The sequence below is a fragment of the Notamacropus eugenii genome, chromosome 6 (assembly GCF_028372415.1).
Source record: "Notamacropus eugenii isolate mMacEug1 chromosome 6, mMacEug1.pri_v2, whole genome shotgun sequence".
NCBI classification, from domain to species: domain Eukaryota; kingdom Metazoa; phylum Chordata; class Mammalia; order Diprotodontia; family Macropodidae; genus Notamacropus; species Notamacropus eugenii.
Genome location: NC_092877.1, coordinates 103,225,004 through 103,297,092, shown reverse-complemented (window position 1 = coordinate 103,297,092; position 72,089 = coordinate 103,225,004). Strand labels below are relative to the sequence as shown.

General features: G+C 37.6%; 1 protein-coding gene and 1 pseudogene across 5 annotated transcripts; one reads left to right on the top strand and one right to left on the bottom strand.

Moving 5' to 3' along the window:
• Nucleotides 1–15,574: 15,574 nt before the first annotated feature.
• OCIAD1 (OCIA domain containing 1) lies at nt 15,575–64,328 on the bottom strand. Of its 5 annotated transcripts, none has more exons than XM_072620725.1 (9): nt 63,861–64,328; nt 56,656–56,721; nt 56,347–56,427; nt 40,361–40,414; nt 37,262–37,309; nt 36,179–36,314; nt 25,770–25,948; nt 20,900–21,052; nt 15,575–16,122 (listed from the first exon to the last, which is right to left on the bottom strand). In XM_072620725.1, exons 2-9 carry the CDS (start codon nt 56,714–56,716, stop codon nt 16,085–16,087), a joined length of 750 nt encoding a protein of 249 aa, XP_072476826.1. In that variant the 5' UTR covers nt 56,717–56,721; nt 63,861–64,328; the 3' UTR covers nt 15,575–16,084. The 5 variants fall into 5 exon arrangements, with proteins under 5 accessions (XP_072476826.1, XP_072476823.1, XP_072476824.1 ...); XM_072620722.1 differs by lacking the exon at nt 63,861–64,328 and adding an exon at nt 59,198–59,294; XM_072620723.1 differs by lacking the exon at nt 63,861–64,328 and adding an exon at nt 58,636–58,763.
• On the top strand, nt 48,827–51,172 carry LOC140511580 (eukaryotic translation elongation factor 1 epsilon-1 pseudogene; annotated as a pseudogene).
• Nucleotides 64,329–72,089: the final 7,761 nt, after the last annotated feature.

Sequence of the window (72,089 nt, the reverse complement as noted above, 5' to 3'; positions counted from 1 at the left end):
CTGGATGTGGATGGCATTTTGCATCGAGTATTTTGGGAATGTTTTAGGTGCTTGCATTGCTGTGAAGGGCTAAGTTTATCAAAAATAGTCCTCCCACCCTGTGGCTCTTACTATGCATAATATTCTCCTGGTTCTGCTCACTTCACTCAGCATCAGTTCATGTAAATCTTTCCAGGTTTTTCTGAAGTCCTAGGAGGATCCATTGAAACCAACAATTCAACATGCTCTTTGGTCTGTGACTAGTCAGAATCATAGCTCACGAGTAGCATTATCTAACATTTCCTTTTTTTTTTTTTTTTTAGACTAAACAGAGGTCACATTTAATTGAAAGCAAAGACGTAAACAGAACAGGAAAGTAAGAAAGAAAATTACTTTGTCTTTTCAGGTTCCTGTTCCACCAGATCCAGAGAGGCAGACTCCCACAAATGATTCCTATAACAAGAGGGAGAAAGGAAGCTTATGTGGCCTTGGGATCTTTCCTAGTCAGAACACATTTTCCAAAGCTGCCTCTTGCTTCTTCCCCACAGAGTTGATGATATATTCTACTAAATTATAAGTACTAGGTATCCTCTATGCCACAGTGCTCTTATGCAGTTAGCCCATAATCTGAGGGCATTCCATACCCACCTTTCATAGCAAGAGTCCCTCAGTTCAAATCTGACTTTTTACTGAGTTTGCTTCACTCTCAAGGGGAAATCACTCAGGCCCAACTGATTTAGTCTGAGACAAGTAAACTTTCAAGTCCCACATTGTCTCTGATTGCTAATATACAGGACAAGTAGAACAAAGTAATAGAGTTGATTAACAAAATAGATCATTTTTTACATGAAATTATAATTGTGGACAAACAAATTCAAGGCATGTGGATTAAGAAGAAAAAACATCTAATGGGGAAAACCTTTTCATCAAATATCACTGATAAAAGTCTGATATCCCAGATAAATAGAGGAATGACACAACTACATAAGACAAAGAGTCATTCTCCCTTCCTTGGTAGTCAAGTGGTCAATAGCTACAAATAATTTTGAAAAGAAGGATTACAAATTATCAACTACCATATGAAAGCATGTACCAAACCTCTAATAATTAAGACAACTACAAATTAAAACAATTCTGAAGTTCCAGATCCTACCACACCCTTTGGCAAAAATGGCAAAAAAAAAAAAAAATGGGAAGAGTCAATGTTGGACACACTAATTCACTGTTGGAGCTGTGAATTGGTACAAATATTATGGATGGCACTTTGGAATTACTCAAGAAAAGTGAAGACTGTTCAAACCTTTTAACCAAAACAATCTCACTACTAGATGTGTAAGAAGGTCAAGACAGAAACAAAAGTCCCAATAAAGACCAAAATAGTCATAATATCACTTTCTGTGGTAGCAAAAACCTGAAAACAAAATGGTGCCCATCAATTAAAGAGTGACTGAACAAACTGGGGCATATGAATGGAATGGAATTTTATCGTGCAGTTAAGAAGCTATGACTGTGTAAGGAAAATATGGGACAATTTGTATGAATTTATACAGACTAAAATAAATAGAATTATACTTATCAATACAATAATGTAAGTGAGAAGATCATTGAAAGGAAAGTAAATTGAATAATTCCCAAGAAATATCTGTTTACAGACCTGGAAGTAATGTTGTGATTTTGAGAGGTCAAATTTATGAGTCAGGTCTTAGTTACCCCGTGCAAAGTTGTCATTAAAACAGCACCACTTCTCTGAGGAAAACAGGTGAATGTTACTGCTAGAAAGACTAAAATTTGTCCCAAAGCATGCCAAGCCCTGGCTGGGCTGAATAGCTCGACCTCGTGAATGACTGTAGTTGTGGAGTGGGGATGGGAAAAGTTGATCCAGACTCTGTAGGTCAGTGATTTTTCACCATGAATGACTGAATGAAAAGCCTTATTAAGCATTTATTATGTACGAACTCATTGTGCTAAGTGTAGGAGATACAGATATCCAAGCAAAGACAGACTCAAGGAACTTACATTCTAATTCGGGTATATAACACATAAAGGGAGTGGTAACCAGGAAGGCCAGCACTTTATTTTAATTTGGAAAATTTCATAGATGGTAATTGGAGCCACAGGGACATAAATTAACCTGCCCTTTCCAAGAATAATGATAAAATATTGGTTTGATTATCATTCTAGAACTGGAAAGAGGGAACTGGGAAGGGCAGAGGTAGCCAAAGGAGAATGAAAGGGTTAATTGCTCCAGGATGTGATTTCTGGTCCAAAGTGTCCAAGTGAGTGTTGCAAAGGTGTCAGGAGAAGTAAACTGAAGCAAGAGTGGAGCCCTAATCCTAAACCCCAACCTAGTTGATGAAGTTACAAAAGGGGCAAATAACAGACACTCTATGTGTTAACAAATGAAATTGAATCAAAACTGAATTTTTTGGGTTTGGTGGGTTGCTTGAGTAGTTGTTAAATAATGTTTGCTTTAAGTAAATGTACAGCATTCACAAATTGTCCATTCCCTAGTTGTGATGTAGTTTATGTCAAAACTCAGTTCATTACTGAGAAGGTTACAATTCTGGAAACAAAATTCCCTCTCCTCCCCCATACAATAAGAAAATTGGAAACTGAAATGGAAAAATTACATATATGGGTATTATTTGTATTAAAAATCAATCTCTCAGAAAACTTGTCAGTCCTTCTGGATTATACTTTATTATTATGTTTTCAATTATTTCAAATATTATAATTATGTCCATTTGAAAGTTCACTGTACCAAATGATGACTCCATAGCATTTGTTTCTCATCATGAACTCTGACTCATTTACCATAGTGAAAAATTAGATGAAACAGGGGCGGAGCCAAGATGGCGGAGTAGAAACACACAAATACGCTAGCTCCGAACCCACAGCCCATGAAATATCTGTAGTAAAGAGCCGCCAATAAATTCGGGAGCAGGAGAAGCCAAATAATAGTGGAGTGGATAAGATTTCTGTTCCAGAAGGACCTTCAAACCTCTTGCAAAAGGTCCGTCGCACTGCGGACATGGAGCCCAGCCCAGCCCTGCACCGGCCCCAGCACCAAGAGGAACAGATCCGAGCAGACTTCAGGGATGGGATCTCCAGCGGCTGCACAAGTCCCTCCACCCACAGGTGACGGGGGTCGGTGAGAAGGTCTCTTTGGTGGGTCGAGAGGGGAGTGGGGTGCCCCCATACTCAGTCCCCCTCGGAAGGCAACAGTGGAGGCGGGAGCAGACCGGGGCTCCCCAAGCAGGCAGGAGCCTGGATCCATTGTTGAAGGTCTCCACATAAACCCCCTGAGGGAACTGAGCTCGTGAGGTGGCCCTGCCCCCACCTGAGCACCTGAACATAATCTCACACTGAATAGCAGCTCTGCCCCCGCCCAAAGCCCTGAGGCTGGGAAGCAGCATTTGAGCCTCAGACCCCAAGCGCTGGCTGGGAGGATCCTGAGGTGAGGTGGGTGTGAGGAGAATATTCAGAGCTCAAGTCACTGGCTGGGAAAATGCCCAGAAAAGGGAAAAAAACCAAGACTATTGAGGGTTACTTTCTTGGTGAGCAAGTTTCTCCTCCCCTCCCTTCTGATGAGGAAGAGTGGTGCTCACAATCAGGGGAAGACACGGAAGTCAGTGCTTCTACATCCCAGCCCACTCAATGGGATCAGTTCTGGAAAAAGGTCTTAAAGAGCCCAAACAATTTTCAAAGTCATGATAGAGAGGTGGAGGAAAAACTGGGGAGAGTAATAAAAGACTTGAAAGCAAAGTATGAACAACAAATCAGCACTCTGCTAAAGGAGACCAAAAAAATGCGGAAGAAAATAACACCCTGAAAAATAGGCTAACTCAATTGGCAAAGGAGGTTCAAGAACCCAAGGAGGAGAAGAATGCTTTCAAAAGCAGAATTAGCCAAATGGAAAAGGAGATTCAAAAGCTCACTGAAGAAAATAGTTATTTCAAAATTAGAATGGAACAGATGGAGGCTAATGACTTTATGAGAAACCAAGAAATCACAAAACAAAACCAAAAGAATGAAAAAATGGAAGATAATGTGAAATATCTCATTGGAAAAACAACTGACCTGGAAAATAGATCCAGGAGAGACAATTTAAAAATTATGGGACTACCTGAAAGCCATGATCAAAAAAAGAGCCTAGACATCATCTTTCATGAAATTATCAAGGAAAACTGCCCTGAGATTCTAGAACCAGAAGGCAAAATAAATATTGAAAGTATCCACTGATCACCACCTGAAAAAGATCCAAAAAGAGAAACTCCTAGGAATATTGTGACCAAATTCTAGAATTCCCAGGTCAAGGAGAAAATATTGCAAGCAGCTAGAAAGAAACAATTCAAGTACTGTGGAAATACAATCAGGATAACACAAGATCTAGCAGCTTCTACATTAAGGGATCGAAGGGCATGGAATAGGATATTCCGGAAGTCAAAGGAATTAGGACTAAAACCAAGAATCACCTACCCAGAAAAACTGAGTATAATACTTCAGGGGAAAAAATGGTCTTTCAATGAAATAGAGGACTTTCAAGCATTCTTGATGAAAAGACCAGAGCTGAAAAGAAAATTTGACTTTCAAACACAAGAATGAAGAGAAGCATGAAAAGGTAAACAGCAAGTCATAAGGGACTTATAAAAGTTGAACTGTTTACATCTCTACATGGAAAGACAATATTAGTAACTCTTGAAACTATTCAGTATCTGGGTACTGGGTGGGATTACACACACACACATGCACATGCACACACTCATAGAGACAGACTGCGCAGAGTGAATTGAATAGGATGGGATCATATCTTAAAAAAAAAATGAAATCAAGCAGTGAGAGAGAAATATATGGGAGGAGAAAGGGAGAAATGGAATGGGGCAAATTATCTCTCATAAAAGAGGCAAGCAAAAGATTTTTTTTTTAGTTTGGGGACAAAGAGGGGAGGTGAGAGAAAAACATGAAGCTTACTCTCATCACATTCTACTAAAGGAAGGAATAAAATGTACACTCATTTTGGTATGAAAACCTATCTTATAATACAGGAAGGTGGGGGACACGGGGATAAACAGGGTGGGGGGGACGATGGAAGGGAGGGCATGGGGAGGAGGGCACAATTTGAGGTCGACACTCACAGGGAGGGACAGGATCAAAAGAGAGAATAGAAGTAATGGGGGGCAGGATAGGATGGAGGGAAATATAGTTAGTCTTATATAACACAACTATTATGGAAGTCATTTGCAAAACTACACAGATTTGGCCGATGTTGAATTGCTTGCCTTCCAAAGGGAGGAGGAGGGGAGGGAAGGAGGAAAAGAAGTTGCAACTCAAAGTTTTAGGAATAACTGTCAAGTACTGTTCTTGCCGCTAAGAAATAAGAAATACAGGTAAAGGGGTATAGAAAGTTATTTGGCCCAACAGGACAGAGGAGAGGATGGAGACAAGGGCAGAGAGGAATGATGGAGAAGAGAGCGGAGTGGAGATGGGGGCAATTAGAATGCTTGGTGTTTTGGGGTGGGGGGAGGGGACAAGGGGGGAGAAAATTTGGAGCCCAAAAATTCTGTGAAAATGAATGTTAAAAGCGAAATTAAAAAAAAAAAATTAGATGAAACACATGACTTGTTTCTTTTTAATTTTTATCTTAGAGTCCAGTAACTTTTTATTGTTTAATATTAGGCAACAACATTTATTTAACTTATCAGGTGATTACCATATCTAACATTTTTACAATCATCCCAAAAGTAGTAATCATCTATAATTCCATAATGTTACTTTGTTATGAATATATTGAGAAGTAGGAATAAGAAGCAGTAGATATTAAGTATATTTTTAGAAAAGTTGTTTAGAGAAATGGAATTTAAGTTATGATTGATCAGTGTTCATGTGTGATTATAAAAAGCTTAGTACATTTAATTTCACTTTTTATATATGCCTTCATTCCTGGAACTTGAGCATTAATAGCAAATTGTTTGGGGGATGTTAAAGTGTTCTCTTGAGACATGCTTTATTTCACCCATGCTATCTATTTACATACATATCTGAGATTGAGGCTAGAAGAACCAAACTACAGATAAACAAAAATGTTACTCATGCTTGAAACTGTGACCCCAGGGATTGGTACTGTATTACTTTAGGCAGTTGATGTTCACTGCCAGGAGACACATTGTTCAAATATTAGTAAATGTAAGGAGTATCAAAAATTCTGCAACCCATGTGTATTTTGCAGACAGATGTTTTCTTAACTGATGTTAAAATCAATGTCACTGAAGATCATTTTGAGAAAGTAAATGGCTCATCACCTTGCCAAGTCCTATAAACTGTACGTCCTCGGCATCTCCAATATGTTTCATCTTTTCCACCCTAATTGCTGCCACCCAGATTGTTTTCTGAGCACATTTTCTCTAGCCTTTTTTCTGTTTCTTGTACATCACACTACATTCTTAGTCTCTATATACTTAGCCATGCCTAGTATGTACTTTCTCCTCACCTCTCACTCTTACAATCCCTACTGTGCATTAAAACTCTGCTCAAGCACTACCTTCCACATGAAGCCTTCTTCTGATTCCTCTAACAGATGGAGACCTCCCTTCCTCCTACCAAAAAAAAAAAAATCACCTTGGATTTGCTTTTGTGTAATTTACATCTGTATGCATCTGATCTCACATGGTAGAAAGTAAGGTTCTTAAAGTCAGGACTTTTTTTTTTCACTTTTGCTCTTGAATCCCCAGCACAGAGCCTAGCATAAAGTAGTAATTACTGTCATCCTTTGCTTAAGTTCTTTTTCTGAGATTAGGTTGTTTAGGATCTCTAATTTGAGTATTTTGTGGCTTTGTAGCATATCGATCTATTTCAGTTAAGTTCTCAGTATCTCAGACGTGTAATATATTACTGTAGTTTCTGATAAATCTCTTTACTTTTTTCTCTTTTTTTATGGATTCACTTTTTTCATTGTTTACTTTTGTTTCCTCTCTTTTAAAAAAAATCAAATTAGTTAATGATTTATTGATTTTCTTTGCCTTTAAAAAACCTTGATCTATGTTTTCTTTACCAGTTAATCTTTTTTATTTTAATTTTATTTCTGCTTTTTCATATCTTCTTCTTTTGAGTTTAATATCATTAAATGGATGATTTTCTAATTTTTAATTGCATGTGAACTTCATTACTCCTTTCTTTTCTTTTTTTGTTAATGTATATTTTCAGAATAGATATTTTTTTCTCCAAGGACTGCTTTAGGTACATAGTACATATTTTGGTATGTTGTCTCACTGTTACTCTTTCTTATATGATTATGTATTGTTTCAAAGATTTGCTCACTGACCCACTCATTATTTAGGATAAAATCACTTAATCCCCACTTAGATCCATACATTTTATTCATATTTTCTTTACTATTATTTCTATTATGTTATAGTTAATAAAGTGTGTGTTTAATCCTCCTGTCACTTTACCTTTACCCTTTGCTCTGACTTTACCTTCCTTCCTACTCCAAATCTGCAGGTAACCAGGGTCAATTCCACAGTCCACCACTTTCACTTTTCTTTATCACCTGTCCTGTTACTCTTTATGCCTTATCAAATCCCAACACACCTACCTCTTTGCTCTTATACCTACTGTTGAATAGAATTAGAGGAAGTAGCCCAACCAGGCTGAATGAATACACAATGAATTTATGTAATCTAATCTTAAGTAAGTCTTTACTGCAGCAAGAGAATCCTTTCTCTCCTCCCCAGTTGATTTTCTATCCTCCTTCCCAGAGAGGAGGTTCTAAACTTTTTCTTCTTTCTTCAAACCTCTCACAACTCCCCTTTCCACAACTCAACCAGAGTACTGAAAAGTAGAGGCCATGTGAGGTAGGCAGGATAGGTTATTACCTCCATTTTACAAATGGTAAAACTGAGGCTGAGAGATGAGATTTGTGCACTCCCTCCGGGAATCTCTAGCTCCATTCAAGGCTCAAGTGCCATCTCCAACATAAGTGACTCTTCTAGATTCCCCCAATTTCGGTACCCCACCCCCTGAAGTTACTTTGTGTATCTTTTGTACTTCTGCATCTGTGTCCATTGTGTTCTTACTCCCCACCCTTGCCCTCAGTTTAAGCTCCTTGAGGACAGGGTCTTGTTTCTTTTTCCTTTTTTAAGTTTCCAGGTATCATATAGTGCAGTGCCTAGTACTTGCAGATGCTTAGTAAATGTTTGATGAATTAAATTATATTATAAGGCCACACAACCAGCAAATGGCAGAACCAGGCTTTATGTTGTGACATCAAGGTGCAGATGTTAGGAGTGAAAGGCCAAAGTCTGATGGATAATAATATCCAAGAGGGGGGCCACAATTTTTAAACTTTATCTATGCCACATCAATGTCTTGTCCAGCTCTTCCAGAACCCTCATCCATAAGATGGCTCTAGCATGGAGATGGGCTCAATTCTCTCTCACTGTAGGTGTCTTGGTGAACACCACATTCTCTAGCCAAAGAAAGATCTTAAAGGGATGTGAGTTCCCTGATGTTTCTGGTTTCTAGGCTGTTGGTCCTGAGTGAACTCTACCCTTCACCAAGATGTAAATATACACATGGGCAAATGACTTTAAACAGTAAGCACTTTAACCTCCCTCTCTGTAAAATGAAATAGCCACACTCCATTCCAACTCTTATGTTTTATGGTTTTACACACACATACACACACACACACATAGCCTAGAAAAAGTTACCAAAATCACCAATACATCCTACAAAATTGTATCTAGGTGTGGAGGTTTCTTCTTAATTGATTTATTGACGGAGGAACTTAAAATCCTACTATTACTAATATGACCACATTCCATCTTGATAATACTTTAGGTACCAAAATAGCAAGATATAACTGGAAGATCACTGCACTCAGAACTAGGTGTGTGACCCTAGGCAAGTCACTTATCCCTTGTGACTCAGGTTGTTCACCTGTAGAATGTGTATAATACCTGCATTGTGCAGCCCACAGTCTTGTTATGAACAAATTATTTCTGAACCTTAAAGCATTGTATATATCTCGGTCATTATCATCATTTCACTTACAAGGTCTGATTTAATCCTCTCTGGGGTTGGCAGAGACATCACCCTTATTTTTGACAATCAGTCACTCATAATAGGAAGTTTCCTGTATACCATGCAGCTGCCATGCAATCTCTCCTACCCTTCACTGCCAAACTTCTTGTAAAGAATTATTATGACTAATGTGGAAATATGTTAATTATGACTGTACATGTATAGCCTATATCAGATTGCATGCCATCTTGGGGAGGGAGGACCAGAGGGACAGAGAAAATTTAGAACTCAAAATCTCACAGAAGTGAATGTTGAAAACTAAAAACAAATAGTGTTTTTAAAAAAAAGAGTTGTCTACACCTGCCATTTCAGACACTTTAAGGTTGGTGACTTTTAGTCTTAGAGAGTTGCCTGGAGCAGTGATGTAAAACTCAAATAGAAATAGGGGGCACTAAACCATACATAAGGATCCCTGGGTGTCACATATTGACTTGGAAAAACGCATATTAGCATTGTCTTTATTTTATTGTATTTTTATTAATTTTGTTAAATATTTCCCAATTACGTTTTAATCTCGTTCCCAGACACACTCAGGAGTGTTGCTGGATGTAGGTGGACAGCTGTGTTTTGCACCTCTGCCTTGGAGGACTAAAAGGTTAAGTGACTTGCCCAGGGTCACAGAATCGATGTATGTCAAGATGGGATTTGAACTAACATCTTTTTGACAGAGACAGGCTCTTTATCCACTAAACCAATTTCTACTTCCCCATTTACTGAAACAAAACTGAAAATAAACAGCAGACTGATAAAATTCTAGATTGGCTCTTTGTTCCTTTAGAGGATCTGAATTCCCTCCCCCAAATTTCTCCCATCCTTTCTCCGGTATCCTTCTCCCCTCCTCCCCCAGTCACACTCAAAGACTAGATGTGCACTCAATGGTCAGTCTTCTCTGGCAGATTTCTTCTTTAAGTATCACCTCTCTAATTGTTAACTTTTACCTATCTGGTACTGATTCCTTCCCTCCTATTTTCAAACATGCTCTTCTCCCTGACCTTTATAAAATCTCAATTAGATCATGCCATTCCTTAAGCTGTTGTCCTATATCTGTCCTTTTTTCCTCAAATTTCTAGAAAACAATTATATTTCACTGCCTCTCCTTTTACACACTTCTCAAATTCTTTGTAATGTGACAACCTCATCACTCAATTCAAACTGTCCCCTCCACTTACTAACAATCTCTCCTCTCTCTTGTCGTTCTGTCTTTGGGACTAGATCTCCCTCTCTCCCTCATCTAGGCTGCAAGTGCAGCAGGGGTCAATCACTTATAAGGCTCATCCTGCTGCTGATCTCCACACAGAACTTTGACCAGCTCTAGTTTTGACCTGGGCTGGTTGCTCCTCCATTGGCAATTGCCTCACCCTCAGTCCCTGAAGGCTCATCCTTGGCCTGCTGCAGCTGAGAACTCCCTAGCTCAAGCCTCATTCTTCCCAGTATCAGGGATTATAGGCAATGTATAGCCACCCTTCCACCCGTGTTTTTTCAGTGTTTTGATTTTGTTATACTACTTCTTGTCTTACTGTCATTATTTTCTTTTTGGCCCATTTTAGTTTTCACCTAGTTGTACGCTGAGGTTTTCTATCATCTGTTCTAAGCTATCAGTATTCCTCACCATGCTTCCTTCCTGTCAATTCCACCGCATGCCGTATCTCATTTCACCTCTTTCCTATACTATCACAATCCTCCCAGTCAGGGCATTATTTTTGTCTGAGGCTTCACTTAAGAGTTGTTGTGGAGTCACTGCTCAAATCAAGGTTTACTCCTTGGGGATCCCAAGGACCACCCTTCAATCAAGCCCTCATTGAGTTTTCCTTTTTTTGTTAATTTCATCAACCACAGTATTTCGTTTGGGGGTAGGAGTAAGGGCTGTGCTTTGAGTAAAGCTCAGTAATTAATGCCAAGGGCAGGACTTCCCTAGTCTTGAATATTGTGGTCAAGACTAATATCCTTCCACAACGGATTTTTGGGCTGCTATATTTCAGAGCTCTGCCTCGGGTTTCTCCTAGGTTCCTTCCTTCATGCTGCTGGGCTCAGGGGCTTCTTCTTCGCATTGGGCTCCTAATGCCACAGATTGGGAACTCCCTGGGCTGGCTGTCCCTAGTAACTTTCTCTGGCTTCTGTACTTGTCACGTGCTAGAACCTCCCAGGGGCTGCCCTGCACTCACTTTTCACCTACCCCTGCTAGTCTCCACAGAATTCTGTGGGTCCTAGATTCCTAGGCTAGACAGGGGTCTACCCACAATTAAATGATTATTTTTTCTAGACTTGCATTTCTAAACTCTAGCCAGGATTTTTGAGAGCATCTGAGATCCTTTACATCCTTGCCTGCCACCTTCTTCCCTAGTCAACTCAGATTTGTTAAGAATTATTTTTTATGGGGGAGGGAAGGGAATGAGGAGAATTTGTAGTGGGAAAAGCCTGCAGTAGGAATCACCAAAAGAAAGAGGTCATTGAAGCACTTTTTTAAGTACATAAGAAAAATGAAATTCAGAAGGAAGCACAACACAAATTTGAAAATAATATGATGAATCTCATTTCCCATAGTCTAAATCCCACTGCTACTGCCCTAGTACAGGTCGTCTTACCACTCCCCTAATATGACAGTCTCCAAATACATCTTCCTCTAAAGAACTCTCTCCCTGATACAATACTGTACATCCTTCATCCAGACTAATTTTCCTTCATTATAAATCTAGTCATTTTACCACTCTGCCTCATCATCTCCAGGAGCTCCCACAACCATAATTAGTTCTTTTGGTACCTGGGAAAAGTGGTAACAAATGTACCCTCCTATCTACTTTGGATTTCATGATTTGAAAATAAGACTTAAGGTAATTTCAGTTATGCCAGAGATGGAAATTAGTTATTATAGTGGCTTCCATGCAGCTAAATAACTATAGTCCTATTTAATTTTTGCAACTTCTAAATTGAGGTGCTCTATTTATAGCTCTGGCAGCTCCTTATGGCCTGCCAGTCACAGAATTTGGGAGTTAGAAGGGCTCTCAGTGACCTTCTAGTTCAACCCTATTCAAAAGAATTTCCACTACTATGTGCCAGACACATGATTAGCCAGCTTCTGCCAAGGACCTCCAAGGAGCAAGAGGGGCTTATCACTTCTGGAAGTAGCTCATTCCACTTTTGGACTATCATTAGGAAGTTTTTTCTAAGACTACATCTAGATTCTTCTCTCTGTGACATCCACCAATTAATTGCTCTTGCTGCTGCCCTCCGGGGACAGTGGAACAAGGCTACTACTTCTTTGACATGAAAGCACTTCACACACTTGAACACAATTATCATGTCTCCTTAAAGTTAAAATTATTTTGCCTACCATTCAAGGGACTCCATGTTTAATACACCTTAGCCCTTATTAGATTTTAAGCTTTTTGAATAAGGAATTGTGTTGTTTTTTAATCTTTGAATCTACATTGATTAGCATAGTTATGTTTTAAAGTAAATCTTTGAAGTCAAGGATATTAATTAGGAGAGGTCTAGGTTCCTAGAAAGAATACAATGATTTTATAACTGAAGAGTTTAGGAAAAGTTTTTACATGGAGACTGACACTTGAACTGGCTTTTTAATGAAGAGAAGGATTTCAGCTAGCAGATGTTTGAGGGAAATCCATTTTAGGTGTTTTCATGAAAGGAAGAAAGTAAGTCAGTGTAGAAGCCTGAGCAGAAGAACAGGTACAAGTAGAACCAGTAGAGCCAATTCAGAAACCATTAGAAGGGAGTATAAAGATGGTTGTGGGGAAGTAAGCGATGGAACCATGCAAACGCTGCTACAAAAGTTGAAGATGAACAAAAATGTCAATGATTTGGCAAGTAAGAGGTCATCAGGACCTTGGAGAGCATTTTCAGTTGAGCAGAAGGTAGAACAGATTGTAATAGAAGTTTGAAGTACTTTAAAGAGCACTGAATTTGGAGCTAGAAATAGTTCTCCCACTAAACTAACTTTTCTTCCTTTCTTTTTTTATTTGTTAAAACAGATGGGTCACTAGGCAGAGTTGGGGCAGTGATATGTTCATAGATTAGGGTAATGTCTAATAGGTTAAATTAAATTAATAAAACAAAATGAGGGTTTTGCACTAAATTTCCACAACAATATAGAGCTGGATGTGCTCTGCTATGCAACATCTATGAGACCTCAGTCAAGTCAATTCATTGTTCCAGGCCTGAGTTTTCTCATCTGTAAAATAAAGCTGATAAGGCAGATGACTTCTAAGTTCCTTCTACTTCCAAATTCAATGATTAATCTCCAAGTTTCAATCTAATTTTTAAAATGTTATAATCTTGAGTGTGACACCAAAGTGAAATTAGTAGTTGACTACTCTAAAACTTTGGCAAGAGATAAGATGTTAAAATAATACCTGAGTGAGTCAATCAAGTCAAAATTAGTTTTTAGCATGAGGAAACTTTGGTCATGCTTGTAAACAGAAGGTGAAAAAAGAAAGGTAGTGAAGATGGAAAATGAGAGAAAAGAATGCTCTACAAACCAAGGAGAGCCACCAGAGAGAAAGACACAGGATAGAGGGAGATAGAGGTTTTAACATACAGAGAAAGAAAGATGAAGGAGTTGGAGATAGTATTACATTTCTCAGTAAAGCAAGTCATCACCTGAAAGAGAGGGTGAGGTAATTCAAGTCAGGAGAGCTTCAGGAGGGAAGTCTGGAACCACCCACGTGTGTGATATAATAGGAAGCCAAACCCATATAAGATACTGTCTAGGCCTAGTTGAAAATCAGAAGAAAACTATGAGGTTGCATGAATTCATTCCCTTTCCCCCAAATCAGTCTATAAACTCCTTGAGGATACAGTATATGTCTTACTTCATCTTTATATCCCTAGTGCCTAACAGACTATATTAGACAAATGGCAGAAACTATATATTGACTTGAAAATGATGCCATACAATGTAATCAACATGTTTACTATGAGAAAGACATTCAGAATTTCAACTGGCAATGCTCAAATGAACAGCACCTCCTATTCAAGCCCTGAGACGGCAGGATTGAGTACAAGCACTTTTTAACATTCATTTTTCTAAGATTTTGAGTTCCAAATTTTTCTTTCTCTTCCTTCAGTTCCCCATCCCCAAGACAGCAAGTAATCTGATATAGGTTATATACATACAGTCATATTAAACATATTTCCACACTAGACATGTTGTGAAAAAAGAATCACAAGAAAAACACAAGCAAGAAACAGACAAAAAAAGTGAAAATGGTATGTTTTGATTTGCATTAAGGCTCTGTAGTTCTTTCTCTTGGATTACCGTATTACTGAGAAAAGTTAAGTCTATCATAGTTGATCATTGCACAACGTTGTTGTTACTGTGTACAATGTTGTCCTGGTTTTGCTCAGAATATAAGCATTGTTAAAAAAAAAAAACTGCTAGTAATGCTGGGGAAAAAAACCTACTTCCTTCACTTTTCATCGTTATTTTTTAAAATTAACCCTGTAGAAAAAGTTGCAATAGGCGCCAATTGGGTCTTCAGATACATAGTGAAAAAGATTCATATTCATTTAAAAATAAAAGATTCACTGTGCCTGGCATTAGTGGAGGAAGGCTTGGTGACAGGGATAAGGAATATGGGGGGAACTGTGCCTTGGCCAGAAGATTAGTGCTAAGAAGGGGTGAAGTATAGCTTGGAATCAGATATTCATTCTCCACCAAAAGAAAACCTCCCCAAACCTGGGCAGCACCTGGTTGAGGGAAACAGACTTCCATGGACCTCAGGTCACCTGGCTGGGCTAATTATTCCCAAATTAAGTTCATAAACACCTCAAACTGCGTGTCCATTTTCCCCTTCTAGGGGTAATTCCCATCCCCTCCAATACACTGCAGGTATGGTCCCTCAGAGATTGTTCAATTAAGCTTTGCCAGAATACATCTCTTTCTTTATTATTATTATTGTTGTTGTTACTGAAACATTTGTGCAAAAAAAATCAAAAGTTGTAACCTATGTGGTAGTTACACATGATTAGCAATAGGAGGTGGTAAAACCATAAGTACACTTTTATCTGCCTGAAACTAGGAGCACAAATGGGTTTTACAGAAAAGAATAAACGTGTGCCAAATTATTGTTCCTAAAAGACCTGTGCTTTATTTTTGAAACACGCTTGCTTGGCCTTTTCTTTTGGCCATTTCCTTCCAATACACTGCATACAGATTTGTCAGAGTAGTCATTTGATGATGAGTCACACGTACTCTTAGAATTATTTAAAAAGTTCTAAGATCAAGGGAGGTAGCTGAGTCATCTAGACAAATTCCTCCTTTTATGGATAAGGAAATTGAGGACTTTAAAAGAGGATATGACTTTCCCAAGGATATGTAAGTGATCCAGCTGATGTTTCAACCCAGGTCCCCTTATCCCACATTCAGTATTCTAATAAAATAGATGACCAGAAGTTTTCTTTCCTATCCTGATGTAACTCTATCTGCTTGTAAGTATGCTCACAAGTTCACTATAAGTTAAAAAGACAGAACCACATATTCAATAAATACAGGAATGGCTGCATATTATTTTTAACTTTAATTGACAAGATATACAAGAAGACATGGCAAACCTTTTAGGAAAAAAAAAGCAAATTTTTCATATGGGGGTTTTAATACTTAACATTTGGGTTACTTTGCCCATATGTGCATAAACACACATATAGTACTTGATCAATCTGTCTATGCCCATTCCAGTCCATCAGAGTCTTTTGATGACACTTTTTAAGAATAGTTTAGCCAATTTTTGTAAACGATTTTATAGACTCTATAAAATCATAGTCCCGTACCTTCATTCATCCAACCAGTGTTTGTACACTGATAACAATATTAACCATAAAGTCCATAATTAAATTTAAGCCTTCTGTTAAGCCATACTACTAAACCCCAAGTTTCTTCTTTTAAATATGCTTGTGGAGGCTGCTTCCGTACTTTTCTGCAGATGCTCATAACCACCTAGATGAAGCTGATTAGCTGAAATTCTCTCCAGTAGACTCAACACAAACTCTCTTCAGTAGATGACAAAATTTTTCACTCATCCCAAGTATCTCCATATTGATTTACTTTTCCTAGGGAATTAAGCACACAATTGAGACTTCTAAATAAAGAATTTTAATTTAATAATATCATCTAAAAATTTTGCTAACAAAGAAAAGCCATAGTTTTTTTCCCCTCTTTTGTCCAGAAGCACAGGAAAATCTGGTAATTTGCATCTAATATTAACACGAAATGTTTTATTACAGTTTTAATTTACCAGTGAGCTGCATTCCAAAAATTTATTCTTAAGTCACTTGTTTGAAACTCAAAAAAAAAAAAAATTCACACAGAAACAATGTCATAAAGACAAGGTTAGGTTTTCAGTCCATAAAAGCATGCTTATCCTGTAACATAGACAACATAGCAGAACAGAAAGAACACTGGATTTGGAGTCAGAGGAAATGGGTTAAAATCCTATTTCTGTACCTGTGGGACTTTGGGTAAACCACTCATCTTCTCTATGCCCAGGTTCTCCCATAAAAGGAGGTCAGGGAGGATGCTCTCTAAGGTTCATCCCAGCTGTATCTCTATGTTATATCCTCATGTGATCATATGGTTTCCCCTAAAATGAACTGTAAGCTCCTTGAGAACAAGGACTATTTCCTTGTGTTCCTGCATCCCTAAGAATCTAAGATAGTCCCTGACAAATAAACAGATGCTTAAAAAATGCTTGTTAACGTAGGTAGCTAAATGGCATAAGCTGATACGAGGCCTGACTTCGGAGTCAGGAAAGAATCAAATCCTGCCTTAAACACTAGGTGTGTGACCTTGGCTAAGTCATTTAACCTCTGAATCTCAGTTTCCTCATCTGCAAAATTAAAGGGTTGGATTCAGTGGCTTCTAAGCTTCTTTAGACCTCTAGATCTATGATTCTATGACGGATAGGATTCTAAACTATAGTATTACTCATATTCCCTCACTAATTGGATTATAATTTCCCAAGGGCCATATTGGGAGTAGAAGGCTCTGGTCAGAGATGGTTCTCAAAGGTGGCTGGGAGAGGAGGGAAGGTAGGCACAATGTAGTGTCCTTTCAGCTTTTGTAACAATTATTTCCACCGAATGGCATGGGGTGGGATAAGGACTCAGGGAAGAGAGTAAAAGGTCATATTCAATATCAAACAGTACCGAAGAAATAAAAAGTATTAATTTTCAATGATTCTCAGAATAAAAAAGCTTAAATAAGATTAGGAAAAAGTATAGTGAGACAAAGAAGTAATGAAAAAAGTTGAGCTAATTTTTGAAATGGCAAGCTGGCATATAATTATATCACTTATATTACTTGTTTTACTTATATTACTCACTGCTGTACATCTCCAACAAAACTGTATTATAACAATATATGCCATAAAACCACAGGTATTTTCTATGTTATCACAGAAAGTCAAAATTGCTATCCATCCACCCATCTACATACAATGAATACATGTTGGATTATATTAGTAACTGAAAGCAAAATCTCTTTTTTAAGACACAGGTATATTTCACTTCACACAACAAACTTTACATAACGTATAACTGAGAAGTTGCATGAAAATAACAGTTTTACAAATTACTCATATTTGAAATGCACTGGGGTCTTTTCTATTTAAAATAACTAAATCCTCTCACAAAGGGAGGAATCCTTTTGTAATGTGAATTATCAAACTCTAATTTATCTGTTTTATAAATCTGGATAGTGCCTTGAACATATATAGAAAACACCAAACAAGCATTAGTTGAACTGAATAATAAAACTATCTTAAACTGGGGGCAAGCCTGTACTTAGATGCTAACAATTTTAAAGAACTAATGGAAAACAAGAATGCTGATGTTTTATAACTGTTTGGAATTCTCTGCTATGAAGTTGTTTGCCCATCCAGAAATGACTCAAGTTCAGTGCCAAGGACCTCTTCCTTCCTTTCTTTAATTTATAAAACAGAATAGTAAACTTCTGAAAACAATGACACATCCTTTTAAATTCCACAACTTAAAAAAAACTGAATTCTACACTGCGAAAACAACTCAAGAAAATAGCAATGCCATTCTATTTTGAGAGAACAATGCTATTTAAAATATGCCCCAAATAAGGACTAACTTAAGTTTGATTGTTTCATATGCTCTGTGCAATGCCCAAATGTCAGAGGAAGAACTAAAGGCTAAAATAAACTGAAAACAAAGTTTGTCCAGTTGTGTCTAAAATGAAGAACTAAATGACACATTTAAGATATAGAAATTGTAGTTTATGAGATATGACTATAAAACTTTTTAAGAGATCTTTATCCGAATGAACATGTCCAGAAAAGTCGTGGCCTTTTAAAATCATCACAGGAAACCATGTTCTTCTCCACGTCACTGACATTGGTCAAAACATCTTCAGAATTCCAGTCAAACTGATGAATTTAGTCATGAACTGGCTGTGCTCAGGGTTCTCATTCATCTCAGTCAGGCTTAACTCTAAATGAGCGATTTTTAAAAAATCACATCCACTCAAATGATAACCATCTCTGAGAACATGCAAAAACAAATTAAAAAACAAAACAAGATGCTTTGTACGACAGCCACTCATTCTGCCTCCTTACATCTCCCTCCTGATGACACGGCATCCTTGGTTACTCCTCTGAGCAGAAATCACACTTTGACTCATACCCCTGACTCACTGCTCCTGGTGGAGGAGTCAAAATACTTCATGTTCCCCAATGTCACTTCAAGACTCTCCACCCAACCTCCTCCTTCTCTTTAAAGGATCAATACATTTTTATCAAGATTCTGGCAATCAATGCGCAGGACATTCTCCTTTCCTCCATGAGTTCAGTGTCTGGGTTGTACAGACTTTCTCTCCTCCCCAACTCCTTGATATTCCTTTAAGCAGCTCAACTGCCCAGGTCCTCAATTTATTCACTTCTGCTGACCTACTTCTCTACTCCACCTCGCAGCTACGCAGAGACGGCTAAACACCCTTGACCTTTCCATCACCTGCAAGCACTTCCATGTTCAGGAGCCCTAAAATTCCTCTATCTTACCATAACAGGTCATTTTTCTGCCTTTCCTTGCCTTATAACCCCTGATGCTGTCATTCCTTCTCACTCTCACCTCCAGCCCCTCAACTTTTCCATCTTTCCCAGGTCATTACCCCTGAGCTGGCTACACTTTCTTCCCTTCTCCATCTTGACCCTTTGGTGAACCAGTTCAACTCTACACTAACCTCTCTACTCATGAACACTTTGCTCCTGATCCCACTGCCAATCCTGATGTACCAAGTCACAGTCTTAGATTACTCCATCAACTGCTGCTGTCTCTCCTATTCACGTGCTGCTGAACAAAGCTAGGGAACAAACCATGCTAACTTGAGTCTACTACAAATTCCTGCTTCATCTCAGCTGGGTCCTCACTGCAGCAAAATGATTCTTTCACAGATCTCTAACCAATTCATTAACAACTTTTAGCACAGTAACTTTACCAAATCTCCCATAGGTCACCCTCTACACACAGTCATTTACCGAGATTTCCCTTTTCTCCCCTCCTCCTCATCTCATAAGACTAACATGACTTTCGCTGTTATTTCTCCCTTCACCCTTCTCTTATTACAGAGGCAATGCTTCTCCATGCCAAGCCAAATCCCTGTCTCTGTACATGCAAGTAATCCCTTTCTCCAGCACACTGACCCCCATATCAACTCATCTCTCTCGCTTATCTTCAATCTTTTTCTACTGATTACCACTCTACTACCAGTGAACCTGCCCTTGTCTTTCCATACTTAAAAAACCCTCACTTGATCCATCCATCCCTGCTATCATCCTCTTATCTTTCTTGTAGATAAACTCTTTGAAAAAACTAGCTTTCCTGCTTTAAATTTTTCCCTACTTCAGTCCATCCTCTACTTAGCTATCAAAATAATCTTCCTCAAGTACAGATGGGACTGCAGATGTCAACCCCTCTGCTTTGGGCTTTTAAAGCCTTCCACAAACCGCACTCTTCCTAGCTTTTTAGTCTATCTACACTTTATTCCTCCCCCCCATACTCTACAATCCAGTGACACACCACTCCTGGCTGTTCTGCTACAAGACACTCCATCTCCCAATATTTTCACAGGTTGTCAGTTCTCCATGCCTGGAATTCTCTTCCTCATCTTTGCCTCCTGACTTCCTGCAAAGCCTTCCCTCTCAGATTACTGCTAACAAATCCTGTATATAACTTGTCTGTACAGAGTTGTTTCTATGTTCTCTCCCCCATTAGAATGTGAACTCTTTGAAGAAAGGAATTTTTTTCCTTTCCTCTGTATCCCCAGTGCTTGGCACACAATAAGCACAACAAGCAGCAAATGTACACTCCTAAGGTGGTTACACTGAAGGAGACAATAGTCATTTGTATTTCTAAGTTCTGTTATTGTACAGACATGCAGTTTCTACGATTATGGAAATTTCCTCTAATGATGCAAACCAGCAACTCATCTGTAACTTACAGAATAACTGAGAGCACTGGGAAGTTAGAAACTTGTCAATGGTCAGTCTAATTCCTAGAGGATCACTATCTACTGTGCCATACTGTTGCTCAAGTTCTGGTATGCTTGTTAGAAAATCTTATTTCTTTTTGAGTCAGTACCTATTTTCATAAGTAATTTAAGTTAAAATACAGTGGTCTGGGATAGTAAAAACTATTAAATTTTAACACAACCAAATTCTAATTTGAAATGTAATTCACAGTTTAAAAAAATTTATATTTACTTCATAAAATTTAATTTCTAAGAAATTAAAAATACCTAACAATTGTGGAGGTTATGCTGCAACTTAAATGCCACTAAGAAAAATGACTACCTAATAAGCTACTGTACCTTGCTTTTTTGGTGTTCTTTCTTGCACAGACCTGAGTGGGGTGTCACCTTTTTGTGACAAAGTTACTTCATATGTTTCTCTGTTCTTATTCCTTAATTCTTCATATGTAACAACTTTTCTCTTAGGACTTTCTTCCACAGTTGTATCAGGTTCTAAAACAATGAAGGGAGATAAATGATCATAGAAGGCATGGTATAAATGCAATGCAACTCAAATGAAAAGTCCCATTTGATCATACATTATAGTAAATAAACAGTTCAATTTTTTGTCACCATGCTTTTGAAGCACATTACATTTTTTTTTAAAAGTAACAGAGAGGAAAATCAGTTCCTCTAGTACTTTAAGACTGTTTAGCTTATTTCAAAGCTTAAAGTCAAAGTTTGTAACTGCTACAGATTAAGTCTAACAAGAAAAAGTATTCTATATATCATCACAGAAGATAACAATTTAAACTCTTTAAGATGTTATGAACTGGGAAAATACTGAGACTACACACAGAACTAAAGAGTTCTAAAGTTTAGTTTTAAAATTAAAACTTTAAAACTAAACTTTAGTTTTAAAATTAAAACTTTAAAACTAAACTTTAGTTTTAAAATTAAAACTTTAAAACTAAACTTTAGTTTTAAAGCTAGAACTAAAAAGTTCTAAAGAGCTAAAGACTTATGCAAAAAAGATACGAACTAAAACAAAATCAAAGTATGCAAGCATTTATACATATCTAGCCATTCATTTTTATTACTACTTAGCATTTCTATGTATTTAATACAGGGGTTCTTAAACTGGGGTCCATAGACCCACCTGTAGAAATATTTCAGGGTGTCTGTGAACTGAGTTGGAGAAAAAATTACATCTTTATTTTCACTTACCTCTAACTGCAATTTAGCATATTCTTCAGTTATGAATGTAAACAACAGACATTATTCTGAGAAAGGGTCCATAGGCTTCACAAGATGGCCAAAGGGGTTCATGACAAAAAAAGTAACTTTAAGAATCCCTGATTAAATACTTTTTTGATCGTTTTTCCTAATAATTCCATAAGATACCTCAGAAATAAACTGCCACCAATTCTGGATAATTAACTAGTGCTTACTGGCTATGTATAAGGAATAGGATGTGCAACTTTTTAAAAGTGAAAAATTTTATACCTAGGAATAATGAGGTTTGCTTAGTAATCCAAAGCCAAACGAGAATTCACAATTTTAGAATTTCTAGTCCATAACTACATCTAATAAGCAATATGTACTTACATATTTTGTATGTTTATGTATACGTTTAACGCCCCCACATGTATGCGTATTGCATTATGCATATACATACGTCCATTGTATGTGTATGTGACCACACACACACGTATGTATGTATTCAAAATAATGCCAATCTCAACAAAGGGTCTTCAAGAACAATTTTTTTTCCTGTTTACTTCATTCCAAAATATATGCCAAAGAAGGTGGAACTTACAAAGAGGTATCATCTAAACTCCTATTTTTATCAGGAAATCAACATTTATAACTTTACCTCCTCCAGAGGCCAGTTCTGAAAACACCAGCCCTTTACATTATCCCAAAGATAAATACTAGTTTAAAAGAAGTGGAAGTGGTTACAATTAGTACTCACTGTGACAGAACAAAATAAAAGCAAGCACTTCACCTCTGAAATATTATCTCAGGGGAAAACCAAAATAGTTCAACAAAAATCAAGGGAAAATGTCCATATACATTTCTAAAGAATTTTTTGTTATCAAAATTATACATTGCAAATAACCTGAATGACTTTTCATACAATTCCTAAAATACTTTTCCAAGATGCTTTGAAGACAAAAAGGGTATGATTTATTTTGAATACAACTGAAAAAAATCAAGGTAACTAAAAAAAGACACTTCATAAATGATGACTGTTTAGGAGTTCAGGAGCAATGCCTAATTAAACATTTTTCAAAACAAAAAACAGGTCTATAAGATGCATAAAAATACACATGATACAGTTACAGTCTTTTTCTCCCTCTCTTAACTCAGTGCTTTGTACATGGATTAGTGGATGCTTTCTCTTATTCTTTATGTTGCTATTTTCTCACTAAGGTCCTACCCTAATGTTTCAATAAGACATTTTTCAAAAGGCATCCCAGTGCAGTACAAGTTCAAGTAGGTCTACTGCAGGTAGAAAGACTCCCAGCACAGTCCCAGACCTAGGATGTACATTGATATCTACTGGTCAAAGTCAAAACTGGAGAGGCCAGTTTATCAAAAGAAGGAATCAGGAGACCTGATTTCTAATAATCCTTGCTCTTTTGTCAATTAGCTGTGTAAATTTAGGCAAGTTTCTTAAGACTCAGGGCTTCAGATCTGAAGTGAGATTACTAGAGAATAATAGCACTCTCTAGAGAAAAAGGAAATTTGGAAGAGAGAAGGGTATAGAACAAAAGATAATTCATTCCATTTCAGACACAGGATCAGGAGTTCATAGACTTAAGGCTGCATTTGGCCTCTGAGGTAACCTAATCTAACCTTCCGTGAGCACAAGCAGGGGCGGGGGGGTTTCTCTCTTGGAGTTCAGTTTTCCAGGCTCATGCTAAATTGTAAACATCTGAAGGATTAATTTCCTTTCAACCCTGGTCATTCACAACTCTAACACATCAGGTGCTGAGTCACAGTTTTAGTCCCTTTTGGCTCTGAGCCAGCTGCTGAGCAACATGGGCTTTGGTGCCTTCTGGCTCTGAGCCTATTAGTCAAAAGTATGTTTTGAGTATATTCTGAGGTGAGTTATTGCCTTGGGGCTCAATCATGGGAAGAATGTTTTCCCTGAGGTCTTTTTGATTTCCCTGAAGACACCCTGGGTAGTTGTTGTTAAGGCTCTGCCCCCTTTGTGAACTCAGATGTTGGTGTTCTCTTGTCTGGTGATGTATACAAATTGTTCTGTTTAGACAGTTGGAGCCCTGTCTATCAGACATGTTAATTTTTCTTGGGTACTCACTTCCTTACCTTTACCTATTATTCTGCTGTGCCCAGAGCCCAGAGCACAGTGGCTCCTCCCCATGTAAGGCTGGGGGAGGATGAGCTGCCCAGAATTGGGGTGGTGAGGGCCAGAGACAGAAGCTGAGGGCAGGAGCCCCTGGAGCCTGCTGTACCTGGACTGAGGGAGGAGCAGGGAGAGCTTGGAAAGGAGCAGTCCCTTCCCTCTTGAGGTGGGACACGGAGTACAAGTGAAGAGCTGCCTGCATGTGAACTCAGGCAGGAGCCTGGAGTGGTCTGCCTCTGGACCTGCAGGAGGAACCCCAGAGCTCGGGACTCAGCCCTGAGCTGAGATGGAGGCTTTGTAGTAGGGGAGAAGCAGTGAAAGTACTTTCCTGCTGTGTCCCCTGGGATGGTTGGGACCCAGCAGGTGGAACTGTCTATAGTGGGAGGGAGGAAGTGCTGTGGCCCCTGGGGACCCACCCTGTTGGCTTTGTCATCTAGCCACCCCACAGGTCATAGAAGGGGGGGCTGGAGCAGTGTTAGAAGTTGAACTCTTTGGCTCACTTGAGCATGCATGTACCTGAGAGGGCCAGGTGGGGGCCTGCAACAGCAGCATGGGGAGGACACACCACCAAGAGGACTTTACTTGCACGCTGTTTAACCTACTGTGACCTAGGTGTTGTGTTCTCTGTTACCCCTAGGGATGTGCTGGTTTATGGAAAGACCCTGGCCTTGGACCCCCTTGATTGTATAAACAAGTATTTTGGGATAGTGCTCATTCCCCAAAGACTCTGACTCCCAAAGAATGTATAAGGTGGGGGGTGATGTACTTCTGTGTCTATTTAAGGCCATGTGGCCACCCTGGTAATAAGTTGTTATGGATTTTGATGTTATATTGTGAATGATTTAGTTTTTGAGTAAACAGTGTTTATTATACCGTGTGATTATGTATTCACAGCAGCAGCCCTCAAGTGTGCTGTGCTGATTGGCATTACACCTCCTTTTACAGATGGGGAAACTAAGACCCAGAGAGGTTCAGTAAATTGCTCAAAGACACACATGGTTAAGAGGTAAAGAAGGGATTCAAAAACAGGTCTACTGAAACAAAATCTCACACTTTTTCCCACTCACCATACTGCTTTTCATAGAACACCTATTTACACTGCACAAAACACAAGATTTTCTCAGAAATAGTTTAGGAAATGTTAGCCTACTTATAAAATGTTCTTCAAAGTGTAATAATATATTTGCACATATATTGTCTCAAGTGCTTTATAATTAGAAGCTATAAAATGTGAAGATCTCCATCAAACTATTGGAGATGCAGGCCTAGAGTTCATAAGAGAGCTAACTATAGATTTAGGAGTCATCAGCATAGAGATGATTATTATTATAGATGAACTATAAAGCCTGATGGAATTATAAAATGGGAAAGTACAGAGCAAAATAGAAGATTCAAAATTCATAAAACCTAATTCATTACCAATGTAAGGGAAGAAAAACAATGAGAAATAATAGGTTATGTAAAAACAAAACCTATTAATACAAATTCTTTTTTTAGAAAAATTCAGTACCAAAATGGTAGATCAAGAAGTAATTTTTGGCAGTTAAGAAAGCTCAAGAAACACTGCCCAATAAAATTTTAAAAACTGTGAGCATGTAATAACATTTTTTGGAAACTAAAAAATGGTGATGGTTAAAAAATATATACAATTAGAATATTTCTGCAGTAAATTTCCTGTTACCATTAAAATCAAGCTGTAGACTTCTATCAAATGGTAGTAATAACACCTGTGCTACCTACCTCTATGGGTGGATCAAATGGGAAAATGGATACAAAATGCTTCAAAAATTAAAAATCATTGTAAAAGTGCATTATTCTTATCAATTTTAATGAAGTTCATTTCAACATAAATTATACCTCGTGCTTTATAATCAGTAATACCAGTAGGAGTTGATTCATTCATGGAAGCACTGAAGGGGATTGGTTCATAAGGAGGAATAGGAGCTTCTTTTGCACTGCTTTCAGATGTAGGAGATGTTCCAAAAGATGAATGCTCAGTTACTTTTGACTCAAATCCTGATTTTTGCGAAAAATATCTGAGAAATGAAAAGCACAATGAAAAAAAAAGTATGTTAGTGTCCTAGAACAATTATTTTTAAAAGTACTTGGAAGAAAAGTTTTTTAATATAGCAATTTTAAACAATAATCAAATGTGTCTTTGGTACTAAGACACTAAAAATAAATGCTACCTTTAATTTAACATTTCCCAAACTTTTCACACTTTAAATGGGAAACATAACAGGGATCAAAGACTATTAATTATTGGGATGTATGAGTCAGTTGTAAAGTGTTTCATAGAACTCTGGGAAGAAAAACACTAACTAAAATAAAAATTAGGTCCAGTTCTATATAACAACATTATCAGTACATAATTTACTAATGTGACCAAATCTTATAAAACAAGATGAGTTTTACAAATGACACCAATTCTAGCACTAACTGACTCCTCTGAATCTCTGTGGCACTTGTCACTATCATTCATGTAGTCTTTAGCCTATGCTAGTATAGTGTCAAAAGCACTGAACTAGGTGTTTAAAGGTTTAGGTTCAAATTCTAATTCTGCTTCTTACTAGCTATGTGATACAAGGAAAAGTCCCTTAACATATCTGTTGATGATATTAGGAGGTTCCTCATCTATAGACTGAGGTCAATACCAGGACTGTTCCTCTCACAGGTTTGCAAAAAAGTTCAAATGAGATAATATATGTAAAATACTATACAAATGTCAACCACTTATTATTTACCTTTTTATAACTGTCTCCTCAACTAAACAGACAGTAAACTGAGATATTCTTGTAGTATACCCTCTAATTCTAGTCTCCATGAATAGCAGGAAATATGTGTTGAGAAATATTTGTAATAAGTAATGATGATGATAATTATTGATCAATGTAATAATGATATTCTTTTGGTGAGATTTATTACAGCATGTGTATTACAATACTTAACAATGCTAAACACTCTTAAATATGATTTGACATACTAGATTTGATCAAAGAAAATTTTGTTTTTGCTTTCCTGTCTACCACAGTGCCTGGCACATAGTAAGCACTTAATAAATAAGTAAGCACAAAATAAATGCATATATTGATCTATATCAATTCACACTGTTCATTCATTTATTTATTTGGGAGTGAGGGGCAGGAAGAGATGCCTCCCGGTCTTTGGTTAAAGGGATGATGAAATGATAAGGCAGTCAATGTGAGTTCAGGGTAGAGATAGAAATTCCATGAGCAGCTTTTTGAATTAGCATATTATTCACACATCTATTTCTTCATTTGGTGAACATTTATAAATGATTACTATGTGTAATATACTGGGTACTAGAAGAGATAATAACATAAATAAGCCTGATTCTCAGACTTAAAGAACATATAGTTTTTTTTAAGAGAGAGGACATATACAGAACCAAAGATAATATCAATCAGAATTACTATAAGCACAGAAAGATTATAAAATTCTATAAGAATACGAGGGAAAAAAATCTTTATGTTGATAACACCACAAAGTAAGCAGCATTTGAGCTGAACTTTGAAAGATGAGTAGATAGTCAATATGGAAATATGGGAAAAAGATATCTGAGATGGAGTTAAAAGTATAAGCAATGGCACAGGACAGGGAAAGTGTGGAACAAGTTGTGGGGCACCTGAGTATTTAAGGGAAATAGAATGCAAATGATAGATTTAGAGCTGGAAGGAACTTAGAAGCCATGCAGTCCAACCTCCTCACTTTAGAAATGAGGAATCAAGGCCCAAGGAGAAGTGGAAGAAACAGAATTCAAACCCAGATCCCGTTTCCAAGTCCAGCACATTTTTCACTGTATACTGGATAGAGAAGCAGAAGAATTAGAACCAAGTCCTATCTCTAACACTAGCTATGTGACCTTAAGCAATTTACTTAAGTATCATTCCTTCATCTATAAAATGGTGATATTTTATTATCTAGAATAGTATAAATATTAGGATTGTTGAGACAAGGCTGTTGAGACACTGTCTTGAAACTCGAAAACACTACAGAAAACTATACGGAAGCTAACCGGTGGAAGGCCTTGAACTCCAGCTAAGTCAATTGTTCCTAAGCTGGGGCCACAGTGGTTTTTTTCTTTCTATATATAAGCAAACATAATTGCTGCAAAATAAATAAAAACTATTTCACACATAAATACTAGTTTTCAACTGGTGCTACTGGATGCACAAAATACCAATTCACTTTAAAATGTTATTGAAGTTATCCACTTAAAAATCCTACTCTGATGTATTATCATGGCATGGAGGTTACTCAGGGTTCTTAATGACTATGCTAGTTCAACACAAGTTGATGATTCCTAACAAGCTGAAAAAAGTCCTGGCAATAGACTACATTTACTTTTTGAGGATGTGAGAAAGCTTTTTGAGCTTAGTTAAACATGGAAGGGGTTCATCACCAGTAAGTGTTGGGTGATGAATTATTTAGCCACGATAACCCACAAAACAAAGAAAAATATAAATGATGCTCCTTCCTGTGCAGTCCCTTTATATTTATGCAGTGATAGTGATAATGTCACAGAAAATAATGAGTGGTAAGAATCACAGTGTTTAGACTATCTATAAACTGTGAGACTCTCTTCCAATCACCAATGAGTGGAGGAAGTACTGAAGAAATGAATTATCTTAATCTTGACATGCTCATTATAAACAAAACTAGGAAAGGAAGGCTCATGGGTTCTTCTCTGACTACCAAATAAAGGAACTAGTAGTTTTATCAGGCTCCCGAAGGGAAGGAGTGAGAAAATAGGCACTTGTTAAGTGCCTACTATGTGCCAGGCACTGGGCTGAGTGCTGACTTCTTCACAAATATTATCTCATTTGATTGCCCAAAGGCAGTAAAGGACATCATATAATGGAACATATTTTGTATTGCCTTGCTCTTGATAGGTATTTGCAGAAAGAGATCCATAAAAACAACTGCAAATCATGCACCAACATCTCTTAATAGTGGATGAAAAGGTAGAGAACTCTAAATGAACCTGACGATCCCACTCCTCCAATTTTATCAACACAGACTTTAATATTTAATAACTTCAATGCAAAGGAGGGAATATATGATGATGAATAGAAATACATTGGAAAATATGGTTCAGGAAAAAGGATTGAGAAGGGCAAAAGATGAGTCAACTAACAAAAATACATTATTGATAATTTATTGAAGAACTGGTAGGCAAAGGGCATTGAATAACAATAAGAAATGTAATTGATTATATTTTAAAGGACAGGAAGATACTAATTACTGATGTGAGTACTGAAAGCCACTTCATACATTTATTTAGACTTATTAGAATAAAGATGACATTTAATAAAAACCTAAAAGAATAAAAATGCAGAAAGAGATGGCAGGCAATTGAAACAATTCAATCTTGACCTATTCAAACAAATTATGCATAATGAGAAATGAATAACCACCAGAGGAATGCAGACTAGTTTTCAAACAGAAATCCTAGACTCCTCATTCTCTCATACACCCTATCTCCAATTAGTTGCTAAGTCTTACTGTTTTTACTTCTACAACATCTGAACCCTTGTTTATGCACAAAGCTACCTCCTTATTTTTGGTCTCACATCTCACCTGGACTACTAAAACAACCTCCTTATTGATCTCCCTTAAGTTTCTCCTCTGTTCAATTCATCTTCTATAGACTTGCCAAAAGTGATAAATCTGACTACATCAATCCCTTATTCAGTAAATTTCAGGGGTTTCATACTGCCTAACAGTATAAAATATAAACTCCGGTCGGGCTTTTAAAATCCTTTAGGACCTAGTCCCAACTTGACTTTCTAACTTCATTATATATTACCCTTCTCACATTTTGCATTCCTGCTAAGCTAGTCTTTTTCTATTCTCCTAACAGGGCCCTCCCTCTCCTATTTCCATGCTTTTGCACTTGCTTTTCCTCATTTCTTCAAATACATTCCTTTCTTATCTCTGCTTCAGAGAATGCTTTCTTTGTCTAGGAGAGATCAAGCCTACACAAAGCATTTTCTGATCTTATCAATCCCTCTTCCATGCTTTCCTTTCCCCTCACTACCTTGTACATAACTACCTTCCATTTATTTGTATATATTTATTCTATATGTTTACATAGTGTTGCTTTGCCCAAAAAAGCATAGTTTCTTGAGGAGAAGGATTGTAACACTTTCTTTGTATACCCACTAGCTGACTGATGCAAATCAACTGATAAAACAGAAAGATTCAACAAGTTTAGAAAACAATTCAGTCAGCAAATGAGTCCTAAGTAGAGAGCCCGAGTCACCACTACTTATTGGAAATGCATCCAGCTTATCCCCATTACATATAATGCTTGCTGATATTTTAGGCAGATACTGCCTTGATTTTTATGGAAGGCTCCATTTATTCCCATGCTCTCCAGTGTTTTCAATGGGAATGGGTGTTGTATTTTGTCAAAGGCTTTTTCTGCATCTATTGAGATAACCATATAGTTTCTGTTAGTTTTGTTGTTGATATGATCAATAATGCTGATAGTTTTCCTAATATTGAAGCAGCCCTGCATACCTAGTATAAATCCTACCTGATCATAATGTATTAATCTCATGATACCACTAGTTTAGAATATAAACTCTTAGAGAGATCAAGGGAAGGTTATAAATAGGATCACATCAAAACATCAAAGCTCCAGAGAATATGGTTGCTGTTTTTTAAAAGCTTAATTAGCAAGAGACTCAATGAAGCAAAGACATTCTGAGGACACTTAGAAATGACAATGGAAGGAGAACAAACATAAGAAAAATGGAAAAGATCTGTAAAAAACTATTCATCAAGCCACCATATTTGGATTTTAACATCATAGTCTAAGATGTGTTACTAGAAGAAGAAAAGGCATTTAAAAGAACAAAAACAGGAAAAGCAGCTGGATTAGTTATACCAAGTAAAGAAATCCACGCTGGATATAGCACAATTGTGAAGATGCTGAGGGATTAACACATGAATTATTTCAAAGAGAAGGCACAAAATTATGGGGAAAAATTTTTGGAACTTATTAATACTAAAAAAGCGGCAGATAAAACATCAACAACTTTTCCTACTTTCCCAGCTACATGAAATTTTTAAAGAATCACTTATACAAATATATTTATACAATTACACAAATTCCTGCCAAGAAAGGCTGCTTGAATAGGAGGCAGGCTAACTCCCACAGATCTACTCCAGCAAACTCTTAGGTTTACACCAGACAGAACAATTACCAAACAACTGAAAATTCAATCAACTGAATTCAATTGAATCAAATGAAAAAACTAAATGATTTCTTCCATCACAAGAGATCAGCCAGAAACCCTGGGATAAAAAGGAAAGGGGGTACCTCTAGCAGAGTCAGTGAAACCACTGACCAGACCAGTCAGCCTGGAAGTCTGTCTAGAAGCAGCAAGAGAACATGCTGCTCTGAGAAAGTCTTAGATGAACTGACTAGCACAGTGCTGACAATGGGTGACACCAATCAAGACAACCCAGGCACGAGTCCCTAGCACTCTGTCCAGAAATATCAGGGAGGGATATACAACTGAAAACACTCTGAAATTAAAAGGTCTAGGGAAGCCTAACTCTGAGAGGTGTAAGTCATCACAGAAACATTAGGAAACCAGGGAAAGAATAACCATGGTCTAAACACCAGATCCAAAGTACAGCAAAGGACAAAGCCTGTCCCTGGAACAATACTTTAATTCAGGAACTAAAACTGGAGATGAGAAAAATAAAGAAAACACCAGTACCAAAAATTTCTGCAAATCTAATTATGTAACAATTGTAAGCAGAAACTAAAGAAAAAAATTAGATCTTCCATGAAAATATTTAGAAATTCCACAAAATACCTAGAAAAATAAAGAAAAAACAAAAAAGCTCTTCAGAAAAGACTATAAGAACAAAATTAGACTAGACCAAACAGAAATCAATGACTCCATGAAACCAAAATATTACAATAAAATCAAGACTGAAAAAAGATGACACAAAAAACTGATCTAGAAATAATGATTTTAAAAATAAATAGCTTAAATATTACATTTCAAGAAATAACATATGAAAACTGCCCAGATCCAGAAGGCAAAGATAAAAAGAATCCGTCCATCTCCTCCTGAGAATAGCCCTTAAAGGAAAAGTTTCAGGAATGCCACAGTCAAATACAGTCAAATACATAATACATATATGTATTATGACAGAAAAAAGCAGTTCAACTATCAAGGAAGTACAGTTGCCATCACACAAGATCTGGAAGCTTCTTCTAAAAACCAGGAACCATGGAAGATAATATTCCAAAAGGTTAAAAGAGATAACTTACAACCATGAATAAGGGCCTGCAAAGTTGAATGTAATCCTACAAAGAAAAAAATGGATTTTTAAATGGAAGAGGACTTTTAAAATGTTTCTGATGAAGTAGGAACTCTGAAATGCAAATAAAAGACTCAAGAGAAAGCTGGAACAATAAGTTTATTTGAGCAACAGGAAGAAGCTATATGATGTCATACTAACATTCTAAGAAGGGGAGAAGAAACAAGTTTCCACTCAGAACCTTGATGTCTTCAATATCCCTCAGAAAAAGGGAAAATGTGTAATTGAACAAATTTCTGGAGTTAGAAGACTAATGGCATCTTCTAAATGGGCAGCAAGAGAATATATAAATTTCTCAGTAGCACATGGAACTTTTATAAAACTGACCATGTACTAGGGCAAACAAATGTAAAAAAGCAGAAATAAAAGACACATCCTTTATAGACCATAACACAATAAAAAACAATAATTGATTTAGTGACCACAAACAAAAGATTCTACCCAAATGAAGATTTATCAATGAAATCCTAAATAATGAGATTAAAGAACAAATCACAGAAACAATTAAGAGTTATAAAAAAGAAAATGACAATGATGAAACAGCATATCAAAACTTCTGGGACACAGTTAAAGCAATCCTAAATCATATCCTTACAACCATAAGTTAACAAAATAGTAAAAGAGAGAATTAATAAACCGAATATGCATTTTTACAAATTAGAGTCAACAAAACAAACAATCCTATAATAAGCACAAAAGAGTAACTATTAAAAATTAGAGAGGAAATAGATAAATTGGAAACAAAAAAAAATCATAGAAGTGATCAAGAAAACTAAAGGCTGGTTCTTTGAAAAGACTAAAAAAAAATTGATAAACCCTTAGCTAACCTTATAAAAGAGAGCAAAAAATAAAATCAATAAAATAGCAAATGAGCAAGTTAAAAACACATCAAAACCAGAAGAAATAATCAGAACATATTATGCATGGTTGTATGCTAACAAAATTAAGAACACATAATAAACAAAAGAATACTTTCAAAAATATAAAGCAAAGTATTTAGAAGACCAGATGAAGATGTGTAAATAACCCAACCTCAGAAAAGGAAATAGGTCTAGCTATAAAGAAACTACCAAAGAAAAAAACTACTGGCCCTGATGGATTCACAGAAAAAATATATCAAAATTATAGAAGTTAGTACCTCATACTTCAGAAATTAGTCTCAAAAAATGAGGAAAAAAACCAATACCCTGCCAGAATCCTTTTGTGAGACACATCAAGTATGAGTCTCAGAAAAGGATCCTAGTCAAAAGATTATTTATTTATTCAAGAAATAATTCATTGTGATCAAATGGGATTTATACCAAGGATGTAAGAACAGTTCGACATTAGGAAAACAATCAGTTGTCCTTCGTTCTCAAAGAGGACCAAAATGACATCACCATGATAAAATGAAGTTTCACCGTGTGTCCGACTGCGGTTGATCAGACCGATACAAGCTTGGAATGATCTACCACAGACAGCACAGATAGTCCATGTGAATATTTGGGGTGGTTATTCCAAATCTGCACATCCTATGTGTCCTTTATGCTGTCTCAATTCTGTTTTGCTCATAGAGCACAACACATTTTCTGATGTTGGCACACCATGCTGAGTGGACCTGTGCCAGTGTCTCCCGTGTCTCACAATCAAATCCAAAGTTCCTGAGAGAGATCTTGAGAGTGTCCCTGTATTGCTTCTTCTGACCACCATGTGATCGCCTGCCCCATGAAAGTTCTACATAAAATGGTCTTTTTGGCATGTGTGCATATTTTGGATTCGAACAACATGACCAGCCCATCGGAGTTGTGCTTTCTGAAGCACAGTTTGAACACTTGGCAGTTCAGCTCAAGCAAGGACTTCAGAGTTTGGTATCTTATCCTGCCAGGTGATCCTCAGAATCTTCCTAAGATGGTTCAAATGGAAGTGATTCAGTTTCCTGGCATGGCGCTGGTAGACTGTTCACGTTTCATAGGCATACAACAATGAGGTCAGCACAACAGCTCTGTAGACCTTCAGTTTGGTAGTCAGTCTAATACCTCTTCTCTCCTAAACTTTTCTTTGGAATCTCCCAAACACTGAACTACCTCTGGCAATGCACGCATCAACCTCATTGTCAACGTATACCTCCCTGGAATGTACACTACCAAGGTAAGTGAACTTATCCACAGCATTCCAAACTTCTTCATTTGTTGTAATTGATGGTTCCACATATGGATGGTGTGGTGGTGGCTGATGGAGCACCTGTGTTTTCTTGGTATTAATTATTAGGCCAAAATTAGCACAGGCAGCAGAGAACTGATCCACACTTTGTTGCATCTCAGCTTCAGAGGCTGCATGGAGTGCACAATCATCTGCAAACAGAAAATCATGCACCAACACTCCCTCCACTTTGGTCTTGGCTTGCAGCCTTTTCAAATTGAAGAACTTACCATCAGTATGGTAGCTGACCTTGATGCCGTGTTCATCTTCATTGAAAGCATTTGACAACATGGCTGAAAACATCATGCTGAAAAGCATGGGAGCAAGCACACAGCCCTGTTTCACTCCACTGGTGACTGGGAAGGCACGAGAGCACTGTCCACTATCCAAAACCCGGGCAAACATGCCTTCATGAAATTGACATACAATACTGATGAACTTCTCTGGACAACCAAATTTTGACATAATTTTCCATAAGCCCTCATGATTAACAACGACTAACATTAATGTAATTAATCTATTAAAAACCAAAATGCCCAAAACCACACTATCATTTTAATAGATGCAGAAAAAGCCTTTGACAAAATGCAACACTCTTTTATCATAAAAACCCTTCAAAGTACAGGGTTATAGGGACTTTTAAAAATATCATAAAAAGCATCTAAAACCAAAAGCAAATATCATATGCAATGAGAACACATCAGAATCTCTTCCAATAAATGTATGACAAATGAAGCAAGGATGCCTGCTCTCTCCATTATTATTTGATGTAGTTCTGGAACTGCTAGCAACAGGACAAGAGAAATTAAAAGGCATAAACAAATAGGTAACTAGGAGATTAAACAATCTCTATTTGCTGATGATATATGATAACATGATACTTGGAAAATCCTAGTAAATCTGAAGAGATACTGAAACAATAACTTCAGCAAAGCTGCAGGCTACAAAATCCTCAAAATCAACAGCACTTCTATATAATAATAACAAAACATAAGAAATAATAACAGAAAGGAAAATCCAATTCAAAATAACTATGAAACGTATAAAATATCTGGGCATCAACCTGACTAAGGCACACAAAAGACTTGCATAGATTTAATTACAAAGTGCTCCTTAAATACTTGAACAGTTGGAGAAATATTCAGCACTTATGACTAAGTCAAGTCAACATAACAAAAATGACAATACTATCAAAATCAATTATAATTTTAACGCTATACCGAATAAATAACCAAGAGGATAATTTATAGAACTTGATAAAATAATAGCAAAATTCATTTGGAAAAAATAAAAATCTAGAATGTCAAGAGAATGATGAAAAATAGAGAGGAACAGGGAATACCACTTCCACACCTCAAACTACAGTATAAATAAATTCTCACTAGAGACTCTATTTCATTGAATTTAAAGCAATCTGAAGTGCAAAATGAATAAACTAAATGAGTTGGGCAACTCATATCAAGATAAAATATAACATTCTGGGACATGCAATCCCTGTAGGATGCTTTTCTATATTTTAAGGTGAGGGTAACTAAGTCCTGTTCCATTTTATGCAAAATTAGATTCAGCCTGCAGCATGTGGAAAGTTGACAGTGCACTCGTAGGCAAAGTTGTCATGCCCTTGAACAACGGCAGCATTTAGCTCATGTCCTATCACTTTTAAGACAGAAATTTAACATTTTTAAGAAGTTATTCAAAAGAATCAGAATCTTCCTTACCCAGGTGATGCAAGTCGACGTCCCTGTCCCAGACGCAGAGCTTCTCCAAGAGGAGAATTTTCAAGCCGTTTAAACTTCTCTTGGCAGGTTTTCACATAGGAAATTTTTCCAGCAAAGTATCCCATTACACAAGCAACTTAATTATAAAGAAACAAATTTGACTCACAATGTGCATATTGGTCAAAACTTTAAAAAAAACATACATTAAATAGACTGCAGTTCTAATTAGGTCTTTAGTTCACAGAGGAATATGAAGTCCTAAGAAATAATTTTGCAGGCACTGCAATGAATAAGCTCGACACATTTTTGTATCTCAAACCCAAAGATTTGATCAAAGAAAATGACCATAACACATTTAAAAAAAAATAAAGTTATTATTTAAAATTAATAGAGGCCTAATGTCTTTACAGTGAAATCAATTAACATGGATTTTATGAATGTTCTAGAAAACAAGATACAGTGGAAAGAGCACTGAAATGAGTCTGAAGAGAAGGGTTTTGGTCTTAGTTCTATATTTATAACACGTTCCACTATTTATCAACTCCATGATGATCTTGGAGAAGTCGTTTAATCTTCCGTCTTACTCTATTCATATATAAAATGGGAATGTTGCTGCTGATGACAGTAATACCAAAGCTAACTATGTCAACTGTTATTGTGAGGATCAATCAAACAATATGTGTAAAAGAAGTTCAAGAAAAACAAAACTGTAAAGCACTACATGAAGGCAAAATATTTACATTCTTTCACATTTTTATTATAAAGTCTACTACATCTATACAAAATATTTGAGTCTTCAAGTGTAATGAGATTCTTATAAGCAATTACCAAAGAGCAACACAGTGCGCTATAGATATGTTGTTTTCCTTTGTTTAAGAGTTGGTGCTAATTGAATAGTTCTGGTTCATACTATGGAAGTAGACTAAATTTTCTAATAGGAGAACATTCCATGAAAAGAATATTTTATGGATTAAAATGACAACAAATTTGATAATGTTTAAAATTTCACTCTGAAGAAAATGTTGCAATTGTTAGAGAATAAGAACCAAACAAAATTAACACCAGTGATTGTTTTATACTTACATACAAGTTTAGGGACAGAACCATATTTAGGGTGACTGGAAAGAATTCCTAAAAATAAAAGAAAAGTAACTTCTCAATAAATAACATTCATTTCTGGAGGGGTGGGAGGGAAGAGATACATTTATATAAATGATAAATATAAATTAAAAGGTTTTATTATAACTGTAAGGATTTAAACCAGATCATATCAAATGTATTATGTAGGAAAATTTAATAGTAAAGTTACAAAATTGTATCAAAACTGAAAGAGCTCTTTAAGTGATCCATACGGCTTCCTGTCTTAGAACTTCAAGCAGCAGCAAAAAAATTGGTGAAATAGTAAAGAGTAAAATAAAAGGAAATTTCAGGAAAATAATGAAGATGGAAGTTTAACAGTAAGGAGACAGAGAAAGAAAATTAAATTTATAACATTACATATTAGTAGAAAGTAATAAATTGTTTTGAACAGTATAAAACACCCTAAAAAACTGGCACTGATAAAAAAGCAAATTAGACTTGTTTTGAATATAAAGAATTTTTGAAAGGTAAAAATGTCATGTTTACAATCTCAACATCTCCCTCAATGTACTTTAAAGACTAGAAAAAATCCAAGGAAAAAACCTCCAAAAGTTCTAAACTGAGAAGAGACCAGTACTGGGTTCATGGCAGCTGTTTTTTAAAGCACCTGTAGATTCCTGATCTCTTCCTGAAAATTCATTCCTCATACTCATTCCTCATCCAACTCTAACCAAAGAGTCTCTTTATGCCAGAAACACACTGTCTAGATTCCAAATAAATGATCAGTTTGTCTCTACCAAACTGTCTGTACACCAACAACCTCCCTACTTTCTAGTACTTCTAAATACTCCTTCATAAATCATAGCGTAATCAATGTAATCAACCAATCACTCCCACAGCTGCTGAAGAAAACAAAACATCACCAACCTATCTAGCTGTACCTCCTAATCCTAATGTCATTACTGGATACTCTCTAGTCATCAGTGCTGGATATTCCAGGGGCAAAATATTTATTGTTAATGACAATTATGGTGATTATGGGAGAGATCCTTAAAGTGTAAGCCCTGAGTTTTTTCTAGTTTTGCCACTAATCCTGAAGTTATTAAACTCAATTCAACCAACATTTATTGAGCACTTATTATTTGCCAGGATCTGTGCTGGGCAATTAGATACCAAGAAAAACAAAAAGCTGCAAACTTACTGTTCTGAGAACATATAATAATACACAAATAAAGTAATTCAAGAAGGAAGAGTCTAATAACAACCAAAAGGATTAAGAAAAGATCTGCCTAGGCAGGAGTAGTTAAGTGGAACCACCATATTTTACACGCAGCAGGCCTATAGAGGCAAAATAACTTATCTTGAGTCAAAAAGCTAGTAGTGGCAGGGTTTGCCCTAGAGATTAGACCTAGAGCCTCTTTCAACTAGACCACTTTACCTCTCTCCAATTAACTGTGCGAATTTTGGGGAAGGGGCCAGTTAACCAAAATGAATTTGTATTTGGCGAGATAGGAGATATTCCTGAACTTCTAAGTGTTTTTGCTCCTCCTTTCCAAGCAATAAACAACTCAACCAGCAGTGACCCTTGTGTTATAAATACTGTGCTAATCCCTGAAAATACAATTCCTTCTCTCAAGGAGCTTATAATCTACTGGAGAGAATTATGTACCTATGTAAGTACATAGAGGATAAATACAAAATAAAAACATGTAAGTTAAGGAGGAAGGGTACTAACAGCTAGGATAAGTAAAAATTGTGTACAGAAGGTGGTGCTTGAGCTGGCAGAGGTGGGAAAGGACTGCACTGCAGACATGAGTAACAGCTGATAAATACAAAGGCTCATTTGCAGAACAGAGATAAGGCCAATTTTGCTGGAATGCAAAGCGTGAGAACAAGAGACATAAGGTTGGAACCAGGATGTAATGGGCTTTACACTGTGGCATTCTAGATTATGACTCAAGAGTCAGAAAGACCCGATTTCAATCCTGCCTGGCAAGTCACTACAAAATGGGGATAACAGTAGTACCCACTTCATCATATGGTTGTGAAGATCAAATAAGGTAATATAAGGGGAAAAGAACAGTTATGCATTTATATGGCACCTACTATGTGCCAGGCACCATGCTAAGTTTTTAAAAAACATTATCTCATTTGATCCTCACAACCTTCTGTGAAGTAGGTGCTGCTAGTAGGTTAAGTGACTTGCCCAGGGTCATGCAGCTAATAAATACCTGAGGCTAAATTTGAACTCAGGTATTCCCAACTCCACACCTGATGCTCTACCCAATGTGCCACCAGTTGCCTATATAGAATACTGCAAACCTTAAATCAATACGTAAACATTAGCTTTTATCATGAGGAGAAGAAAGAAGTAGTATTTCAAAACCCCAGAGAGAAAAACATTATTTAAACCAGTGCTTAGCACAGTGCATGCCACATAGTAAGCACTTAAAAAATGCTTTATCTAACAGAATTAAATGCAGCACAGGGTTAAGAAGGATGAGGACTGATAAAAGATCATGAGGTTTGGCAATCATAGTTCACTAGTAACTTTGGAAAGACTAGTTTCAGTTAAGCCACAAATTTGTTAAGCCAGATTCCAAAGTGCTAAGAAAAGCACAGAAAAAAGGAGGAAAGATAGAGGAAAACAGCCTAAAGGGACATCAGGGTCTAGTGAAAGACCAAAGCTGAAAGAAAGTGAGAGGATAAAAGGCACATGGAGATGGGTTAGCTTTGGTAATCAGGTACCTTCCCCTTGCCTAGTGGGTCTGGGAATAAAATTAACTGAATCATAATAGCAAGTAGCAAACCACAAATATTCAAACTATATATCTCAGTCTTCAGAAAAGTCTTTTGCCTTCTCTAGGTCTCAGTACCATCAACTATAAAACAAGGCCAATATTTTTACTCACTACTTCATAGGAAAATGAGGAAAATGCTTTGCAAACCTTAGACTTGTAAAACTTAGAGGGAGAAAGGACATAGGAAAGCATATAAAAAGTCATGTAATTCAACTCTACCCTTTATAGCTAGATGCAAAACCAAAAATGCATCCATAAATTTTTGGAAAATTAAGAATCAATCCAAATATTCAATATTTACCTTTAACAATTAATCCCTGAGTAACCAACATACTTGCTGCAGAAAAGGGAACAGCTGTAGAGGAGGAAAGAACAATTTGTCAACACAAAAGAAGTTGCAAAGATTTTTACGCTTAGGAAGATTGGTTTAAAAAGTTAGTAAGAATTAAAATGATTAACTTTTAGACTTTTTTAAAGAGTGAAGCGAGCAGAACTAGAATTCAATAACACAGAGAAAACAATTTTGAAAGACTTTACAAACTTCTCCTCTATTTAACTGTATTTTATTTTTTCCAATTACATGCAGTTTTCAACATTCATTTTCCTAAGTTTTTGAGTTCTAAGTTTTTCTCTCTCCCTATATCCCCTCTTCCCTCTCAAAGACAGCAAGAAATCTGATGAATTCTATATATATAATTATGTTAAACATATTTCCACATTACTCATGTTGTAAAAGAAGAATTCCAACAAAAAGGAAAAATCACAAGAAAGAATATAGAAAACCAAAAAATGTGAAAATACTATGCTTCAATCTGCATTCAGATTCCATAGTTGTTTATCTGGACGGGGATAGCATTTTCCATCATGAGTCTTTTGGCATTGTCTTAGACCTTTGTATTGCTGAGAAGAGCTAATTCTCTCATAGCTGATCATCACACCATGTAGCTGTTACTGTGTACAATGTTCTCTGGTTCTGCTCACTTCACTCAGCATCAGTTTATCTAACTCTTTCCAGGTGTTTTTGAAATCTGCCTGCTCATCATTTCAATAGCATTCACTACGACAGTATTCCATTACATTCACATACCACAGCTTGTTTAGCCATTCCCCAATTGATGGGCATCCCCTCAATTCCCAATTCTTTGCCACCACAAAAGGGGCTGCTATAAACATTTTATATCTATATATTTATAAATATAAATATTTTTGTACAAGTGGATAATTTTCCTTTTTATGACTTCTTTGGGATACAGACCTACTAATGGTACTGCTAGATTGGTACTGCTAGATCAAAGGGTATTCAGTTTTATAGCCCTTTGGGCATAGTTCCAAATTGCTCTCCAGAATGGTTGTATCAATTAACAACTCCATCAATAATGCATTAGTGCTCCAATTTTCCATCTTCCCCAACATTTATCATTTTCCTTTTTTGTTCATATTAGTCACTCTTATAGCTGTGAAGTGGTACCTCAGAGTTATTTTGCATTTCTCTAATCAATACAGATTTAGAGTTTTTTTTCATATGACTATCTATATCCTCGGACCATTTATCCATTAGGGAATGACTTGCATAAATTTAACTCGGTTCTCTATATATTTGAGAAATGAGGTCTTTATCAGAGACAACAGCTCGAAAAAATTAGGAAAGAAGCAATCTCAGTTACGTTGGTTGTTTGTGCAAAAGCTTGTTTAATTTAACGCAATGAAAATTACCCATTTTATCCACAATTTCTCCATTTCTTGTTTAGTCATTTCTCCCCTTCTCCATAGATCTGACAGGCAAACTATTCCTTGCTCTCCTAATTTGTTTATGGTATCAGCCATTACATCTAAATCATGTACCCATTCTGAACTTATCTTGGCATTGGGTATGAGATGTTGGTCTATGCCTAGTTTCTGCTCTATTCTTTTCCAGTTTTCCCAGCAGTTATTTTGTCAAATAATGAGTTCTTATCCCAGAAGCAGGAGTCTTTGGGTTTCTCAAACAGTAGATGACTATAGTCACTGACTACTGTGTCTTGTGTTCCTAAGCCATTTCACTGATACACTGCTCTATTTCTGAGCCAGTACCAAATAGTTCGGATGATTCCCACTTTATTATGATATGGTTTTACATCTGGTATAGCTAGGCTACCTTCCTTTGTATTTTCCTCCCATTCATTTTCTTGATGTTCTTGACCTTTTGTTCTTTCAGATCAATTTCATTATTTTTTTCTAGTTCCTTATTTTTTCGGTAGTTTGGTATGGTACTGAATATTAAGTAAATTAATTTAGGTAGGCTTTTTTTTTTATTATATTAGCTCTGGCTATCCATGAACAATTGATATTTTACCAATTGTTTAGATCTGACTTTATTTGTGTGAAGTATTTTGTAAATGTATTCATATAGTTTCTGAGTTTGTCTTGGTAGGTAAGACTCAAATATTTTATATTGTCTACAGTTATTTTAAATGGAATTTCTCTACCTTACAAACTTTGATCATTATGGTGATCAACCACGATTCCAGAGATAATGAACAATCCCCACCTCCTGAAAGAGGTGGCAGACTGAAAAAACAGAACAAGGTATACAATTTTGGACATGAATAACATGAGAACTTCTTTTGCTTAGTTATGTATGTTAATAATAATCAGCCCCTCTTCAAAAGTATAGACCTAGCACTGGGTACTGCGAGGTGAAGGGACCTCTGAAGAAGGGGTGCTGATCTGCACTGACAGAAACAGTCTCTTTGACAGCTAACATCATGAAATCATCGATGCAAACAGTAAAATATATCTAGTGCACATGCTGTCTGTATGTGGGATGTACATACAATCAATCTACTTTATGTGCTACTTTATAGGAGCACTTATTAATAGGATAATAATTAATAAAGTTGAAGCAAATTCAAAACAAAAAATATTTCCATAGTGTCAGAGTAAAGCTCCTTCTTTTAAGAATAGGTTTTCTGAATATCAGACATACGGAAAAAAAATTTTTCTGGGGGGAAGTCCAATGAATTTCTAATGAATACCATGAAACTACAGAGTTCAACCGGATATTTCTATCTTCAACGTCCCCCCAGAATGGTTACCCAATTTCTACCTTAAGTTTTCCAGTGACAAGAAACATAGTATCTTTTTTAATGAATAAAAATCGATTTGATTTCTCCTACTCCAATTGTTACCAATGAAAAAAAAGAAAAAGAAAACTCTTGTGATAAGTACACCTGGTCAAACAAATTCCTGCTGTAGCCATGCCCAAAGAAAAGGTATCGCGTTCTGCACCAAGTCTATCACCTCTCAGTCAGGGGGAGGGCAGCATGCTTCATCACTGCTCTCTGGAATCATGGCTGAATGCATTACCTTCTGAGACACTCACTGTGGTTGGGGACATCTCTAATTTTAAAGAAGTTTTTCCCTATATTGAGTAACAATTTAATCCTCTAGAGTAACCACCTGGTGGCCAGAGGCATTCTGGGGTCAAGCATAATGAGTCTATAACTCTTCCACATGATAACCTGCTACTACATGAAGACAGCATATCCTGTCTTCTCCTTGCTAAACAGTCTCAGTTCCTTACTGATTTTCAGCTTGAGGAAGATTTTACAATGTACTAAGCCCATACACTTGTTGGCTTTTCCTTGGTTTAACTTTACCAGTTAGTCTAAAAAAAAAATCATTTTATGGATTAAAACTGTCATTCCCCCAGAAATAAGTAGATCCTAAAGTCAGTATGCATATATATACATACACACATATTGAGTGTGTATGTGTATTTTCATTGATTTAGAATTAGAAGGGACTTTAGAGGCTGTCCGGTCCAAGTCTCTCATTATACAGACAAGGAGGACTGGGATACGCCTGTGCAGAGACAGAAATGCATCATGATGGATAGTAAGTTGGCCTCACAGACAAGAAGACCAGGGCTCAAGTTTCATATCTGACACAGACTGACAGTGTTACCCTGGGCAAATCGTATTCTCAGTACTCCCAGGCAACTCTGTAGAATTCAACTTGCAAAGCTGTAGCTGATCTGCATTATTCAAGGGAGTTTTCTCCCTCATCAGTGAAATCACAAGTCTGACCCCAGAAAAAAACAAAGAAACCTACATATATATATGTACACACACACACACACACACACACACACACACACACACACACACACACACACACACACACACACCCCTATTCCAATATGTACATACAAATGGTCCTCATCCTTATTTAAAGATTCTGCTAATTAATTTTAAGCGTAGGTCAATGTATAACCAGGAGCCCCCTTCTCAAACTTCATGCACAAAAGACTTTTTAAATGTTGAAAATTATCCACTCTCACCTTTTAATGTACAAGTTAACAATAATGTACAGGATGGATTATCAATCAAGCATTTATTAAGCACTAGAGATAGAAAGACAAAAGTGAAAGTCCCTGCCCTCAAGAAACTTATATCCTAAAAGAGGATACAAGATGTAAATATACTAACATAACACAGTATACACAAAATGAAGACAACTGGTTTGAGGAGAAGATGCACCACCAACTGCAGGTACGTGCAGTGGAGGAGGTGTAAAGGAGAAATGGAGAAATCAGAAAACATTTCCTGAAGAAACTAGTGCTGAGCTGAGTCTTGAAGGAAACAAGGGATTCTAAGACACGGGGGAAGGGTGGCCAGGGGTTGGGGGAGGAGGAGTACATTCTGAGGATGGGAGAGACTAAGTTTAAGGAATGGAGAAGTATGTGTGGAAGGTGAAAATGGCTAGATTGTAGAGGGTACAGAGTGCAGCTATGTGTAAGATAACTGGAAAAGTAGGAAGGGGATGGGTTATGAAGAAATCTTTTCAATCCATACATTTCTTTTGATGATATCCTTTATTTCACTTCTTGGAGTCATGTTTTTCAAGGGATAAAGCCTTCTCAGGTCACTCTCCATTAGCCTTTAGGGGATCTTCAATTTCAATTCTGAGACTTTGTTCCATGACTCACATAATACTAGAAGAACACAGGTACTTTGAAAATCGGTCTTTCATAAAAGGATCTTTAAAAAATATGATTTTAAAATACATGTATCTAAAATCAAAAGCTAACACTATATGCAATGGGGGAAGTACTAGAAGAATCCCTAATAAATATAGTAGTAAGGGTCTAACTTTTTAGTTGATGCTATTTGACATAGTTCAAGAAATAAGCTAGCAACAGCATGAAGAGAGAGAAATTAAGGCAAGATGGGCAGAAAGGACACAAAACTATTCCTATTTGCTGACATGAGAGGTTACTTAGAAAACCCAAGAGAATCAGTGAAAAAACTAATAGATTTTTCAATAGCTTCAGTAATGTAATATGAAACAAAATAAACCTGCAAAACTCAACATTTCTATATTACGGTAATAAAATACAGGAGAAAATAGTGAAAAGGGAAGTTGTATTCAAAATAAATTTAAAAATGCACAAAATAGGGGGAGGAGCCAAGATGGCAGAGTAGAAAGATGCATATACTCTAGCGCTTTCCCCCCCACAGCCCACAAACTACCTGTAAAAAATTACTCTCAACAAATTCTAGAGCAGCAGAAGCCACAGAACAGAGCAAAAGGGGTTTCCAGCCAAAGGTAACCTGGAAGGTCGACAGGAAAAGTCTATCTTATAGGACACAGAGTGGAGCAGAGCCCAGTGCCTCCATGGCACTGGGAGAAACTGGCCCTGACAGACCTCCGTGCCAGAGTTCCCAGCAGGGAGGATCCCAGATCCCTCAACCCACAAGCCACAGAAAAAGCTTCAAAGGTTAGTGTGGGAGGGCTTTCCCAGTTGGGCAAGAGGGGAACAGGGTTCCTCCAGCAACAGCCCCAGGCAACAGCAGCAGCAGACTGCAGGCAGCCACAGTGGCTGGGAAGCAACCTGGGTCCCCTTGTCCAGGTAGCTCAGCTTAAAGCCTCTGGTGGTAGGGAGCAGCTGATCTAAATCTCAGCCCTGAGTGATGGCCTGGCCTGGCCCAGCCCACCCCCACCCAAAGCCCTGGGAAATTGAGCAGCTTAATCAAATCTCTGCCTAGAACATGGTACTAGGAAGAGGAGGGGCAATAGGACCATCCTCTTGACAAAGGATTCAGAAGTCAAGTAACTGGCTGGGAAAATACCCCAAAAAGGGGGAAAAAAAAGTAAGACCATAGGTTACTTTCTTGGTGAACAGGTGTCTCCTCCCATCCTTTCTGATGAGGAAGAACAAGGCATACTGTCACAGGAAGTCAAGGCCCCTGCCTCCAGTGCCTCCAAAGTGAACTTAAACTGGTCTCAGGCAACAGAAGAGATTGAAAAGCGAGTGAGCAGCTTGCTAAAGGAAAACCAAAAAAATGCTGAGGAAAACAACACCTTTAAAAGGAGGCTAACTTAATTGGAAAAAGAGGTCCAAAAAGCCAACGAGGAAAAAGGAGGCTTTAAAAAGCAGAATTAGCCAAATGAAGGAGAAGTTTCAAAAGCTCACTGAGCAAAATAGTTCTTTGAAAGAGAGAATCGAGTTCAGGGAAATGAATGACTATGAGATAAACCAAGCAGCTAAAAAACAAAACCAAAAGTTTGAAAAAATAGAAGATAATGTGAAACATCTCACTGGAAAAACAACTGACCTGGAAAATAGATCCAGGAGAGACAATTTAAAAATTATGGGACTACCTGAAAGCCATGATCAAAAAAAGAGCCTAAACATTATCTTCCATGAAATTATCAAGGAAAATTGCCCTGATATTCTAGAACCAGAAGGCAAAATAAATATTGAAAGAATCCACCCATCACCTCCTGAAAGAGACCCCAAGAGAGAAACTCCTAGGAATATTGTGGCCAAATTCCAGAGTTCCCAGGTCAAGGAGAAAATACTGCAAGCAGCTAGAAAGAAACAATTTGATTATTGTGGAAATACAATCAGGATAAAACAGGATCTGGCAGCTTCAACATTAAGGGATGCCATGGGACTATTAAGTGACTGTTCTTCTGAGTCTAACTCCAGGGGTAGCAAGAAAGGTGGTCTGAGCCTCCAATCCATGATGCCAGTAAGCCTGTGAGATGCTGGTAGGAACTGCAAAAGGTGATCTCATGGGAAGGGTGAGAGAGCGGCTGTTCAGCCTGGGCTGAGGTAGGATTCTCCTGACTCAGTTTCCCTACTGACACCTGGCAGACTTTAAGCCTGACTGAATGCAAATTGACAATCTACTCCTGCCTGGAATTGACATGAAGTTGGGAAGATACTGTTTCCCTGCAATGTCCCTACTCTTGGTGGCAATTTCCTATAGTCAAAAGGTTTGTAAGTTTAATACCAGATCTATTAAATTATAGATTGTTGGTAGGGGAACATCTGAGTCTAACTCTAAAATTAAGCTATTAGGTTTAGGACTTTAGACCAACAACAATAAGTGAGGGTCCTGTAATTATGAGTAAGAGTGTGGAGACAATTAGGTCAAGGGCTTGTGAAGTTAGCATACAGGGTTATTATTTATGTCTCAGTTGGTTAATGTTAAAAAAAAAATTCGTTTGTGGTCTATACTGTAAATGCTTTAAAAGAACTATTACTTCACCAAAAGCTGGAATTGTTTTATGTGATATGAACTGTGTTAAAAATGAAAATAAAAAAAAGTACAAGAGGAATCAAGTACCACACACCTCTTGGGAGTACATTGATTGTAAAACTACTCACTGAGAAACCCAGTTATATTGCTTGTCTTTCTGGACGAAGCTCAGAATTTGCAGTATATTCCATATTTGAATCACTTTTGATGTAGTTAGAAAGGCTCTACTTATGAAAACCTGTCTTGTGTAAGGTGTAGTAAGTTTACACAACAGATAATTTTATTTTAATTTTTCTCTGTGTCATATTGTATACTTCAAAATTGCTTATTCCTTTGGGTTGTGGGTTCGGAGCTATGTGTATGTGAGTCTTTCTACTCCGCCATCTTGGCTCTGCCCCCAAAATTGCTTATTTCTTTATACAGAAATGATGCTTTTGATTTATTTTGTATTTTTCTACTTTATTTAAGCTATTAATTCCCTCATTTACTTTCTTTGATGATTCTTTGGGTTTTTTAAAGTGAAACAACATTTTGTCTGCAAATAAAGATGATTTTATATCTCCCCCCCAAAAAATAAAAATGCACAAAATATCTTGCAGTCAGTCCACCAATGCACTGTTAAGACCAGTACAGACAGAATTATAAAATTATTTGCTGAAGAAATAAAGAATGATAAATAATTAGAAGAATCTTCAGAGCTCGTGGTTGGGCCATACCAATATAATAAACATGATACTACCTAGATTAGATTTAGATTTAATGTTATACCAAACAATCAAGGGGATGTTTCATCAAGCTAGTGAAAACAACAAATTTTGTTAGTAGGGACAGGCAAACTATAGTTTCAAAGGAAATAACGAAGGAAAAAAGTAGAAATGAACAGAATAGCACATCTAACTCAAAGTGTACTATGAAGTAGTAATAAAACTCCTTGGCACTGGTTAAAAAGAAAAAAGCCAAGTAGATTAGCAGAACAGATTAGAAAGGAAGACTCAGAAATAATGAAACAGAGTGACCCAGTGTTTACTGAGTCCAAGAATGTAAATTACCTGTGGAAGAATTCCCTATTTGGCAAGACTTCCTGGGAAAACTGGAAAGCAATTTGGCAGAAATTAGGATTAGAACAAGATCTTACACCATATATCATCATAAGATCAAAATGGAAGTGGCCTGAATATTAAAAAGAATACCTTGAAATAAAAGTCAGGGAACCAGATCAGGTGCTTTTTTTTACAGCTATAAAAAAAAAGGGTATCTAGATAACCAAAGAAGGAACAAAGGTAATCACAAAAGAGAAATAGATAACTTAATTTATATGAAATTGAAAGGCTTTTACATATACAAAAGAATTCCAGCTAATAAGAAAGGAAGGACTGGGTGGGAAAATCTCTTTACCAAGTACCTCTGATAAAGATCTGTTAGTCAAGGTATATAGGAAACTAATACAAATATTTAACATTTCCCACAATATATATGTGGTCAGAAGACATGACCAAACAATTCTCAAAAGAAAAGAACTGCTAGTAAATTTTACAAGAACAATAACAAAAAACAAACTAGTTAACAACTATATGAAAGAATGCTCCAAAGCACTAATGGGAGAACTGTAAATCAAAATATCTTTGAGGTTTTACCGCATACCTAACAAACTGGCAAAGATGACCAAAGATGGGAATAGTCAGCACTGGAGGGGTTGTGGGGAATTGGGCATTTTAAAGACTGTTGGGAGAGCCGTGAACTGCTCTAACCATTCAAGAAAACAATTTGTTATTGTGCGAAAGAAGTGAGAGAAATGTTGATGAAAAGCTGACTAAAAATAAGGAGGGAGAAGGGGGAATGAGGAAAGGATGGGAGAGGAGGATGAGGAGGTTGCTGCATTGGTGTCTGCAGTAATGGCAACAAAGAAGAAAGAATCCAACCATATGTGGTTACTGTGGGGGTAGAGAAGATCTGGGTTCATATTCAGAAGGCAGTGAAATTATAAACATCACTCCTGCTTTAAAGAAAAATGTCAAATGGTCAAAAAGTCCAAAAATAATTCTTGGAAAAGTTTTTACTTTACAGATCAAATAAGAGGGACTGAATAAAAGTTAAGGAAAAAATTAAGAGCATCCAAGCAAATGAACTGGGGAATGGCTAAACAAGTTATGGTGTATGATTGTAATGGCATACTACTATGCTGTAAGAAATGATGAACTGACTGATTTTAGAAAAAGATGCAAAGACTTGCATGAAATAATGGAATCAGTTTTATGCAATGTATAATGTATAATGTAATGAGTATTATAAATACTCAAATTAACTACAAAAGACCTATGAAGGAAGATACTATTCAATTCCAGAGAAAAACCTGATAAATAGACATCTGTATAGTATGGCCTAACATATATATACATTTTTGCGTCTAATAGTAGTTTTTTTCTCAGTCCTGGTGGGGAAGGAGGGAGGAAAAAAGTACACAGCAAAACTTAGAAGGAAGCACAGAAAATCAAGCTTTAAAAATGAAATGTAGCATGTTTTTATATTGAATTCTCTTTTCATGTTGTGTTGTGTACAAGAAAATATTCTTTTAAGAAATGTACTAGCTCGGTTAAGTCCACGAAGATGGCGGCGGTGGAGGACCTGACGCTGCTGGAGAAGTTGCTGGGCTTGAGGAGAGGGAACAAGTACAGCGCTCAGGGAGAGTGCCAAATTCCAGTCCTTCAGACAAACAATGGGCCGAATTTAACAGGTTCAGCTACTATTGCAGCTCATCTGGTCAAGCAAGCCAACAAAGAGCATCTGCTGGCGAACACGGCAGAAGAGAAGGCACTCGTTCAGCAGTGGTTAGAGTACAAAGTAACTCACATTGATGGACACTCCAATAAGGAAGATATCCGAAGTATGTTGAAGGATCTTAACTCATATCTTGAAGATAAAGTCTATTTTGCTGGTAATAGTTTTACTGTAGCAGATATTTTATTGTACTATGGACTTCATCGTTTCATAGTTGACCTTACAATTCAAGAAAAGGAGAAATATATGAATATGTCTCGCTGGTTTTCTCACATTCAGCATTATTCAGGCATCAGACAACATCTATCTAGTGTTGTTTTTATCAAGAACAGACTTTATACTAATAGTCATTAGAAGATCATCAAGATTTCCATGCCATACGGAAGAGTAATTGAAAATTGTTTAAAGAAAATGGAATTCTGGACCTTATTATTAAATAGATATCCAATCCTTTACAGGCTAGAACTTTTGACAGCATGTCAAAGTATGTCTAAATGTTTAATTTGTTCTTTAGAGTTTACTTTCCAGCTTTTTTACATAAAAATGCAACTGTAGTTTTTAAAAACTTGAATCAAAATCAAGTTCTAAATTGCCATGTTTTGTAGGTGAAATTTATTTTGACAAAGTTGAAATCAGTGACTCAATCTTAATGTGAAAAAATCTACGCTTTTAGTATTTGCTCCTGTTTAGCTATTTATTGACCTCTGTACCATATTTAAAATTTCATTTTTTTCATCCATAAATGTTTACACTAGTTTGTTTACTATAAGACTTTAATAAATTGTGCCAAGGATAAAAAAAAAAAAAAGAAATGTACTAAAAGGCCTGGGTGACTGATCTATGTCTTAAGAATCCCATGGCATATCTCTTATTGGATTCAAAAGTGACTCCATACATATGGGCAGCAAGGAGAGAGTTAAGAGATAAATTCCTTATTTCTGTTCATGTTGATGTAAGACTTCCATTGAAAATTATGTTGACTCAGTTACCCATCATTCCAAGTCCTGCTTATCCAACAGTGTAGGGGGAAGGATGGTGAGGATGGAGACACCCAGTCTACAGTTTTTGTATCAACTGCTCTTTGTCATGTACCCCTCACCTGCAAAATTCTTGCTACCTTAGGGAAGAATGAGATGCTGGAACTTCTTTTGCTGAGGTGGACCTGTCTAAATTGTCTTAAAGTTACCTATAAAAGTTGTCCCCACCTTGAAGCTATTGCTGATCTTCATTGATTAGCCTGACAATGTACTGCTACTATGATGTATTTATAATAAAATCCTTTTAATTCTCTTTGAAAAATGTGTTTTGGTCTTTTTCTAAAAAAGTTCAAAATGAATAAAAATTTTTAAAAATAAAGCTAGTAGAATAGGTATATGGGTCAGTGGTTACTTATTTTCTATTTCCATTTTAAAATAATAATTTAATTACTATTAAAATATTATTTTAAAAATTATTCTAACACCTTTAGGATCTTCACTTTCCTCAGAAAGTTTAAGAATCACCTTGTAACATCCACAAAAAATTATACTACCTCCAGCATGTACTTCCTTGGTGTATATCTGATACAACTTTTCCTATATTTTGTTTTCTCCAATTTCTATTATTAGCACTTTCATGGCTGTGAGGTTAAGAGGACAAATGTGGTGATAGTTCTACTGTCAAAGAATGACAGAATTTAAGATTTGGTAGTAATTTCACTGGCTATTTAATCCAATCCATACACAAGAGGAATCCCTATATACCACTTCGAAGGAGAGCCCATTCCACTTTTGGCCAGCACTAATTGTTAGAAAGTTTTTCTTAACATCCAATCTAAATTTGCCTCTTTGCAACTTCCACCCAATATGGTTTTAAGCCTACTGGGGCTGAACAGACCAAGTCAAACCTCTCTTCTACACAACAGTCCTTCAAATACTTGAAGACATCAAGTAAAGATCTGTTCCATAAATCCTCTCTATGTTGAACCCACCCCATCCTTACACCCAAATCACACATCATATAGACTATCTAGTCTCTCTTTCCTGGATGTCCCAGTCTTCCCTTCTTCCCCAACAGATCAATGTTCTTTCTAAAATATGGTGCTCAGTATTCAGAGAAAGAACTATGTACTATGAATGCAGATGAAAGCACACTATTTTGTCTTTTTTTTCTTTCTTGTGGTTTTCCCCTTTTGTTCTGATTCTTGTTTTACAACCTGACTAATGTGGAAATACATTTAATATGATTGTACATGTACAGCCTGTATCAGATTGCTTGCCATCTTGGGGTGGGAAAAAAAAATTTGCAACTCAAAACACTAAAAAACTAATGTAGTTGAGAAAAATAAAATACTATTAATTGGAGGAAAAAACATGGTGCTCAGAAGCAGCACTTCAGAGAACAAAGTACAGTAAGACCACTCTCTCTCCATACCTAAAATTCTCTTGATGCAACCCAATATTCCCTTAACTCTTCTGGCTTCTTTCTACTGAGCTTGTAATCCACTCAAGTCAAAGACCTTTTTCAGAATAACTGCCCTCTGATCATGCTTTCCTCATTTTATAATATGGAAGGTCTTTTTCTTTTACTTAAGTGGAAAACTTTACATTTATTCCTACTTACTTTCACCTTATTAGATCCAGTCTAATGCTCTAGCCTGTCAAGACCCTATTGGAGCCTGACTCTGTGATGCAATGTATTGACTTTTTTTCCAAGCTTTGTATCATCTGCAAATTCAGTGAATATGGTAATAATACAGCAATAACAGCTAGCATTTATAGGATGCAAATTATGTGACAGGCACTATGCCAAGGACTTTGTATATAATACACGTCTTGATCCTCACAACAGCCTTACAAGGTAGATGCTATTATTCTCATTTTACATTTGAGGAAACTAAGGTAGACAGAGGTTAAGTGACTTGTTCAGTCACACAGCTAGTCAGTCAGTGTTTGAGGCCAAATGTGAACTCAGATCTTTTTGACTTCAGGTCTAGCACTCTATTCTGCTAGCTGCCTCTTAAAATACCATCTCTGCCTTTATCCAAGACATTGATCAAAATGTTAAACAGCTTAGTGCCAAGCATAGATCCATGGGCTATTCCACTGAAACACTCTTGTCACAATGATATTAAAAACAACTCGATCAGTCCGTCTAATTCTCTAATTTGAAACTCTCCATCTTCTCTACAGGAATACTATGGCATAACTTTATCAGAAGCCTCACTTGATCTAGTAGGCACGATTACATTCACAGCATTCCCCTCCCTACTTATTTATTTAGTAAGCTTGTCAAAGAAATGAGGTTAGTCTGCAATGACCAGTTCTAATAAAGTCATGCTGGCTTTTAGTAATTACCACTTCCCTTTCTACATATTCACTATCTCTCTTTAATGATCTGTTTTAGATTCTTCCCAGGAATTAAAGTCAAGGTCAATGACTTACAGCTTGCAGATTCTGTTCTAAAAATTTTCTTTTCTGAAAACCAGGACCTTTGCCTTTCATCAATCTTATATCACCTCTTCCATCTTTCTTAATCTTTCAAATAACACTAACAGTGGCTCAGCAATCACATCGGCCAGTTCTTTCATTACTTATGAATTCATCAGGGACAGGTAGGTGCTCTTATTATAGTCCTGTTTATCTTGGCTCTTCAAAGATGAAAGTTTAGGAACAGGTACTGAATGAAATGTTTATCATAAAAAAAAAAATCTTTGCATATTTTTTCCATCCTTCTTTGCTGTCCTTTCAATTCCATCATTAAATTTCCTCAGAATGACACTGCTTAGTTAGGCCTCTGAGCCATTTAAAAATTGCTTTCTCACACTATTGCTTCTGAACGTCTTATGAGGAAACAATATCAATAATATCGCGATCTTTCTCTGTAAGATCCTTCCCTGTAAGGAATGAGAACTATTTTCTTTATCCTTTGTTTCACTGACTGCTATATTAAAAAACTAATCACTGAGTGGCTCTGTGTTTAGCTATGCTAGCTCTTCAAAAGCAGAAAGTCTGTTGCCAGGTCTACTCGAAACATTTCCAGAACAATAACATTCCCATTATTCCCACACAACATAGTTCCAGTCAGGCCAATCTGGACACCTTCCTTTGAATGTGATATTCTCATTGTCTTTTCTTACCTCCTCTCCAGTTCCAACTTTATCTATGTGTTGTCTTCCCCTATTAGAACTTAAGCTCCTGGAGGGCAGGAACTACACTGATGGATGGTATTTAGCGTAGTCCCTGGTACATAGTAGAGAAATGGTCATTCATCACAGGTCTGTGTCTTTCTTGGTAATACTTGGGTGTGAAATTCTCTTTTCTCTATTCTGTAGATCTAGAGGTCATTCAAGTGCCACCTCTTTAATGAGGTCTTCTTCAAATACTTCAGGCCAAACTCTCTTTTCTAAAGGCCCAATGCACTTCCTAGAGTAGCCACTACGATGTAGTTTAACATTTAACCATCCTGTTCATCTTTTCATGTGCACTGGCTTTGGGTTCACAACTCACATTATACACCCCTTAAAAGGAGTATATTACATAGCACTTCTATGAAAATCTAACAATTAGTAACGCAGGGCCTTGTCTCAAATTGCTATTTTCACCTAACTTTTCGTGTATTTTTGCTTAGTCTCCTTCACAAGATAGTATCTTTAGGTCAGATGTGATAATCACATCTTGTTATTAACAAGATCTTTTGTGAAACAGATTCCTGCCAACTGTTCATCTTTCTCTTCTCTGATTAGTCCAGCTTTTACAACCCCAAGATCCTTGCTTTGTGGCATTCTCCCCTGAAAACACTGCCATTATAACAGATAAGCATAATCTAACTAGATAAACTCAGGACTTATATGAATAAAATTAAACAAAATATTCTACAGAAATAAAGACTTAAATAATTGGAAAGACACTATTTATAGATAAATTGTAAAAATTATAATAAAAATGACAATCCTACACAAACTAATTTACAGATTATTGTCTGTCAGGACAATCAGTGTAGAGTTATTTTATTATTACCATAAAATGAGATATCTGAATAGTGCTTAACAAAAGTGCTTAACACAGTAAGCGCTATATAAATATTTATTCACTTTCTAATAATAGCAATTAGCATTTATATATTGTACTTTAAGGTTTGCAAAGCACTTTACCAATATTATCTCATTTGATCCCCACAGAACCCTGTGAAGCAGATGATTTACGGATGAGGAAATTGACAGAATACTGTCTGAGGTGAAATTCGAAGTCTTTCCTCCTGACTCAAGGTCTAGCCTTCTATCCCATGTGACACCTACCTGCCTTGTAGAACTAGATAAAATAATGAAATTTGTTTAGAGGAAGAAAAAGATGAAATTTTCAACAGAAATACTGAGAAAGAAAATGAAAGGGGTCTTAAAACTGTAACATAAAGCAGTAATGATAAAAATTATTTGGTACTGGTTAACAAATAGGTAAGATGATCCAGGAACTGACTAGATAAAAAAGACCCAGAAGCCATCCAACCTAATAGCATAACATGTGAGAAACAAAAAGATACAAATGGATAATGACTCTCTATTCCTGATAAAACAAAAACAAAGTAGTCTGTCAGAAATTAGGTTTAGATCATCTTACATTGCTATATCAATTCCCCCCCCCAAAAAATTTTTGCATGTAAACATCACTATCATTTTAAATTCTAAATATTAGATGAAAGAATGACTTCTAAAATTATAACAAGATTTATTAACAAGGTATAAGAAAGTGAGAGTTAATTAATTTTATTATACTTATCAATATAACAGCCCCCCAAAAAATATTAGCTAAAGTTACTAAGTACTGAAATACCATCAGGAAATAATTATGCTAATTAAACTATAAAAAAGTGACCTCTTCACCAGTTCTTCAGCAAGAATTGAAAAGCGTTAAGAAACTTTGTTTTGATAACACTGTGATCTTTTCAGACACTTAATTACTTTCAGACAATAATTACTTAAAATGTAATAAATAACTTGACTTACATCTGTACCAGAAGCTCTCTCGATTACATTCAGCGAAGACTCTTCTTTCCTCTTCCGTCGGAATGTAATCCATTCCTATGTCTTTTTATCAAAGTTAAAAAAAAAAACAATCAAAAAACCTACAAGAAAAAACTCTACATTTTAACAGTATTCATTCTTCAATGACACAATTAAAATATGTAGAAAGTACTTTTTCAACTTTGGAAAAATTTCGATTTCAAATATGTCTAAACCTTAGTATCTCTCAAGCCAAAGAAAAGTAAACTACAGAAAGTTTCAGCATTTACAAATGTTCAATAAATTATTTACTAGGTAGTGGTGGTGAGACTTCTGCATTCTGCTCTGTCCCAAAATCGGTCCTTCCACTCATCTTTCCTGTTGTAAGAGAATTATATTAGAAGGTTAAGAAGTATCACAAAATTATTTAAAAATAGATACTGTTATTGATTCATAAACATGACATCACAAAAACTACCAGGATGGGTAAAAAAAAATCATAGTTTTGTTGAGTAGGGTGAAGTTATTCCCTCATTAAAATACTATGTCTATAAAATGGCACTGGGGAGGAAATCTTGCAACTTCACAAATACTTGTCATCTGTGTTGCCTTTGCAATTGTGCAAAACCAAAAGGAATGCTTATCTTAGTAAAGTTGATTTATTTCACATAATTTTATGGAAAATTCAAATTCATCCCAATTCCTCACAAAACATTGGTACTAGAAGCAATCTCAGGGGCAGCTAGATGGCTAATTGGATAGAGTGCTGAGTCTAGGGTCAGGAAAACCAGAATTCAAATCCAGCCTCAGGTAACTGACTAGTTGTGTTAACCTGGGAGAATCCTTTAACCACCGTCTGTCTTAATCCACTGGAGAAGGAGATGGCAAACCTTTCTATTATCTTTGCCAAGAAAATCCCAGGTAGCACTGGCACGCTGTGGTTCCAGGGGTCACTGAAGAATAAGTAGACCATGACCAAGTAACAAAGTAGTAATCTCAGACATCATGTATTTATTCTAACCTCTTTATTCTACTGATGAAGAAACTAAGAAGTGCATAGTTACTTGCATAAGGTCGCACAAAGGAAAAATTAATGGGTCCTTAAGCTGCAGTATGAGAGCAATACAACATAAAATAATAAAATTTGGTACTAGTTAACAAATAAAAAAGACGACTAGTGAAACATTACATAAGTCATCCAAAACAGTAGTATAGTATTTGATAAACTGAAAGACAAAACTCCTAAGATAAGGACTCCATTTCTGGAAAAATGTAAAAGCAGTGAGGCAAGAATTAGGTGTCGATCTTACCCCTCTATGGGAATTGTTTAAAACGTTTTGGCATGCAAAAATACTGTGATAAATGCGACTTCGACTAAAACTATGCCAATATTACTTATAATTTATGCCAATTATAATTGGTGGAATCGAACTCACTCTAGGTCCTTCTATTTTCAAATCTAATATCCTTTCCTCTACAAAAAAAACCAGGAGTGATCATAAAATACTAGCCTTCTTTTTGGCAAAAAAAAAAAAAAAGCAGTTTGGAAAAAATGGGAGGGCAGATTCCATCTTTCTACTTATTTAAATTCATCCTCAAATTCAGATATATGATCCTGTCCTACGTCCCACGGAAAGCCCTTGCTTCTCAACATACAATTATAAAATGAGATAATTTTTAAAAAGTTGAATTACAAAAGGGTTAGCCACAACACACCACAGAAGGCATGCCCGGGAGGCGGGGGAAGGAACCTAACTCCAGCCCCTGACAGCCCAGGGAGATCACTGGGTGCCCTGGAGCCTTAAAGCAAGGGGCAGTTTTCTCACTGGGAGTTCCCCACAGAACTGAGCCCCCCCACAAAACAGACGCGGGGGCAGGCCGGGCCTCGGACGCTTCCCCGGCATTTTACAGACCGGCAGTCCGCAGCGCGCTCGGGCCCCCTCCCCCACCGAAGGAAGACAATACGTCTAGACAGCCTCTAAAACGCAGGGGGCAAAAAAGGCTCGATTGCACGGGAGGTCCCAGAGGACACGGAGAACAAACAAAGTAGGCGACCCTCCCCGCTCCGCCCCCAAACGGGGTTCCCATGGCCCGGAGCACAGACGGCCCCCCTAACTCCTGGACCCCTCCCCCTCCTCCCCACCCCGGACACCCAGCAGCCGCCCGGTCCCGCGGATGAATGGGGAGCGGGATGGGAGGTCACAGCTTCTCGGCCCCGGAGGCCCTGAGTTCCCTCGGGGTTGTCCGGCTGGTCGTGCCCTCCCTTCTGGGCCAGGAAGGCCCCTCACCCACCTCCCGGCGGCGGCGGCGGCGGCGGCAGCAAGAGCGCACGCGAGCCCCCCCCACCTAAGCTGCGGGAGGGAGGGGACGAAGGGATGGGCCGGGGGGCGGGGCTGGCGCTACGCGAGAGCGAGGCCGGAGGAAGGCACGCGAGGCCGGCCGAGGGGGCGGAGTGGGCACCTAGCGTTTAAGCTAAAGGACAAAGACCCGGATGCTTACGTAATCAAGGAGCAGGAAATGACCTCAAGACCTCCACCAACCACCTTCTCCTTCTACACTCACGTGCAAACACTCGCGGGCTTTGGTTGGAAATCTACTTTAGTCCCGCCCCTTCTCCCTCCCCTTTCCCACCCTCTCGAGGCCTCCTCGCACTGCACTTGCGCACGTCAGGCGTCTGAGTTCTAGAGCCGCAAGTCCCTTTCCACCTCCCGGTTGGGAATTGAACTTTTGCCCTCTGCGACCCATCTTTTCTTAAACCTAACTGAATTCCTGAGCGGGCAAAGCACGAGAATTCTGGGACCCTCCTGAGCACTTGGCGCCTCGTATTCTCGCGGGGGGACACGTAGGAGCCCACCTGCATTCAAGCGGTGCGGAGGCAGAAAAGGGACTCTTTCCTTGCCAGGATCCCTTGCGTCTCGTTTGCCCCGTCCGCAGCCTAATGCAGCTTCCATTCTACACTATGTCCCCTGCGTGCGCCACCGCAGACCCCAGTAACGCGTGGGGCAGGGGCATGCCACGTGGTAGTGGAGCGTGGGATTTGGAGTCAGCACTTGGATGCTAGAGCCAGCCAGGAGCTGATGACGTTAGGCCAGGCACCACCTCTCTGGGAAGTCAGTGGCCTGATCAGTAAGTACGAGGATTGGGCCGGCACGAGCTCCAGGGTCCCTTCTGTTAATTAGTTATACGATGAGACTACTGTGTGCCCTGTGGAAACAAAGCCAAACAGTCCGCAGTATAGGCCTTGCAGCCCCCTCTCAAGTCAAAAGAACTGGAAGCCCTGAGATGGTTACTCCAGAACACTTTTTCATTGTATTAGTTTAACTCCCCTTTCTCTAATTTCTTCACAACAGAAGGCACGTGTATGTGTTCCTGTGTGTTGTCAGGTAGGTGGGTTGTCTACGTGTGGCTTACCGTGAGGGATAAGTAGATCTCTCTGGAATGTCTCCCAACTGATTCCTACCTGGAGAGGAGCAGGAGATTGGAGCCACTAAGCTCTCTTGCTCTACTCTGCTCAGAGGGGATGCTAGACCAGAATTTATCCGTCTGATCCCCTCCCCCAAGTTTTGCTAGTCTAGAAGAGATAATTTTTAGGTTCAAGCCCAGTTACTCTCATTTAACAAAAAAGGCGGTCCCCAAGGTATATCTGATATCTGAAGGCTCAACTATTTTCCCACCAAAAGATAGTTATGAGAAAACCATTCACAAATTGTGAATAAAACCCTTTTATCCAAGGCAACAGGAAATAGAAATGAGAGAAGTTGTACAGGTTACAGTATACTAGACAATACACAGAGTGAGCTCTTTCACTGGAAATGAAATCTCAGCTCAACCAAGGGAGTCCCCAATGTCACCTAGGAAGAAATACATCAAAGTCCGTGGTGTTGCAGGCTGGGAATCAGGGACGTGTTCAGCTACTGGCTCTTTATATATTGGCTTTTTCCCAGAGTCTTTTTTTCCCTTCAGGGGCCTCTCCCTGAACCAGCCTGGAATGGTATGTGTCCTCTCTTGAAGCCAGGTGCTGAGCACAAAGGATCTCTTCCTGTCCCAAACTTAACAACTCTTCCCCTTACAAAGGTATGAAGCATCAGATAGTCATTCTTTGCACCAATAAAAGGGAGTCTTGTGAGAATTCAGCAACCTTGTGGCAATTAATCTCTTTCCTAGTTTCTTTTTGTGGATGTTTCCTTATGGAATTTGTGTCCTTTCCTCTTTGATGTGCTGTTGTTTTCTTTTTAGTTTGGTGAATTTCTAGCTGTTTTGAGGTCCTTAATAATCTGTTTAGGCTTATGCCAAACCATTCACTCAGGCTTCCTTCCTGGAGTCCTTTCCTTTATTCTAAATAGCATAAAAGAAGTCCTCTTGTTGATGAATCCCTCTCTCCAGTTCTGTTTCTATTCTGGCTTTACCACATCCCTAGTCCTGGAAAATCTATAAAATTCCACCTGCTAGGAGGTGGAGTCTGGTTGAATCATACTGGGGAAAAGAATCTAACAGGCACATGGTGTGGGCCAGTAGATGCCCTTGGTGGGGATTGGCCTGCAACTGTAGATAATTTCAGCTGCTTGCTCTCTGTGTAGCTCTGTGGAACTTGGAACTGGAAGTGGGTAGCTCAGATAGTGACTTTTTCTCAATCTGGACTATCAGACTCACCAGCAAATTAGGGTTCAAGAGTAAGGAAAGCCACATGGCCACAATTCAGTCTCTCAGAAGTCTTAGGGGTAATCCTAGTGTGTCAAAGATATTCACAAGCTTTGCTTCTGCCCCCCCCCCCACCCCCCCCAGTGATGTCCATTTAAAGCATAACAGTCAAAATGATGCCATTAATTTTGAATCATGAAACAATTAGAATGCAGAATACAAAGCAATTTTAACTGTAACATAGCAGTTCACCTATAAATTCGAGTAACATCCCCACTAATGCATGTAGTTTCCATGGGAAAAGTAGACGGACACAAACTTAACAGAATTCTAGCAAAGAGGCCCATTTGTAAGGAAATGTGGCAGTAGCAACTGAGAACTACAGGAACTGATGCTACTGGCTCTCTAGGGAACAGTCTGCCACATGAAGCACTAGGTAGACAGAATTGCTTCTGGTTGCTCCTCTGGAACTGATCCAAGACTGGTCTCTAAAGCAGCATTATACTCTTTTATCAGAATCATTTCTTATAAGTCTGGGATTTGTAGAACTATTTAGATCTGCTTTTTTTAGCTGGACTGAGAGGAAGGAGAAGTTCCCCCTTTTCAAGCCACAGGTAAAGGTAAAGGACATGGTAGACAAGCTTTATCTTTTCCCACCAGCTAGAAATACAGATGTGCTGGCACCAGGTACTGGCTTGTGAAAACCAATTGTTAAATTTTCAGGATAAGTTTTTATTACTTGTGAAAATTGGCAAATCCTACAGATCAGGACTTGATTTATTAACTTGTTGATTTGTAGACTTAATAAAGTGATTGAGAAAATGTTAGTAATGCAAATTAAACTTACCATTATATCTTGCATAATGTACTTTAAAGAATTGGTTGCTGAGCATTTACCAATACACTCCTGGTTAAGCAGCAAAGGATTCTTCCTTCTCCAATAAGCTGCCAGCTGCAATCATTTTCCTCCAATCATTTCAGCTCGTAGAAACAGAGTTTAAGTCTTAATCCATACAGCTCAGCAGAAGGGCAATGCTCTTCTCTCTGCCCTTAGTATGAGTGCTTTTTTTAGGAACATCTGCTGGAATCATCATCATCATCCACATCCAATTCCTGTAGTTCTCAGTTGTTCCTGTCACTTTTCCTCACTAATGGGCTTCTTTGCTAGAATTTTGTTAAGTTTGTGTCCACTTTTCCCATGGAAACTATAAGCATTAGTGGGAATGTTACTCAGATTTATAGGTGGACTGCTATAGTATGGTTATGCAGTCTTAATTCTGAGCCGTGTTCTCAGCTCTTTTTAACTGAACTGCTCTCTCTCCAGCCAGCCAGGGGCCAGTCCTGCCTTCTTCCTGTGCTACTGTCTTCGCTCAGCTCCTTCAGTCTCCACTTCCGTCTCTCCTACCTCATAGCATGATGTTCTCCTTTATGATGTTCCTCATCTCTGCCTTATGGTGAGAAACCAAAATTCACACCTTCATTGGTCCACCACAAATATATAATATGTGGTTGTCTCATAGTTATCAAAAAGTTTTATTTATTAGGGTTTTCCAACTCTAAAGTTCAAAATCTTCGTTAATAGTTACATATAAATTGGTTTCTGGGAAACCAGACACTTGGACCTTCTTTGTCTTCAGTAAGTACTTTTCCCTGAGAATTGTTTTCTCTCGGGACTTTTCAGTACTCCACAATTAATTTTCTCTGATGCTCTGCTTTCTTTTTTATTTCTTCTTTTTCGTTTATTCTGAACTTAAAAAACACCAGATACAATGAACAGTGTAGATCAGGAGGAAAGGACTCTATATACAACTGTAAATCTATTATGTAGAGCTTGTTTTTCTTTTCAATTGTTCTTGTTCAGTCATTTTCAGCCCTGTCCTACTCTTTGTGACCCTATTTGGAATTTTCTTGGCAGAGATACGAGAGTGGTTTGCCATTTCCTTCCCCAGTTCATTTTACAAATGAGAAAACTTAATAACATTCAGACTGTCCTGCTTGTCTATAGTCTTCCTTTTGTTCTCTCTTTGTTTTTGGGAGGGGGGCGTTGGAGTGGGAACTCTGTCCCTCACTCCCCTCTCCCTCCCCCGAAAAAAAATTAAAGAAGAAGAAAAACAAAACTTTGGGACAAAATTGCATAATTCATAATTTTAAAAAATTCTCACATTGACCGTATCTAAAAATATATAGCTTTCTTTATCTTAAATGTGTCACCTCCCTGTCCAAAGGTGGTGGTAGCATGCTTCAGCATTTGTCCTCTGGAATTGTGGTTTGGCATTGTAGTGATCAAAAAAGTTGAGTCTCAAAATTGTTTGTATTTACAGTGGTATTGTTATTATACAAATTGTTCTGGTTTTGTTCACTTTTCTCTGAATCCATTCATATAAAGCCTATCAATAGGTTCCTTTGAATAGATTCCTTTTGTCACTCCTTATGGTGCAATAATATTTCCATTTTATTCATATATTATAGTTTCTCTAGCCACTTCCCAATTCATTGACACATTCACAGTTTCCAGTACTGCTACATACAGAGCTGCTATGAATATTTTTGTACATATGAATCATTTTCCTCTTTCTTTGATGTCTTTATTTTAATACTGGTATAACTGGATTAAAAGGTGTATACTACTTAGTATCTTTTGGAGCATAGTTCCAAATTGCTTTCCAGTATGGCTGAACCAGTTCACAACTCCAAGTCAACTCTAGTCAAGTCAACAAGCATTTAATAAGCACTAACTATGTGTCAGGCACTGTGCTCTAAGTACTGGGAACTCAAATACAAGCAAAAAGAAAGATAATCCTTTACCTCAATAACTTTACATTCTACCAGGAAAGACAACAAAAAGGAAACTGAAAAGTGGGAATAGGAGGAGAAGTTACCTGAACCAGGTCATGATGGAGAAAGAAGTTTGGAGATGCCGGAGAGGAGCCTTGTGGAACTTTGAAAGAATGAACATGAACACTTTCTTATAATGGAGGTTCTGTGAGGAACTGACCAATCAGAAGAAGGACTGTAGGGTGGAGGTTTCTTCCATGATGAGAAAGCCACAGAACTGAGGGATTTTTCAGGGTGATAAGACTGCTGGAGAATAGTAGGGGAAGAAATGTAGGAATACATAAGTGGAGCCTAAAAAGGAATGGAGCTCCAGTAGTAGTAACTCAGTGTGCCTATATCCCCTAGTCCTCTCCAAAAGTTTTGGTTTTTGATCATCTTTGCGTATCTAATCATTGTGAGGTGGACCAGAGGTGTCAGACTCATGATTTGCTGCTGTAAACAGCCCACAAAGCTCCTCAGAACCAGATTAAAATGTCATTGAGATATGTTTCACAAAATAAAAATATATAATACAATATAGATAATTTTAATTTGTGGTTTTCTAAGTCAATATACAGTCCACAGGAATCCTATTTGAATTTGACTGTGAGGTAGATTTTCAGGGTTGCTTCTATTTGTATCTCACTAAGTATTAATGATTTGGTGCTGTGTGTGTATGTATATGTATGTGTGTGTATTTGTTGATTGTTTTCATTTATTTTTTGAAAACCCTGTGTTAAAATATTAAAGAACATTCCCCTATGCCAATAGTCCCTCTATATTGTACCCTACATCGTTTTCTGTATCGTGGCAGAATCTCAGAGCCAGAAAGAGGTTCAGAGGCATCTGCTTCAACCAATGTCTGAACAGGAATCCCTTCTACAACAGCACTGAGAAATTATCATCTAGACTCTGCCTGAATACCTACCTCTAGTTATATTAGGTGTTCTTAGCTTTTTGTTTCAGTGGACCCCTTTGACGGTCTTAGACTAATGGTTTTAAGTCATTAAAGGAAATTTCTAATTTCATTTAGAGGTTGGTGAAAATAAATTTGTAAAATTTTTTCACATCTGTGTTCATGGATCTCCTGAAATCCATCCATATGCCTTCAGTTAAGAACCCTTGAGTTAAAGGAACCCATTACCTGCTGAGGAAGCCTGTTCCACTTTTGGACAACTTCAGTTTTTGGGAAACTTTTTTAACATTCCAGCAACCCTTTTATCGGGGGCACCTTCTAGTTCTCACTGGTTTTAGGAAGTGAGAGCTTCTCCCCTTAACTGCCCCTCCCTTCTAGGAAAGAGTTCGCCTAGAAGATAGTAGATAATGGTAGCAGTGCAGAACTAGCCAGAGGCCCAGAGGAACCCTAGCTTGAGTCCTCATGTTAAGCTTTTCCAGAAATGGGTCAAACTGGAGACACTTAATGTAGAAAAAAAGAGCATTCCAGAGACTGGTAGCCCACATGGGCAGTTATGCAGTGAGGTCCTATTGGTGAGAATAGTTTTGGGGTCTTCCATATTCTCTTGCAGAACAGACACCCTCTACCTTATATACTTCCTGACTTCTACATATCCTAATAGAGAATGGAGCGGGGGGCAGAGTGGGGAGCAAGAGGAGAGAGAAGGAGAGAGAAATCCCTTGTCAGCTACAGATTGAGTAGATAGCATTAGGCTTGTAATCTCTTTAAGTGATATTTTTGGGTTTCCCTCTTATGTGTTTAAAACTGTATTAAAACTAGATAGCTCTGCCAGGTTCCATTTATTAACATGCGAGCAGGGAGATTGCAAAGGAAGGGGAACAAACTGAAAGGGTTGACATGTAATTATTAAAGTTTTTATAAACACAGTGTAGATATGAGGGGGTCAGAGTTTGAGCCACACATTTAATTGAGATGAGAGTTTTTGGAGAGCAGCATAATCCCTTTCTCATCCACACTGGTCTTGAAGGGGAGAGAATATAGCACTGGTCCTACCAAGTTCATGTCCAAAGTTGGCATCATCAGCTTCTGCTAGCTTGAAGTCCCAGGACCTTGCTGCTCCTCACCACTAGGTTAAATGCAACATCTACCTTGGATTCTTTGACTCTCAGATCTTTGTGGATTGAACTCTTAGACCAGATTGGAGACTTAGAATGGAAGACAAAGAGACCAAAGTCTCAGGCTCCTTTTTTTTTGTTGCCACATGGCCTCAGGAGGAGAAAGAGCCCTAAGGCCCACTCCCTGTACCACATAGTTTGAGTGAAAGAATAAATTTCTCCCTAAAATGGGAATACAGTAGAAGCTGTGTAAAGCAGGACATTTTAAAAGATCCCAACGATTTTGACTGTGTAGCTAAAGGAAAAATGCCCGCTCCCAACCATTAGTAGGTAAGCATAGAACATTGACATGGGCTCCAGTCCATTAGTCTCTGAAGCAGTTCCTTATTTCATGGGGATGACATTGTCTTACGTGTTCTGGACAATGTATTAAGCACATTTTCACATTAGTCATGTTGCATAGGAGAATTATAACTAAGTGGAGAAACCACAAGAAAGAAAAAACAAAACAAAGTAAAACAAAAAAGAAACTAGTCCGCTTTGCTCTGCATTCCCACTCCATATTTTTTTTTTTGGATATGGATGGCATTTTCCATCATGAGTCTTTTGGAATTGTTTTAGGTCCTTGTATTGCTGAGAAGGGCTAAATCCGTCAAAATCAGTCTTCACACACTGTGGCTGTTTCTGTGAACTTTTCTCTTAACAATTAACTCTTAACCTCTTAATAACAATTCTCTTTAAGCAAGAGCTAGGCAAAGCTCATCAGATGAGTTATCCATGGACTATACGGACCTGCCCAGGCAGTCATTCATGCGTGATTCTGCACTGTCCAATCAGAGGGGAGTGCAAAGTAACGACTCAAGCTTACTAGATGGTAAAGTAACTGGAAACCATCAGCTCTCCTCCACCCATCTCTCACCCCTCCCTGCACCAATACCTTTTCCTTTTCAAATCCAGGGGAACCTTTATGAAAGTTTCACTTTTGTCCAGCTGTGACTCCCTGAAGGGCAGTAGCTGTCCATGCAGCTGTTGTTCAGTGACATCAATTCAGCTCTCCAACCATTCAGGAATCACTGGACTAAAGCCTACTTTCAGCTGATGTTCTAACTGTCAGGATTTTAGAGCATCTTTGCATTTCCCTTGTTGCATCTTCAATTCATCTTAGGTCCCTCTTTCCCTTTCACTACTGCTGCGTTCAGTGGCTTGAAAGAAAGACTTATGATTTGCTGTAAGCCACTACTGACTTAAAAAGTCACAACTCCCCAAATTTCCCCAGATTAATATCTGTATTTAATGATACCTCATTCTCCAAATGCTTCTGTGATTCTTATTATGTTTTAGATTTACCCTCTTTATCAATATAATTATTTTTAAATGTGTGTATGCATGTTTATATTCTATAGCAAGCAATATTGATTCATTTAAATACCTCAGAATGAGGATGGATAGCACTTGTAGTTACAAAATTATAAAAAAGCAAAACCATATCCTTAAGCATGTAAAAGGGATCAAAGAAACCACAAGTCAGACATTAGGTACAGTTTAACAGGCTCTACAACAATGAGTTTATATGCTACTAATATCATGTCACTGAGTGGTACATCAGTGCCCAAAAAATAAAGTGAAAACTCCTTGGTCTGGTTCCATCTGCCATTTTAGTCACATCTTGCAGTTCTCCCCCTCACATTCTATATACTCCAACTAAACTGCATTACTTGGCATGCTGCAACATATACTATGCTTTCTATTCCTTTGCTCATGCCATTTTGTACACTTGAAATGGTCTGTTTATGTTTCTATTAATAGCTAAGTAGCGCAATGGATAGAATGTGAGACCTGAAATCAGGAAAACTCAAGTTCAGAGTCTTGCTTTGGAAGACCCTCACTAGGTGTGTGACTCTGACTGAGTCACTTAATCTCTGTCTACCTCAGTTTCCTCATCTGTAAAACGGAGACAAAATAGCACTTACCTTCTAGGGCTGTTGTGAGGGTAAAATGGACTATTTGCAGCACACTAGGAAAGCCTTCACTCCATAAATGCTGGTTATTATTGTCATCATTATGGTTGTTTTTTATTATTACTATTATCTCTGCTCATTGAAATCCTTTCATCTGTTCTTGAAAATCTGGCTGAAACGCTGTGTTTTCAGGAGATTTTGCTTCATTCCCAATAAAGAGGTGTTCTTCTGAGCTCTTAAAACACTTTGTACTTTTCTCATGTACTTAGGCTGTTCTAGTTGACAGGATAGTTATTTTGTACATTTCTAATCTTCTGTTAGATTATAAGATGCAGGGACCATGTCTTTTTCATATTTATACTTCCCCTAGTGATTAGCATAATTATTTCTAAAAATTCAATTTCCATTTATTTTCAGCTTCAATATGTTGTTTAAATAAATCAGATTGAAATTGTTTTACTTACACACCATATCTTCTTATTGTTATTCTTTCTCCAAGCAAGCAACAAGCACTTATTAATCACTTACTGTGCATCATTCTTCTCTCTGCCCATCTTTACACCTGAAGCCTCCTAGCACTAAAGTATATCTTGATTTAATTTGGAGGGTCTTGCTGAGTTCTTCATTGAATTTTTCTAGCTCACCATTCTCTGCAACAGTTGCTGATGTATAGATAATCTTGGGGCAGCTAGGTGGTGCAGTGGATACAGCACCAGTGCAGGAGGCAGGAGGACCTGAGTTCAAATCTCACCTCAGACACTTTGACACTCACTAGCTGTGTGACCTTGGGCAAGTCACTTAACCCCAAGTGCCTCATCCTGGGTCATCTCCAGTCATCCTGGTGAGTATCTGGTCACTGGATTCAGATGGCTCTGGAGGAGAAGTGAGGCTGGTGACCTGCACAGCCCTCCCTCACTCAAAACAAAGTTAAGTGCAAGTCATGTCATTATTTCTCTGATGGCATGGTCTTCTTTGGCAACGAAGGATAAACATACACATAGATAATCTACATCTTCATGGTTGTCTTTTGCAAATGTTTATCATGAACACTGAAATACAAAATAGCCAGTATGTCTCATGAAATTTTTTTCATGTTATTATCCTTGGATGCATAATTAAACCAACTCTTCCAACTTCTTTATTTGCCACTCTAAGGAAAACCTGTGAGCCTTCCTTCCATTAAGCTGTAACTTCCTTTTGTCTTCTGCTTTCATTTATAATCAGAATGTCAAGATTGATATAATTCAGCTCCTAAAGGACACACACTGATCATTCAATATATAGGCTTATAGTATTCATAAATAAAACTAGCCAAAAGCAAAGAATATGATCCAGTTTCTCTCAAGCTATTACTTGAAAAGTTTCCATTAAATGGACTTTTATCTGAGCACTGATGTATGGATCTAAAATGTGCCAAAAGACTATCCCAACTAAGTTCCACAGGGTCCATGAAAAATTTTCCATAGCAGCTTCTTTTCACTATAATACCATGTTCTAAGGAGCCATTTAAAAATTTTTTCTGATGATTACATGTCATAGCTAATTTTGAATAGGCCTACTTATAGCCTATTCAGCCTTATCTTCTGTCTGTGCCAACTAGTTTAAATGTGGCAAACTCACTACAAGTCTGATTTTCTGCGTTCTAACATAGTTCAAGGATATTTAATTTCATCTGTGTAGGTCCTCGCTCCATGATGGTAGAACTCAAGTTTCCCCTTGTGTTACTAATGAGTAAATGTTTCTTCAGTAATTAAAAAAAAATCCTTACCTCTTCTCCAATTTTCTGATACTTAGATTCTGTGAACTTTGCCAGGATGGTCCTCAGACATGCAGTATAGCACCAGACTTGTGGAAGAACCAACTGATGGCTCAGGAGAGCCTGATGCTTGGCCTGAACTAAATGTTCATAGAGAAGAGGGTCGCACCCATCTCTCATTCTCCTTCAGGGGTGGTTTGAGTAAGGAGAAATGTTTTGAGCTATCAAATTAGGGAGGAACAATTGTTGCATTCCATTATCTGGCTCTCATGTGTCTGTGAGCACAGAGTGCCTCTGTTTCTCTCATGTTCATTCTTTCTGTGTTAGTGAATGAATATTCCGAAATAGGAGTGCCCAGGTGACTTGGTGAGCTGAGAAGATCCAGAAGTCATATATGAAGTCCCACTGATAAACAGGTGGCAGCAGAAGCCCCTGGAGTGATTGTGGACAGTAATGTGGGAAGGACTTGCAGAGAAATGAGAAACTATAGTCCCTGAAGGAGGGTAACAACTTCAGGGCCCTTAAAGGAAAAAATGCTGGCTATGAACTCTAAGAGGGCATCAACTCGGAGCTCAGCAATATCTAAAGCAAGCTTTATGAGGACTCTTCAGTGGAAAAAAAAAGGATATATTAGGTCAGGAGATGCCCTTTTGCCACATGTGTTCTCTACACATGTGCCTCACTACCATGGTCTTTCAGTTCTTGCCTACTCTCCTCAGGGACCTTGTGCATGGAAGGGGAGAATGTGCCCCAATTTGGGAGAAATGTTTTGTACCATCTGTTCTTGCTGTGTTGTTCAGTCATTTTCAGTTGTATTGGACTCTTTATGACCCCATTTGGGGTTTTCGTGGCAAAGAGACTGGTTTGCCATTTCCTTCTCTGGCTTCTCTTACAGATGAGGAAACTGAAGTAAATAGGATCAAATGACTTGCCCAGGGTCATATAGCTAGTCTCTGAATCCAAATTTGAACTCATGAGATGAGTCTTCCTGACTGCACTCTAGATATCAAATGAAATCTTGTACTCTATCTATTTTGCACCACCAACCAGTCCTAGGTTCTTGCTATATCTTCTCAGCAAATCCCTTTTCTAAAAGCAAATGGGGTTCATCTGGTTGATTATTAATGGTGAGTATCTGATGGAGGCTAAGGGTCTATAATACTAGAAACTCAAGCCCCTCTGTGTTACCTTTAGGACCTTGAAATGAGTAACAATCAACCAATCCTCTGTATTTACCAACATGTGAGTGCGAGTGCTAATTGAGGGAGTGAGGCCAGATTGGTGTTATATATGTAGTAAGTTATGTTATTATTGGTCAGTTATATACTGCACAAGTGTGCTTCACATTGTCTACATATTTTTTTAAAGTTCAGAACTACAAGAAGATTATGTACACATGTAGCAGGGAAACCCTACACTACTCCCTGCCTCCATACCCAGCACTCCATCCAGTTTCTCTATTATTCAAATAAACTCTGCAGCTATTTTCTTAGAACAGGGGTTCTTTACTTGGGTTCTGTGAGCTATTTTGAAAAAAAAAATTTTGGTAAGTACATTTTAATATAATGCATTTCCTTTGTAACCCAATGCATTTTATTGTATACATTTAAAAAACACTTTTCTGAGAAGGGTGTTCATAGGATTCATCATACTGCCAAAAAGGTGTTGCACAGAAAAGGATAAGAACCTCTTGTGTCATAAAGTGGAAATGAATAACTCTGTGTGTATGTGTGTGTGTGTATGTGTGTGTGTATTTATTCCTAGAGGCAATGTTTGCAGGGAAGAGTCCCACAAAGCAGGAATCTGGGGTTTGTAAAAATGCCAGAATAATCAGAGAAGAGAGAGGTGAACAGTTGGCAGGAATCTGCCCAGTACCTACATTCTTAGAAGCCGGTTTAGTTCCAAGTTCACTTTTATCGAACTCTGGGCCCCTACAATATTTACTTGCTTGTTGAAAGAAAACAATAAGGAACCCACATTTGGGAGTTTATATGAATTTGAGGAGAAGTGGATGAAAAAATTTTGAGGAGACCCCATTTATAATCAGGGAAGTTTTTCAGAGATAATGCCATCCAAGGAAAGCTTTGGAAAAAAAAGAAGAGGTAGCCATGCAGATAATGTGGCCTAGAATTTCATTTGAGAACTAGTGTTGGCCACACATAACAAATAGCTTATCCACATTCCTAGTTAAGATTTAGAACTGAAGTTTTAATGGCTGCTTTCTAAAGGACTTCCTTAAGGGATTTCTAATGGATTTCCAGGGATTAAATAAACCATTCCTCAATCCTGCCATTTGGTACTTTGGAACTAAGGTATATAATTTAAAAAAAAGTCTTCAAAAATCTTTGCTCCATCTCCTGTCCCCGGATGTTGGATTGCTAAATCAGTCTGGTTACTGCCAGATCAACATAACCAAATATTTGCTGTGAATTGGAGGGATAGAATGATCTTTTCCTCATTTCTAGGTAATTTCTTTGTTTTTCTGAGAACTCTCTCACTGTACTATTTGTGGAAATAATTTCTGAATAATCTTATACTTTTCTTCTGAC

Bases quoted from the DNA above. Each gene is read 5' to 3' on its own strand.
- OCIAD1 (XM_072620722.1), bottom strand. From the start codon at position 59,294: ATGGAAGCTGCATTAGGCTGCGGACGGGGCAAACGAGACGCAAGGGAT. The intron at 36,315-37,261 runs GTAAGTATAAAA...TTTATAATTAAG, and splicing joins TTCTGTCCCTAAACTTGTAT to TTGCTTGTGTAATGGGATAC. The intron at 25,949-36,178 runs GTAAGGAAGATT...TTCATTTCTCAG, and splicing joins CGTCGACTTGCATCACCTGG to ATATTTTTCGCAAAAATCAG.